The sequence below is a fragment of the Astatotilapia calliptera genome, chromosome 19 (assembly GCF_964374335.1).
Source record: "Astatotilapia calliptera chromosome 19, fAstCal68.1, whole genome shotgun sequence".
In the NCBI taxonomy this organism is placed as follows: domain Eukaryota; kingdom Metazoa; phylum Chordata; class Actinopteri; order Cichliformes; family Cichlidae; genus Astatotilapia; species Astatotilapia calliptera.
Window position 1 is genome coordinate 27,673,032 of NC_137440.1, and position 72,089 is coordinate 27,745,120.

The 72,089-nt window shown below is 41.1% G+C and overlaps 1 protein-coding gene and 1 long non-coding RNA gene across 3 annotated transcripts; one reads left to right on the top strand and one right to left on the bottom strand.

The window, feature by feature from the left end:
* Window positions 1-7,763: 7,763 nt before the first annotated feature.
* Window positions 7,764-30,796, bottom strand: LOC113012132 (uncharacterized). 2 transcript variants are annotated; one of them, XR_013903889.1, is made up of 3 exons: window positions 30,725-30,796; window positions 8,784-8,864; window positions 7,764-8,595 (listed from the first exon to the last, which is right to left on the bottom strand). It is a non-coding gene; the product is annotated as an uncharacterized LOC113012132 (long non-coding RNA). The 2 variants fall into 2 exon arrangements; XR_013903890.1 differs by lacking the exon at window positions 30,725-30,796 and adding an exon at window positions 19,982-20,121 and having other exon boundaries at window positions 7,764-8,635.
* A 160-nt stretch (window positions 30,797-30,956) lies between these two features.
* On the top strand, window positions 30,957-34,157 carry sox11a (SRY-box transcription factor 11a). Its single transcript, XM_026152140.2, has one exon. The coding sequence runs from the start codon at window positions 31,334-31,336 to the stop codon at window positions 32,423-32,425; it is 1,092 nt and encodes a 363-aa protein (XP_026007925.1). The 5' UTR covers window positions 30,957-31,333; the 3' UTR covers window positions 32,426-34,157.
* Window positions 34,158-72,089: the final 37,932 nt, after the last annotated feature.

A 72,089-nucleotide genomic window follows, 5' to 3' on the forward strand; every position in this document is an offset into this window, starting at 1 on the left:
TCTGCTGCCCTAATCAGTGTTGGTAGGGGGATACAGTGTCTTGCATGCCACATTAATGCCAGTAACAGTATTCTACCCATCATACCAGTTAGGTATCACACACTGGTCTTCAACCCCTATATGAGAGGAATGGCTGCTGGTGCACATCTTTAATAAGCACCATCTGACTAGTAAAATCAGCAACAGAGTGGGTGTGATAGGCAGCATGAATCCAAATGCCCTTGTTATATCCAGAGACACACACACCACCAGCTTTCTTCCAGCATGTCGTTACTTTGTTTCAAATGCCCACTCACAGCTCATCCTCACTCCAGATGGCGCTTCCACTTCCTGGTCGCAGGCCTGCTGTGCTGGGACCTTCTGCGATTGGCCGACCCACCTGCTTCCCCGCTACCTTAGAGATGATTGACAAAAGCCTTCCCCAAACAGAGACCCTTCTGCCGCTGACATTCTGTTGTTGAGTGACAGCCCCCGTGGTGTTGGTGTCCCCGCTGATGTTTTTGGGCATGACATCATTAGTTTTTCTCCATCAAACAGCTGTTCCTTATTCCCGGTGTTCAACATGAAGTGTCCGATTCCACACTTTGGTGTAAACAGTAATGACTGGGCTTTGCATTCTTTGCACAATTCAAAACCTCCTCAAAATGTTGCACTTTTGTTGAAAAGCAAAAAATATACATAGGCCACCCTTACTCACCAAAACAGCAAAAAACCAAGCAACCAACAAGTTTAATTAGTACATTATAGGGGTTTTGTTGTACATATTGCCACTTAAATTCTATAATAGCTAGGCCAAATCAATCTGCATTTATTGTCCTTACACTGTTATAAAAACAATACAAACAACAACTCCATAAATTTCTCAGCTGGACAGTTTTCGCAGAGATGTTGTAATACAGCGGATTGTGTTTTTCTGGTCACATGATATATTTACAGCCTAAAGCATAATATATCCGTCGGCTTCTTCTTTCCTCAGTAGAGAAGGAATAAGGGAATGCCACTTGTGTTGACAGCACCAGCTGATGAGGCTGAGTGACAGGAAGAGGAGTAAGTGGTCAGCTCATCGGAGGCTGCAGCAGCGTGGTCCTCACGTCTTGGCCAGATGGTTGGCTTCAGGTGCACGTGTGTTGGTCTGTGTGGCTCAGGAGTCTCAACAATAGAAGGAAAGCAGACATCAGTCTCTGAATATCCCAGAGGAGCAGTCTACACAGGTAGCTAATGGATACGCTGCCTCAAACACCCGTGGGCATCCTTGGGCAATGCACTGGCAGGGCACCAGCAGGAATCATGCCTGTCATCATTCAGGCCAAAGGCAGAGGAAGACAGAATGAGAGTCTTTTATATGTATATATTATTTATTATTGCTATTTTTTAGTGGTTAAAAAGAGACTTGGATACTGCCCAGATCCTTAAAGGAGAAAACAAATAAATAAAAAGCTCTTTTTCTTCAGCTGTCATCCACTTAATGCTGACCTGACACAAACGCAGAGACACAAATGATTCCAATTTGCAGGACCAGCCTCAAGCCCCGGCAGTTGTTTTATAGGCTAACCGAAGCCACTCCAGTCCGTCTAATTATTGAAACCATTTTGAAGGGACTTTGTTTTATGTCGTTGTCACCTCATTCCAGACAGCTTGTGACCACAAGGCATTTGAATTGTTATGGTGTTTGTGTATGTTTTTTTTTTCCACTTTTGTAAATCTGATTATAAAGTATGTTTCCTATTCTGCCCAGATTAGCCATCTGGCTGTGGGACACGGGGAGGGAATCTCTCTGCTTGTTAGGGACTGGCTTTCACAGTTCTCCCTCCGCTAAGCTCAAAGCTCGCTGAGTGACACCGCTGCCCACTCACACAGACAAAAATATCCTGCTAACTGGATGGCATATGTGAGACATTCACCACAGGGTACAGCTCTGTGTGTTTCGGTGTGTGTACAACAGAAAGAGGCTGCGGGTGAATGAAAAAAGAAGAAAGGAGAAAGAAAAAATAGACCGATAAGTGTCTTTTCTCCCCTCTTTTTAAGGAATAATACTTTGTCAAGTAGAGAGTGGGGGTGGAATTAACGTACGTTTGGAGGAAGCTTGGCTGATGGCTTTCCTAGATAAACAGCACCTCTCAAATCAAAGTCCGGGGCATCTTTCCCAAGAGGTTTATGTGGGAAAGTGTGAATATTTGTCCAAACTTGGTGCTGAAAGCTGTGAGCAGTGAGCACATGTGGGAAAGGTGGGCTGAGTATGTTGGGCAAATTGGACTGTGTCAGCTCTGCCTGCTAAACTCTTCAGCTGGTCTAATTGAACTTGACATGGTTTTACTTATGTGGCTTCCTCCTTGGCTTGGTCTCTGCTAGTCTTCTCACTCATGCTTCAGTCATTAGAAAAGTTCATCTCATTGTCCTTCTGACCTTCTAAAAAAAACAGAGCGAGGGAAACGGTGGCACCTCTGTGATCTAAAATAAATTATCTCTTTGCTGCAAAACATTAGGCCCGGCTGGAAAGTGTGAAATCTCCTAAAATACTGGTGAAAAAACTAAGCCGAGCAGATGATTAAGCTGTCACTATATTTTGAGTCTTTTCACACTTTTGAAAACTGATTTTTTTTTTTCAACTTTCTTTGCCAATCAGAAAAGTGTCTTTTCTCGCTTTTAAATGAATAATACCTTGTTATTTCGGGTGTCAGGGAGAAGTGGAATTAACTTACATCTGAAGAAAACTTTGCTGGCGCCTTTCCTAGATAAACTGTACCTCCACATGAAAGCCCGGGGCATCTTTCCTCCAGTTTTATGTGATAAATCCAGACTTGTTCTTCCTCTGATGTATTAAAAACAAGGCATTTAAAGAACACTCCAAAAAAGAAAAAGAAAAACCCTCATAGCTGGCTCATTTTGTATGAAAATAAAATGCAGTAGTTACAGTCAAAGGATACCTCTGTTTAAAAAAAGCACCATATCAACAGGGGGCGCCACACTGCAAACCCTACTATAAAATACTGTACATTGCAGCAAAGTGAGGAAATGCTCCAGAGAGACAGCTGTGTGTTTATTCACTTGCGCACCCACACTCAGACTCCCACACAAGGCATTTAGTGACTGCTAAGAGTTAAAAACAAATCACCTCTCTGACATTTACGCAGGGCTGCTGCTTCTTTTCAGATGCTCTGTGGGATATGACAATACCCGCGGCAGGAGAGGTATTGAAAAGATTTCTGGGGAGACAGGAAGCCTCCACTAGCATGGTGCACCTGGACTACCTAAACAACCAGCACAAAAAGACCCACTTGATTGAGTGAATGTGAGAGGACAATGAGCACAATAAAATAAATGGAGTGGTGAAACAATGCCAAATGATGTCACCTGGCAGTCAACTGGACCCCTGCCACACTGCCAGTTTGGTTGGCCCGTACTGTCTGTTACAAGTCACTTACTCTGTACCTTGTTTGTGCTCCAATTTTCCCACTACAGAGAAACATTTTTTTTTGCCTTTGGCTGAAAAGGCACCATGAGTGAAAAGGCTTTAATTCTTGCTATTTGGATGGCTTACCAATGCAATTTTTCAAAACACACTTCACAGATACTACTGGTGCCATCAAAGACCCCCAGAGGAACATTAGCATAGAGGAGTGTTTATACTTTGCATTGATAGTCCATTTACTCTGGCAAACATCAAAGAGCAGAAGATCAGCTTTGTTGAATGTCATTTACTGTGGCATGAGATGTTTTGATGAAACAAGCTGAATAAGGTTATCTCCATGCCTCTTGTCCGCTGAGAGGAAACAGCAGAGAGACTGCGTCGGCTGAAGCTACAAAATAACATAATCAAATATATATATATATATATATATATTTTTTTTTTTTAAAAAGGAAGTTGATCTTGACATCCTTGGCTGATAAGATTTCAGCTTTGCCCATAAGCAATAAATAGCTCCACGTGGAAAAAGAGCTGAAAATATCCTCCTCTGCACAGTAAACTAGTGCCATATTGTGGGACAGACTACGCCTTAACAACATCACTCACTGCCAAGATTGACTAACATATGCCAAGATGTTACTACCTTACTAATCCTTATGCAGCTGCTAATCACTGCGGCCACATTCTCAGCACTTTGCTGTTCTGCATCCAGGTTGACTGATTTGATGAGTATCAGATAGCCTGGGCCTAAGCTTCCTGTGTTGCCTCTCCATTTGGTTCCCATTTAACCTGTCTCACAGCCAATAAAAGACCAAGTCAATTACAACAAACCGGGAACTTCATATGCAGGAAATAGGCCAATTACATTAAACCCTGTGAGTTCCTACAGCCAGTGAGCTAGGGGTTAAAAGGAAAAAAAAAAGAAAAGAGTAAAAAAAGGGGAAAATATGTAAAGAGGCAGGGAGTCAAGCAGGAATGAGAGCAGTTTTGGGTTTCAATCTGCCAGTTAATCTTCAAATAGCAAGCCGGCAGTGTGCTGGTCACTGATAAAGGCCCTGGTCTGTCATCACACAGCCTCACCTCCAGTCACTCAGCCCTCCTGTCAGGACGTCATCTGGAATCTGGGAAACAGCTAAGGGCAAGGAGAGAAAGGCCACAGAGAGAGACAGCAGGCAGAGGGGAAGATCCGTTTGTGTGTGCTTGGGTGCATGTGTCTGCTCAGCTCCCTGTCTGCATCTATGTGAGCTTGTCCGTCTGTATATAAATATGCCTCTTTTTTTTTTCCCTACACAAACCCCATCCGGACCCTCACTTGCTTGCTTGCGCTCTCTCAAAATACATACACTCAGCTCAGGTCTGAGTCGTAAAAAGAAATGCTGATTGTGTGATCATGGGTAATTGTGTGACGAGAGGCTGTAAAGTCGAAAAAGAGGGTGTATTAGTGTTTTGTGGCGGTGTTTTATGGGAAGGTGTGCTTTTACGTCTGGGGATGGCTGTGCTGAAAGGTGAGAAGGGGAGGTATCAAAGAGCTGACTTTGTTGTTTAAAGGCAGTGCCCCTGAGGTAGACTGCTGCTGAAAGACAATGTTTACTGCCTGCTGATTGACACTATAAAGGCACCCGGACGACACTGAAGAACTAATTGGATATGCCAAAAAGAGTCACCGGTCTTAATGTCTGTGGGAATTCATTATTAATTTTGACATGATTTAAGCTGCACACACCTGATTTGGAGAACCTAATTCATTCAGTGAACATTATTTAAAACCTGAATTATTGCAGTAATGCTGCCGTTTTATGCTATTGTGATAAAGAATATAGAACCAGAGACCGTGGAAGTAACAATTAATTACTACACTGAACAACTGTGTTTTTGCACCTTTCTCTCTAGAAATGTCCCTTTCATAAGGCACTTAAATGAGTCCTTTCCTGTCAGTAGCTCACCTCGTATGCATGTGGGCTATTTGCATTCAGTTGAGGTTAGCCACTTATCTTTCCTGTTTGACCTCCAGGATAACATTAATTGTGTGATACTTGTAGAAGCACAAAGCAAGCATTAGCCATTCAAACTTTATTGCATGTACAGATGATTTATACATAACCAAGGTTGCTCAGTATACACTTGGTTTGGGCTTGAGAGAGTGCACAGTTCTGATTTTCCATTCAATCATAGTCACAGAAAGAATTACCTGCAATATGTTTTTTTTGTGTAATTCTAAACACAGTAAAATAACTTGTGCAATTCCAGTTTTTCTCCAAGTACTCTTTTTTCCTTTTCTGTAGTTTTTAAATCACAGACTGTGATTTGAAATAAGCTTCAACATTACTCCGCAGCCTTGTGTTCAGTTGCATGTCAAAGCATGGCACAACTGCACTTATTTTCAGTTCACTGCGCTGTGGTCTGCCCGTAACACAGAACCACTGTTCATTTTCAGATTAGTTCACTTTGTGGCCCTGCCTTCAGTCACTGTTCTGCAATGTTCGTTTTTTCCTCCCTCTCTAAGCTCCTAGATCATTTCCAGGCCCTGCATCCAATAATATTTGGTCGAGCATACATACACGCTGGCGTAGTGAGGTGAGTCAGTCAGTCAATCTTTCATTAGGCCTGGGGTGAACAGGGTCACATGCCACTCCTTCGCAGCCCAAGACAGACAAGCTGCCCATCTGCTATTTGGTTGATGCTCGGAATGATAATGCCTCATTCTCCTTTATTTGGGCCTTTCTTCCTCTCCTTCCTTCCTTCTCTCTCTCTCCCTCCACTGCCCTATATCTGTCAGCCTCTTCCTGTCTGTCTATCTACTCTTCTCATCAGGAGGCTTCTGTGGAATAGGGCAGCAGCATTGTGTGGGAGGTGATTATGTGTGATCTGCCGACTCAGACTTGACCTTTTCCATGTTATCCCTCAGATTGAAACCAGCACTTGTGGACTCACGTCCTCCCAAGCTTCCACTCTGTTCATGCTACTTTTTTTGCTGTTGCTTTAATGCTTCATACGCATTTCACAGAGAAGGGACTTCCAGACGTATGCGCTGCGGTAATTTCCCTGCTTTGGTTATATTCCATGACCAGTTTGTGGTTTTCTCTGTGTGCGTGTGTGTGTGTGTATGCACGCACACAAGCATGTGCACAGTTTACAATTTAAGATTCTAATTACAGGTGCGGCTATTTTAAGTGGACTATAAAATTAATAACTGATCTTAAATTGCAGACGCATACAATGGGGAGCCCAATGGTTTGAGCGTAGAGAGACATCTGGAAAAGTGCAACTTAATGAACGTAGCTTTTTTTAGTTAGCTAATCATATAGCACTCAAATAAATTTAGCAGCTGTTTTTAAGAGCAAAGCTTAATTTGTATTTATGGTTCGATTTTTACTTTGGGTTTTGTGCGAAACTGATGAAGCACTTGTAAGACGAGGGAGCCCGAGCACTCTGGGCTGTTAGCATAATTCAGAAGGTTTGTTCATCTTTAACTGCAAAGTGCATTGTTCTGTGTGCGCAATCGCCATGCAAAGCAAATGAGACCAACTTGTGAGCAATTTAGCCTGTTGTCACGTAGAGATGGTGAACATACCTCCCTCTCTCTCCCTCTTTCCGCGAGCTTTGCTGTCGCAGCAGTTGCTGTCAGTTTGAGCGGTGCCTGCCCCCAAATATAATAGGGTTTTCTTGACTGCCTCCCCAGGGATTGACTGGCGGTGGAGAATTCACCATGGCTCATTTGGGGCAGTGCAGGGATGGGCTTCATAAAACTAGCTGCTCCATGTCTCCAGGCAGGTTTGTGGCATTCCAAAGAGGGTGTTAGTTTCACTGATAATACTGTCATTGAAAGACAGCGCTTAGGTTTGCTGTGTTGTCCAATGTCTGTGGCTCTGTCTGCGCCACATCTCACAGGACTCGAGAATGAGTCATGCATATTGATGTGTTCGTTGTAAGGACCGTACTTTATGTAGATGAGGCCTATAAGAAACACTGTAGACCTCATATACTGATAAATCACTGTCACTGCTATACTGCCTCTACAATTTTATAATATATTGGCCGTTACAATTGCCAGAAAAGAAGGCTCATGATCAATTAGTTTCACTGTTTTTCATATCAAAATAAAACTAATACATGTCTACATGGACACTGAAAGAGTTATTGCTGGCTGTTGTCATCCCTTTTGCCTGTAGCAGCCATACGGAAATCCCACTTTAAAGGCAATTTAAGCGTTGTGACAGAAGACAGAATCCACCATCCTTATTCCATGTGAAATTGCTTAAGTCCTTAAGTGTACCTACCTCTCTAAATCAGGCATTAGTAGGCTGAGTTAGACAGTTTAACTGGGTGTCTTTCTTTGAATAGATGTTTGATTCATTACTTACACGTTAAGCGTAGTTTTAATGACACAAATGGAGATGTGATGTGTTCATAAAATGCAAAGCGATTCTTTACATTTGCATGTTTTCATAGACAAACTGTGTATTTGGTGTTACACTTGTGTTATAAAGTCTGAAATCTAAATATTAAAAGCATGTTATCAGCCTTCTAAACACATGTCTCACCTGGTGTGATACTCATCAGCGGTGCACTTTCACAAATTCAGACCCACATGTTGAGTCACACAATATGAACCACGTACACTTTCCTACTCGCACTCCTTAACCACAGGCCAGTATGTGTGGTATGAGTGGTTTCTTGTTGCTAGACAGCTGCATGCTTCGGCCTCTTCACAGCAGTCGACTGAGCTCCGAGGAGCTTGACAAAGAAGCTTAAAGTCCTCCCTAAGTCTCTAGCCCCTGGGTCGTCTGCATACTCTGAGCCCTGCTCTGGAAAAGGCCTGAATGCGAGTTTAGCAGCTATGGTTACACCCCGGCAGACCCCTGCCGCCGCTCTTGCTTGCATTACCATTTTTTCTCTGGGCTGCTTTGGTCTTATAGCCCAGCAACAAGTTCCTCTTGTGCTCTCTTCTTATTTCATAACATGATGAAAGAACTGACAGACATAGTGCTGCTACAGAGGAACTGCTTGCGGGATGAGGAGTGTGTACATCTGTTTGTTTCAAAGTTTCTAGCAGGTCACATTTGACGTTTGTCTTCTCTGCTTCGTTTGTTTTCCTTTGCTGGAGTTTTTCTTATGTTGAGAAGCTAAAGCAGCACATTGCAAGGTGGGGTGTCTTTCCTTGGTCAGCTATCCATGGTACATCACAGCCTCTGTGGACACAGACGGAGGATGCAGACGAGGCTGATTTGTCTGCATGCACACATAGACCAATTACATAAACACACAACAATATGGGCTAAAAAATGCAGACACAATTAGAAACTCTAGGCATTTCAGCAAATGCATATATGTAGAGGGAAGTCTTGGTACATGCGCTCTATACTGGCCCAGTTTGTACCTGTGTATGTCCATTTTGAGAGTTTGCGTGTGTGGAGGAGGTGGTATCCAATGTCGGCAGCTGGAAGTACTCAAGCTGCTGCTGCAGAGAGAGAGAAAGAGAGAGAGAGAGAATGAAAGAGAAGAGACGTCTGCACAAGAAAGAGAGGCTAAGAGAGGCACCAGCACAGTCTCACTCTTTACAGGGGCTGAGCTCTTGCCGAGTGAAAGCCCCTATAGAATGAAAGCAGGGTCATCTTAACGGTGCAGCCTCCTTGCACACATACAAACACATACTCGCTCACATACACACTGGAGCAGAACAACACCATGGCCAGCGTGAGTGCAGAGAGTGCACAGCAGTCCTCCTCAGGAAGCTGGTCTTGTTTAGACTTACAGCTATGTGCAAAGAATAATAAGGACCAGGACAATGTTGGTACAGACATGCAACACTCCCTCGTCGGCCTTTTATGTCTGCATGAATCTCCCTCTTCACTCGGACAGATACTCCCATTGTGTGATATTGCAGATGAAAGAGGATTAGGCATACCTATGTTATGGTCAGTACAGAGTCTCCCACCTGGCAATGCCAAAACAGTCAGATGAAAGATCTTGTGGTTTTTTGAAAGTCACTGCAGGTATTTTGCCATGCTTCTTCTTCTTCAGTTATTCAAGTTCACATCATTTCTTTCTCCCTGCTTTCAAACCTCTCTTTCTTTCTTTTTTCCTGGAGAAAGGTAATGAAGGGGAACTGCACTGCTCAGCTTAGAAGTGCGAAGGCTATGATTTTCACTGTGAAGTGCTAAAAGTTACAGTGCACAGCTGAACTTGTATATTCAAGCCTTTGGCAGAGTTACAGCTAGCTCCCCAGTTAAGCCACATGTTTTAATGTTTCAGGCTTAACCACAAAATGAACAGGTGCTTCAGACAAGGTTTCTGGAAATGTATGTCTGCTGATCTCCTTTTTTTGTCACATTTAACAGTTCAGTCTGGATCATGGACCACTCTTTTTTTTGTTTCCCTTTTCATAGATCTTTACTGTAATTGACACCTCTAGTTTTGTGGAGTGTGGGGGATACAGTCCTGTGCTGTGTGCTTCTCCCTGACAGAAACATCAGTAAATCAACCCAGCGATTTCAAGCGGGTCATTCCGGAAGATTCTGTTACCTTTCAACAAGCAGAGGGCCCCAGGCTGAGGCCAGGGAAAAAAAAGAGGCAAAGAGAAAAGAGGCTGGAAAAATACAGACACCAGAGAGGAGATGTTGAGATTTTAAAGTAAGTTTTTCAAAGGAAGAAACAAAAAGGAACAAGGCAACAGTGCAACTCAGAAAACTTAGAAATAAAGAACAAAAAAAATAATAAAAGATGTGATATGACGGTGAGAAAAGATCTTGAGACTGAGAGAGTGTGTGAGAGTACTCAACTCAGTGGAAATCCTCGAGTTCATACCGTGTTCCAATCAAAGTCCATTGACCTGGCAGGCCTGTGACAAATTATCCCAGCGGCTCTACATATGACTCAATCAGCATGGTGGATAGCTTTCTGATGAGCAATAGGTCTCCTCGTATATCAGCCAAATCACCCCCTGATGACTGCATCAACATGCAGCCTACACTTCTCTAAGTGTATGGCGAAGGGAAATCTTCAAATCAGCCCTTACGCTGGTACCTGTTGTCTAAAGAGCACCTTTAGACCCATGCTGCACTTCATTTTTGTCACTCCTCCACAGTGGGTTAAGACCAGGGCTTAATGTTCAAGTCATGAACTTGACAATGTGACATCCTTCAAATATAATAAGCTCTTTCAAACAGACTACCTCATGTACGATAGAGAACATAGACTACAACCTGTGCAAAGTCCAAACAAAAACAGGCATTTATTATAGAGAAATGTTACTGTATAGAATAAGCGTAAAGGAGAATGCTTTAATTCTACTTATAAACACAGCAACCACGTACAGATGTACAGACTGTGAAGTTTTGTTTGAGCCTCTGCTAGCTGTCCATTACATAATGTCAAGACTGAATGAGTACTGGATGCCATTGCATTTAGCAGAGCCCCATTTGTGGCTGCGGGGTAGATACACACCAATCACGTGTGAGAGACAAGCTAGAGGACACCTGATATGCAGCTGAAGGCAAGTGGATGGATTTGCTCTCTAGAACCCAACAGAGCAGAGCCCTGGGCTGCGAGTCGTGAACATTTAAAGGCTCAACTCTCTTCTTCTTGTAATTGAAAGTGCATTCACTAGCAGAATGTGTGTGTGTGTCGATATTGAACCGTTCGATACAGTGCTTTCGGTTCGGTACGCATATGTATCGAACAATACAACATTTGTAATTTATTTTATCAACTTTCCTTCTGACGATGCTGTCTGTGTGGAGCGCTCAGTGAATCTGCGTTCGACTACTCCGCCTAGGCTGCACTGTCGAGCGCAGATCCACTGAGTGCTCCACACAGACAGCATCGTCAGAAGGAAGAGCGCAGGGCACCTCCCCCACCCTCATTCAGATCTGGCGTTTGGAATTATTTTGGTTTTCATGTGACGTATGACCCTGAAGGTAAGCGAGTCATGGACTAAAGTAAAACAGTATGTTGGATGTGCCATGCAATGCTCAATTACATGGGTGGGAACTAGTGTGTTAGCGCAGTTAGCTCGTTAACGTGTTAGCCGTCTAGCCCCATGCACGGGGCGATCGGCGGTAGCTCGAGATTTGCCGTGTTGTGGTGTTAAGGTCATTTCAACGAGATTAACCTGAAAGCACTAGTGGGAACACAACGAATATGACTGCACATTTACGCCGACATCATCCTAGTGCAAAGACAAAAACAACAAGCATGCTACTAACTTTAGCCGAGTCATTTAGACAGCTGTTAGCACATGATTCTCCTTATGCTGCTGAGAATATAGCCCAGAAGAAGCGGATAGTATAGCTTTTATTTTGGAAAGAGCCATTTCTCTGTAATAAACTCTCTTTTCCAAAGATGAGTGATTCCTCAATCAGATACAGGGCTTGCAATATCGCTAGCCTGACGTCCTGGGGCTAGCGATTTTTTCAGTCGGGCTACCCTGCCCGTCGGGCTATTGTAGGAAGGAAAAATATATGTCAATGCTTTTGCATTCTTTCAGAAATGTAGCTGGGTAATTATGTCATTGGCATCGGTGAGCCACTGTCAATATGTGACATATTGAAATCGCGTTTGAATTTGCGCTTGTTTTTTTGCTTTCACTTTGCAATCGTGCGAACTGTGTATAGAGAGCGACAGCATTGATCTGTGAGTGATGATAATTTGCGCACCAATTCCTCTGACATCGTCTTATTAATCGTTAGCTTACTATGCAAACATGACAAGTGAAATCTCCCGCAGCTTAAACATGTGAGAGGTTGATCGCGCAGAGAATCGCTGAGCTTATGTGAGTGAGTGTGTAAAAGCATTTCAGTTCTGCTGAGCCAAACAAGACAGGTCAGGGTGAAGAAGTGACAGCCAAAGAAAAGCTTACCACAAAACGGAGAAGTTATGACAAATCAGACTATAAGGCAAAAAGAAAGTGCAGCTTTATGGTTTCATGGACAAAATAATTTCTGTGGCTGCAATATGACGAGCTAAATAACCAGGGCTGCACATAAGTGGTCCGCAGGTGCGCATTCACTGTCAAAATAAAAAACACGCACAAGGGTTAGGGTTAAATTTAAAAACTGTACTTTTGAGTTAAAATATATATTTATAATTTTAATAAATGACAAATTAAAAAGGCATGAACATTTTTTTTGTATCGAAAAAATACCGAACCGTGACACCAAAGTATAATATATATATATATAAGGGGTGCAACGATACACAAAATTCACGGTTCGGTTCGATACTTTGGTGTCACGGTTCGGTATTTTTTCGATACAAAAAAAATGTTCATGCCTTTTTAATTTGTCATTTATTAAAATTATAAATATATATTTTAACTCAAAGGTACAGTTTCTAAATTTAACCCTATCTTTTATATATATATATATATATATATATATATATATATATATATATATATATATATATATATATATATATATATATATATTTTGTCACATTACAGCCACAAACATGAATCAATTTTATTGGAATTCCACGTGAAAGACCAACACAAAGTGGTGCACACGTGAGAAGTGGAATGAAAATCCTACATGATTCCAAACAGTTTTTACAAATAAATAACTGCAAAGTGGGGTGTGCGTAATTATTCAGCCCCCTTTGGTCTGAGTGCAGTCAGTTGCCCATAGACATTGCCTGATGAGTGCTAATGACCTATAGAGTGCACCTGTGTGTGATCTAATGTCAGTACAAATACAGCTGCTCTGTGACGGCCTCAGAGGTTGTCTAAGAGAATATTGGGAGCAACAACACCATGAAGTCCAAAGAACACACCAGACAGGTCAGGGATAAAGTTATTGAGAAATTTAAAGCAGGCTTAGGCTACAAAAAGATTTCCCAAGCCTTGAACATCCCACAGAGCACTGTTCAAGCGATCATTCAGAAATGGAAGGAGTATGGCACAACTGTAAACCTACCAAGACAAGGCCGTCCACCTCAACTCACAGGCTGAACAATATATATATATATATATATATATTGTTCAGCCTGTGAGTTGTGTGAAACACCTATATATATATATATATATATATATGGGGTGTTTCATTTTGAGTTGCTATCTGTCACATGGGTAAACTAATCAGAGAGACAGATGAAAGGTGGGGGCTAGAGGAGGGGTCAGCTACTCAGTGATGGCTTCCTCTGATGGCAGGGTGACCCCTGAACCCCTGCTAGAGGATCCCGGGTAAGGGATAAGCCATCTGTGATGATGAAACTGAGAATGCTAGCTCCCAGGGACTGTGATGACTTAATCCAACCTACACAATCTGTCCTATGCATAAAATTCTATTGATCAGAATCAGAATCAGAATCAGAATACTTTATTGATCCCTGGGGGAAATTATTTTTTGTTACAGTGCTCCATACATACAGATTTATTTAATATTTGCAAAGGGGGTTTGTTTAAAAAATTGATAAGCTTTTGCTCAGTTCCTCTACAGTAAAACAAATGCATTCATCCTTAAGGACAGGTGAAGCTCAAACCAGAAAAGCATAAACATAAACAAAAAAAAAAAAAAAGCATAAACATAAACAAAAGCTAGACTTTTCCATGTTTTACTTTTCCATGTTTTCCTTTTAAGGCTTGTTTGGTGTAATGAATTTTCCATCTGCCTTCAAAGCCGAAATCCAGTCATCCATTTATACATTTATAATTGGACATGTTGCATAAACCAGATTCCTGCGCTCAATGGAGCCTTTCATGGCACACTAATCAGATCAGACGCCACCAGACAACAGATATATTTACTTGCATCATGTCAGAACAAGCCTCACTTGAAACAAAATACGCTTACACTTTGGATAAGGTGTCTGTGTACAGCAGCAAACAAAAACAGCCGGGAGAAACATGGAGTCATGGAGTTCAGCCACATCATCAGTTTGCTCTCACTGTACCGTCCCCTAAGTGCTGGTCAAATGAACAGCAACAGCTCCGCAGCAGAGAAGTTGTAAAAAGTTAAAAGAAATCCCCCCCCAGTGAACTGAAAGCAAATTTTCACCGCCTTTCTTCTCTGCACGGAAGCAGTATGAACCTAATGCTCAGGGGAGGGGACATTAGACTGTTTATAGTTTATTAATTGTTTCTGAGGGTGTGGCAGTCCAAGCGTGACCTGCTGTTAACTACCATATAAAACATCCACATGTTCACAACATCTGGGGGCTTCAAAGTAAACAATACAGTGAAATATAGTTTGAACATATTACATTTTTTCTGGCTCGAGCAGAAGTCACGTCTGTCTCGGCAGCTGCTTGGCCTTTTTAACTCCCTCAGTCGTGTCGGCACATGTCCACTGTCAGGGAGCAGTGCCAAAAGCGACCACTGTGTTCAATTATATTCCAGTAATTGTGCATGATACACATTAATCAAATCTAATAATCAGTTTTAAACAGCATATGGTTAGCAGAGCTGCACTGTAAAGTGGAGAATATCTCCAAAAAAAAAACTTCACTTAGCAAGTAAGTATTCTGAACCTTAGAATACATTAAGTTAAAATGTCATAATCAACTTTATAACGACCAGAAATGTAATTTCAAAGCCAGCTGAGGTTTACAGATGCAAACGAGCATAGTAAACAACTGAATGAGGTCTCTGTGTGTGCGCGCGTGTGTTTGACTGGGTGTATGTGTGGGGCATAAAACACAGAGTTGGAATTAATTCTAATGTCATTAAAGTCTGGCAGAGTATCACATTATTTACATGATGTAACCTTCCTCTGCCAGGACATGTCACTCAGGACTCCATCTGCTATAGCTGCCACACAGGGGATCATTTTGAGTGTGTATATGGCCGCGAATGCGGGTCTGTGTGTGTATGTGTTTGTGCAGACACCATGATAATACAGCCTCTAATACGTGACCTAAGTGATGGCCTAAAGCTGTCAGCTCTTTCCTGTGGGAAGAAGAGGACAGCTAAACAACTGATTATCTGTTCCAGTCACCCACAAATACTACAGACAATACCTCGCTGCCAAGAGAACATAGTTCAAGTGTGACATGTGCATGCACGCGCTCGCGTGAGAGATGAGGGGAAGCCTGCAGTGTAGTATGTCTTTTTCTCTTTAAGTCATCACAATCTCTCCCTTATAATTGGCTGAATTAAATTTGTTAATAAGAGATTTTGATGTGGTAAATGTATTTAGGTACTTCAGGCAGGCCTCTTTAATTTAATCCTCGGTTTGCAGTTGTCCAGAGGCATTTATGAATTGATTGAGCTGTCATCTGCTTTGATGTTTTCCTCATTTTTCTTTCCATATTATTCTTTTATCCCCCACCCTGTTTTTATACCCACAAAATGAACTAGTTCCACAATGGGGCCTCTTTATTAAGTTCACCTGTTCACTTAAAAGTAAGCAGGCATGTTAAATATTTCTACTGTCCTGTCTATTTTTATGTTTCTTCTGTTTTAACATGATCAAACAGGAAGGCACACATTTCCTGTCTTTGGACCGTGCGGACTGAATGGTAACATCAGCAGGGATACGCACATACTTTCATCTTCTTTTCATATTCTTCCACTTACTCACTTTGTCAGTCTATCATGCTCTCACTGTCTTTGTGAGGCGTGCTTCTGTAAGTGTGTCTACTCACTTTCACACACACAAAGAAAAAGGTAACAAAGTTTTGGTGGAGCTTTGAGTTTTCCCTTGATCTGAATACAAAGCTCTGTGGTTCGTGTCGGCTCACGTTTTGCTTCCACTGCAGCTCAAAGAGCTAATTGTGCTCAGCAACATCCCAGTGTGATACAATCACTGACTAATGCATTAGCCATCGTCGTGTTTGATGGAGACACAAACACACACAGAAGTCCCGGCGCCGCTCTTAACACACCTCAACTCTTGTGATGTAGATATGGGAGACTTGTCGTGGGTGCTCGCTTGTTTTGATGGTGGTCCGTGTCGTGGCAGGTTCACATGTTGTTTTGATCCCTGCTGTCAGAGCCCAGTGAGCTCACACAGACACAGCTGGCTAGGGTGGAGCCAACAGGGGTACATAGGGAGTTGAAGGACATGGATCTTTGCCAGCACATTTTATACATAGTGCATATCTTACAAGTACAGCTGAGAATTAGAGATAGTGGACCCTCGCCCCTCACTGCCCACCCTACCATCTGCCCGCCTGGGGCTGGGGGCTCTGTGGCTTAGCTTCCATATTACAAGGCTTGACAGCCCTTGCCCTCAATCAACCTCACATGCATGCACATGCACACATACACATCTTCCCTCCTCTTGTATTCCCTTTCTCCCATCACTTTTTTTTAGAGACAGAAGTATGTTAGTGTGAAAACTTGCTGCATATTAATGTCACTTTAAATAAGAGATTAGTGGTCTTTAACAGCAGCAAAGAGAGATGGCTGTATTTTCCTCTCTTTAATTTGGTTCTTACTCAGAAGGGACTACAAAGCCAGCGAAGGTCAGGTCTTAGTAAGGGTGTGTGTATGTGCATATATCTGGTGTCGAAAATGTGTCAGTGGGTGGTTCAGTGTCTCAATGGAGGTTGCAGGTCTCAGAGTGGATATAATTAGAAACTTCCGTGGAGCTTTAGGAAAAATAGTCCGCTTCCCCTCGCTTATTTTCCTCTCACCATTTATCTCTCTTCTCTGATGACACGATCGGGGAGTTAACCACCAAATCCATCTTTGTGTCTCAGCTTGCTCCTGTTTGTCTCTGCTGGTGTAAATCTCACATCCTGTTCCCCGTCAGCCAAATAAAACAGCAGGACTCGATAAAACACATGGAGGGGAATCCCGAGGAATCGGGATACATGACGCTTCAGTCGCACTGTCTCAATCCTCTCTGGAACAAAGGCTGATTAGAGGACTGAAATGTTTTGATGACTGATATTTGAAAGATGAAAAAGATTAAATAATCTTTGTTTAAAACTAATTTAACAACTTGTAACTACATATTTCAACAAAGGAAGTAAAACACAAACAAATCTTTGCACAACTTTTTGCTGAAATTTATCATTTCCTCGGGTTATGTGTTTGAAGGTGAGAAGTTGTGGACGGTCTGATTTATAAATCATCGCTGCAGTCTCTGAGATGTCAAGATACTGGTCACTCCCTCAAACTTGAAAGGGCATATACATTAAGAGATGACAGTTATTCGTTTGAACCTGTTGGCAGATAACAAAGAGAAAATTTCCCAGTGCTTTTTATCCCTGTACAGTTTTCTATGAATAATGGCAGTAATGGCAGGTTACTAAGGATTGGCTGAGTGACTCATAGACCTTCTATTGGCCTGTTTAATCTCCTATAGCTGTTGAAGAGCTTGTAGAGGCACACATACACACACATTCCCATGTGCAGCTATATATTTGCATTGTGTTATATTACCTAAGCCACCAACGAGGGCTGTAGATACAGAAAAAAGTTAGCTTTAGCTTATACTAAAGGCCTCAAGTTACAGTAAGGGGAATAATTATTTGATATCCTGCTGAATTTGTAGGTTTGCTCACTTCCAAAGAAATGAATGGTCTCTAATTTTTATGCTAGTTTGATTTTAATAGATAGACATGTTACATAAAATTTATTAACTGATTTGTATGTCATTGAGTGAAATAAGTATTCGATTCCCTACAACGTAGCCAGACTACCACAGATTGGCTGTGTCCATGTGGCACACAGATTGCAATCAATCAATCAATAACAGATACTCCTGAGCTCACTTATTATGTGTATAAAACACATCTGTCCACCGTATCAGTTTCTTCTATTCCAACCTATCCACGATCACGAGGAAGACTAAAGAGCTGTCAAAGGATGTCAGGAATAAGACTGTAGACATGCACAATGGGCTACAAGGCCATCAGCAAGAAACTAAGTGAGAAGGTGACAACTGTTGAGATGATTATTCAGAAATGGAAGAAATACAAAATGACCATCAACAACCAATAACCCGTGGTCTGGACCTCACGATGCAAGATCCTGCCTTGTGATTTAAGGATGATAAACAGTTGGGACCACAGTCACCAAGAAAACCATTTTTAACACACTACGCCATAATAAATGATGTTTTGCAGTCCGTACAAGGTTCCTCTGCTCAAGAAGATACAGGGTACAAACCCGTCTTTGCCAGTGAACATCTAAATGATTCGGCAAAGGCTTTTGTGAAAGTTATGTGGTCGGATGTACTTGAAGTTACTTGACCTGCTGTGTTTGAAAGAAGAGAAATGCTGAGTGTGACTTAAAGAACTGCATCCAGACAGTCAAGCATGCAGGTGTAAACTGCAAAGGGTACAGGACAACTTCACTGCACTGAGGGACCAATGAACTGGGCCATGTACCATAAAATCTCAGACAAGAATCTCCTTCGCTCAGCCAGACAAGATGCACATTATGGAGCAGGTCATGGAGTGGCTTAGCCAGTCTCCAGACCTCAGTCCTAGAGACAATCTGTGGAGTGTGCTGAAACTTCGAAAGGCCTACAAATAGTCAGGAAACATGAAGGACTTTCTGTAAAGAAGATTGGGCCAAAGTCCCTCCTGAGACGCAAACCTAGTGCCAATTACAAGAAATGTCTCGTCGCTGTGCTTGCCAAATAAAGTTTTGCCACCAAGTACTAAGCCATGTTTTGTTTGAGAATAAAATACTTTATTTGTGTGTGTTTTTTCTGGATTTGTGGTTGATATTCTGTCTGTCCCTATTAAAATCAAACTATGATAAAAACTTAAAGATGTTCATTTCTTTAAAATTGGGCAACCTTACAAATTTAGCAGGGGATCAAATAATTATTTCCTTCACTCAAGAATGTTTCTGTGTTCCTAAGATTCATATTCCACTTTAATACAGCTAATTAAACATTTTAATCAAGGACAGCACTGAATTGATCTCAGTCCGTGCTAAAGGGAGTTTGTGTTAACTATACCACTGTGATTATTCCTGCTTCACTAGAGCTGTCACTCACCCATCAGCTCTCATTTTTGCCACTACCGTGACAGAAGACCAGGAAAAACAAAGAGCTGAACCCATCCCTGACTTATAATTAATCTCTTGTCGACTTCTATTGACACATCCTCTCTTTGATTGAATAATTGCCTAAGTGCCACAAGCTTCTAGGATTGAGTCATAATCCTGAATAAGATATGACCAACTTTGGTCACCTCGTTCACTACAATTAGCTCATCATTTGCTTGGCTGCGAGAACAGCAGCTCCCCATCTGTTGTGCTCTGGTTATGGACAGCAGTTTTGGGGTTCATTTTTTTTCTACAGAGCCTGGCAACAAGTTCTCATTTGACTCCTTGTACAGTTAGATGAAGTGTGTGAAGGTACTGACACGTGCGCAAATAAATTCACATGCATGTCTGCACACTCTGACAAGTGCAGTTTCTCACATTATACTACCGCTGCTCAAACCCAACCACAGCAAACCACACGCACACACCTCCCTACACACATGCGCTCGCAAATACATGCATATCTACCCACCTGCCCGCAAAGCATTCCCACACCTCACACATAAACAGCCTGGCATCTGTCACAGCTTGGGTGGGGGTGGGGTCACACATGTACATGCACGCACATACACACAACAACACACCCAGAAACACAAACACAGTCCTCTTGTCTACAGTGAACGTACCCTTTTGACCCTTTGACAGGTACATGGAGGATCTCAAAGTGAGAGGAGAAGCCTCAGAGCAGGTCTACAAGTCAGAGATGTGCCCTCTCCATAGGTAGCTGTCTAACTCCTCAGGACTCCAGGGGATGGCTGTGCCTCTTGCAGGAAGCCATAACTCTCCTCTCAGGAAGTGAGGTGTGTCTGGAGTGTTATCTACATCTGTCTTGGAAAGAAGCGGGAGCACAAGAGGTCAGACAAGAATGGGACCACTTATATCATGTTTTATGTATGACGTGTGGCATGTGTTTGAATATTTACATGTGTCTGAAGGTGATGCAAATAGAGAGGGAAAAAAACTGGGAAGAAGTTCAGACAACTCTGCTTCCTTTGTCGACAAAGAGTCTCTATAAACAGTTCAACATGATGCAATTCCAGAGTGGAACCAGTAACAACCACATTTTTTTTCTATCTATTGATCAGAGCCCGAGCTGCATATATTAGGGTTTGTATTTCAGTCATCAAGTCCCTATTGACAACTAAATTCAATTATCTGTCCTAAAACTTTTTAATCAAACAGATGAACGTAAATATTTTGCTGCATTAACTTATCGCTTCTTTAAACAACAGCAGTGACCTTCAAATGATGCCAAAAGTTTCTTTCTTTCCCGTTCTTGATGGTGTGACAAATTCCCTCCGGTCCTAAGTATGTCGAACGACCCCTGAAATAAAACGTTTGAAGAATATAAATGATCAGCCCCCACAATGTGGAGCTAAAAGCTTTCAGGGTGATCCTTGTGAACTCTTAGAACACTCCCAGGCATATAATTAAAAGGTAGTTTCTAATTTCTATGAGAGTAAATTAGCACCTCGGCTTCATTGTTACACCGTGGCTGGTGGCAGGTAGCCTGGGGAGATGGATTGAATGGATCAGAGAGGGTTGGACAGTCACTGGATAATTTTGACAACGGGGTTCGGGGGTATCATCCATCACTCAAGTGCTTACATGAAAGTTTTGACAGGTAGAGGTCATGGCAATGTGGCAGGAGCCAACAGAGATGGATGCCTTTAATTTGGGTAATGAAGAGTTAACCATCTTGGGAGAGCAAGAGGAGCGTTAAATAGGAGAGCCATTCGCCATTAAAAGAAAGTCTTATTTAATTCCTCCAACCCTAATGAAAGACATCGAAACACAATCCTTGATTGACAATGAGGCCCCAGCTGTAATTCCCTGCAGACAGTTCACTTAAGTTCCCTCCCTTGTTAATCTCAAATATAATGAATTGCAAAACTAAGGTTAAACGTGGCAGCGTGAATTCATTATCACTAATATGTTAAACCATAAGATGATTTACAGTGTGGTCTCTCTCTTATTTTCATTAACGGTGAATGGCTTTGATTTAGTCGAGATTCCGCTGGCCTGTTCATTCTCACCATCAATCTTGCCGTCTTGGTCATTGTCCTCTTTTATATCTGACCCCTTCGCTCGAAAATGGAGCGAAGAATGGAAATATGTTGGAGCCGACAACCTGGTGAAAAAAATTATTATTCTGCTTTTTAGTGTGAGTACAAGACCCCTTTTTATCGCTTCCTTGCAAATTATATTCATCCCGAGCTGTCATTCAACTTCATCCTTGACCCAGGTCTTATTGTTCCAGGCTTAATGGTAGTGCTTGTGCCGAGATAACGGTTAATGCTCCGCTGTCTAGCAGCAAAGACCTGCAAATGCTATCTTACACTAAAACACCGGGGACCCTATCTGCATACTGAGCTGATATTTATATGGACATTCATAATCCATGTACCTGTTCCCCGTTCATTAACCAAAAGAAAAAGTATTTGAAATGCAAGTTTCTTTCCAAAGTATAATTCCAATATGCCAACCACAAACTATACTGACATACCTTTGCAGGCACTGTGTGGCTTGGGCAACACTCCCTGTTTATTCATATTAATGCTTGAAGGAATATCATACATAAGTCATCCCAGTAAGTTTATACACTCTCAAGCAACATGGCACAGGCCCAGTTTACCTCACCAAAAATGATATATTTGGATTGTCTTCCTGTACTCTGTGTAATGTTTGTGTGTAAATACACATATTATTACAGTATAGCTCTGAGCATGTATGCATACTACCAGACCACAAGATTACTGTGCATAAAAGTGACAAATTGTAACACTGCATCAAGGAGAGGCTATGCTGAGTGATAGGAAGGTTATGGACTCCTAATGACAGGGTTTTAAAGCTAGAGCTTCTACTAATTGGGGTGATGTGTCCATTCCTTTGTCCCCCCAAGACATGTCTAGCTACCAGGGATTAGCCATGATTAAGGTGCTGGTCTTCCTGGTGCTTGAAGACCCCTCATGGTATTTATCCATAGTGGTCAGATTATTCCAGTGATGGACACCTAGAGATCACAGGGGTTGTGATATATCTTGATAGTTAGTATGAGGCCTATTATAGCCACTTTCATTTGGGTGGCTTTAAAAGTTACATATATCAGCAGGCACATTCAAAGAGGCAGTGTAATATTTATGCAGTGGGATTGTTATATAAAAGTAGTTCAAAACCAATGCCTCAGGATATTTTTCACATTTTCTTGTTAAAAGAAAAGGGAGGCAGCTATTATAAAAAACACAATTACAGAGTGTAAAATCATTATGTTCTGTTGGCAAACAATTTAGTCTAGCATCACACTAAGTGCGCTATAATGGTTCTCCCCAATTACCAAGACACTAATTATGTGTTGCTTCCTCCACAGGTTTATCTGGAACACAGTGTTTTATGAGCTGCCCTTTTATTCTTTCAATAGTTTCGTGGTAAAACTGCAATATGACTAAAGCACAGTCTTATTTCTTTATGACAATAGTTGCGCTGATCTTAAGGGGAATAAAAACTCCTGAAGTGAAAAATGAGAACAAAGCTTCTGTCTGAAAGTCAGCAATCATAATTCCCAGCACTTATTCATTACAAGGATTCATACAATGAATCATATTGTGCAAAAAGAATAAACATTAAGCATGAAAATTTATTCAGCATCTCCTTTCCTACTTTTCAACAACTGATTCCCTTTGGCTACTATTAAACACTGCAGTAGTCACAATGAACTCCTTTCCAAAGAAGAAAAAAAACATTCTCATTTAAACCATTACTGTTACTCTGGGTTTGAAATGATCAAAAATCCTCAACCTTCTCTTTTCTTTCTTTAGTCTGTGCCTGTTCCAAAGGAACTTCTCTCTGTGTTTTCATTTGTGAAGCAATCTGCGAATTTAAAGGGAGCAGAACACTCTACCTTGTTAAAATGAATTGTCATGTATGCTTGACAGACACTTATAATGAGATTAGTGTAAGAACCTCAAAGAGGAAATGTTAGAAATAAGAGAAGCGCTAATCCGCTCACACTTTTATGACTAAATTCATTCTCTCTATGGTTTCTCGAAACTTTGCTTTCCTGTTCATTATCCGAATTGTCTTACAGCTCTCATCTTGTAATCCTGAGCTCCTCTATTGACACTCGAACTCAGTTTAAAAAGATCCCATGAGACTGGAATAATAAATTGGAGATTTTGTGTCGCTCATATCAGATCTGTGTTAATATTTTGTATGCAGGGATAAATCCTGCTTATGTTTTAAGACATAGATTACCTCCACACATTACATTAAGGAGTTAAGAAATCATAATAATGTTAATGATAGATAGATAGATAGATAGATAGATAGATAGATAGATAGATAGATAGATAGATAGATAGATAGATAGATAGATAGATAGATAGATAGATAGATAGATAGATAGATAGATAGATAGATAGATAGATAGATAGATAGAAAAGTAGAGTCCAATGAATACAGCTTACCCTTTGCCTATCCCTAAGTCTCCTCCAATGACCTTTACTGTTAAGATAAAGATAGCTCTTGGCACATACAGAGGGATGTGGAGGATTTGCAAAAGTGGACATTTATGAAAATCTTTCTTGAAGCCTGTCTTAGAAATCCTTCAGAGGCATGAAGGAAAGGGCAGTGAGTCAGTATATGGAGAAGACATACTGAGACTCTGATACGGATGGAGAAAATACCAGTCTATATGTGCATATGTAATGAAAAGTAAAAAGGAAGTCACAGGACTCTATTGAAGATTTTTTTTTTCTCCTTTTTCTGTGGCACCATTGCTCTCTGCAGACATACAGCATAAATATGTTTGAGGAAAACTTTACTTGCGATTCAGTCAGCATATAAAAGATGATATTGAAGTGACCTTCTGTATTGACTTTCGTTAGTATATAAAGGAGTGTAAAACCTGCATGCAAGACAATACATTTTTTACTGCTCGACAGACACAAAATGAATGAGTGAATGCGATGAATGAGTTTGCAAAATGAATATGGTTAGTCTCTTTGAATTGAGAATTGCGTGCAACATCACCAGAGTTGGCTCAGTGTCTGGGAAAAATAAAAGTATGCTTTCATTGTGGGCCACATGATTCTGATTGTGTTTACACAGTTGTACAGTGTTTACTTAGGAACTTTTACAGTCATGCGGAAATTATTTTTTTTTTCTTTTTTTCAATTTAGACTTTGTGGTTTCTGACTAAATAAAGCTGTTGAGGGTATAACTAATTTTGCTTCAGGTTTTGGTGGTTATTTGTCACTATATGTGGTTTGAGGGATTGATTTTCTCCCTCCCACTACTCTGATGAAACTCCTCCTGGAGGTTCCTCTGGGAATTCATCTTGTGCTGATAACTTTGAGCTATCTTATCTGGTCACTGTTCAAACAAGAGTGAATTCTCAGATTTGCTTCAGGTGTTTGTCTCTCCAAGGGTCCATTTCTTCTTGTTTTTGTTTTCAAGGTTAAAGCCTGATTGATGTGGTTGATTTTTCCCAGTGCTGTTTTGTCCAGCCACGTTGAAGCGCTGTGATTGTTTAAGAACATAAAAACTCACCAGACTGTAGGATATACATTTTTTCTTAAGACATTGGCTGCTTTTTCCTCTTCTTCAGTCCAGCTCTTGTACCTGACCATTTACACATAAAACTGACCTATGAATCAACCCTGCATAAAAAGGGCATCTAACATAAGGGATTAACTTGTGTCGCATTTTAAATTGTATATTAGCCAAAAATAGCATATCTCGGCAGGGTGTGCGGTGTATTCTTAAACAAATTTAAGGAAACTAAACAGAGGCTCTATCATAGTTCAGGTCTGCATTGCTGTGCTGTTGGTGGGCTTGTCATAATTGATGGAATTATCGATGCAGAAAACTACAGTCAATTCTTGATCCGACATGCAGCTTCATTTTTCAGCAGGGCAATGATCCCAAACACAATGCCAATGCAGTAAAAGCATACATGGATAGAAAAACACTACCAGAGCCCGGACCTCAACATTTCTGAAGCAGTGTGGGATCATCTCGACAGAGAACAGAACAAAAGGGAGCCAACAGCCAAAGAGGAGCTTTGAATGTCCTTCAAGAAGCCTGGAGAACTATTTCTTAAGACTACTTAAAGAAATTAGGAGAAAGCTTATCTAAGACAGTTGAGAATTTGTTGAGGAACAAATTCAGATAAGCTTTCTTCTTCAAGCTTGTTGGAATTTTACTCACTCTATTTATGCCTTATATATAATTCCATGCATGTTTAAATATGTTGCAATATATTTTTGCAACTATTTCACATTTTCCACATTTTCCTATAAAGCTATGAAGGAGGGTAGGTTCAAGTCTTTTACACAATACTGTAGATACCCCACATTTTAGCTTAGAACTGTCATTGCAAGGGCGTTTTTTTGTGTAGTCTATAATAATTAATTTACCTTAACTATCGATAAAAAAGTAGATGTGAGAAATCTGTCAAAAGAAAAATAAAAGCAGAACCTGAATCCATTTTTTTCAGTTGGAATTTTACTCACTCTATTTATGCCTTATATATAATTCCATGCATGTTTAAATATGTTGCAATATATTTTTGCAACTATTTCACATTTTCCACATTTTCCTATAAAGCTATGAAGGAGGGTAGGTTCAAGTCTTTTACACAATACTGTAGATACCCCACATTTTAGCTTAGAACTGTCATTGCAAGGGCGTTTTTTTGTGTAGTCTATAATAATTAATTTACCTTAACTATCGATAAAAAAGTAGATGTGAGAAATCTGTCAAAAGAAAAATAAAAGCAGAACCTGAATCCATTTTTTTCAGTTTTCTATCTAGTAATTAAAAAAACTCAACAGCCTAAGAAAATCCTGCCTAGGATCTGTCCACGGGGCAGGGATTCTCAATTTGTCATGCTACTTTGAACTGTCAGGATTCGACTGCTGGTGCAAAGATCATAAACCAGTAAAACTTCAGAGCACAGGATGTGAATGAGGGTGACTAAGCGCACTGGAGGCCCCACACTAGTCTCTACACACTAGCCTGTAGTCAACACTATCTTATCTCGTGAGAGGGCAAGTCTGGGCTGGCTAGTAGGGAAGCAGAGCCCCGTGGCTTCAGTGGGAAAAGTTCGCTAATTCTTAGAAAATGAACTTCTGAGTGAAACACGATCAACATATCTAGGTATCTTATCCTGATGTTTTGCTACTTGTTTAACTAGAGCAGCTGCATTTTATTGATGAATTCTTGTGACCACTCCAGACAGCTAGAAACTATAAACAATCTCTTTATTATTTCTGGTGACAACATGTAGTTTTTCAAAACTACACATTATCGCCATTTCTTCTCAAATGAATAAATGGAGAGAGCATGACCTCATGAAACGTTTCCTTGATTCTTTTATAAGCCTCCACCAATATGTAAGAGTGCAAGAACTGACCTGGAGCCATACAATCCATCAGTATTAGTCTTACACGGACTCTAGACTAAACACACTCTCATTACAGTTGCTGTGAGTGCCTGGAGGGCTCTTCCTCCACCCAAGTTTATTAACACAAGGCACAAGTACAATACAAAACTAGGTACCCGGGACTCTTACAGTAAACACTGCTTCGGTGCTGCTGGTACATAATTAAAGGATTTAAATAGACGGAGCTTATGGGGAATGGCATGGCAATATGATTACTGTAGAACGTACTGCACTGTGTAAGCCAGTGTTGCTCCAGGATGATGTAATCCCTTTCAGGTCATTTTGGGTTCCCTCTGCTTTGGGGATCAGATCTGCACTGTGAGCTGAGACAAGAGAGCTTTTATGCTTTTTTTAAAAAATTCTTTCACAGAATTCAAACAGTTGTCATCTCCATAGAGGCTGCGTATACGTAGCAAGCTAATAAAAGTCTAATTCAGATATCCCACATTCCTAAGTGAAAGAATTGCCTTAGTCACATAGTATTCAGTTACCATACTTGTGTTCTACACCCACACTGTTCCTCGTGTCTCTCTCTGGCTGCACTAAAAGATTATAGTCTCCCTGTGGAATTATTGCATGCTGGAGTGGTCGAGTATTTAAAGACGTGGTTGTTGAATTTGGTTATATCATCACTGATGAATGTAGCATGTGCATTTTTTATTTAAGGATAAGTGGCAATAACTACAAAGTCATTATACATCATAATTAAGTATGATTATAATAATTATTATTATTACAAATGTAAAATGCCATTTTGGCTGGTGTTTACCTTATGGTAATGTATATGACTCTGTAAAGTTACTCCTTAGGTAATATCCACCATACATCAAACATACACGTCAAATGCAATTTGGGGCACTTTAATTCTCGTAAAACTCGTTTGTGCACAGGTTCTTGTGCAGGAATATAAATTTACTTAACAAGACGCACTGACATGCTTCCGTAACTTGGGAGCTGTTGCAAAATAACTGTACGAAGGGTACCTACAGCTTTGGCCTCTGACTGTATTTGTGTATCCCTGTGACAAACATTTCCAGCAGAGTGCTCAAACGTCAGCTGTTTACATTCACGACATGATACTCAAGTTTCAAGTATCCGCCAAGTATCAGACCTTGAAAGACAGAGGCCACATCAAGGAGGTCAACAAAGAACCTGACACCCTGGAGATACATTTGCATTGAGTCGAGAATGTAAAGCAACAACAAGGCATAAAATGCCCTTGGAGGAACCAAACACTCCAGTGGTAAAACAACTACCCACAAACTGCTGTGAGATTACCCTCATTGTCAAAGCTTTTCTTATCTTGAGAGAGAAAGACAGCATGATCTTTAAGGAATGAGACCACAGCGACAGACAGCCAGTAAAATGCACATAGGCAGCTGATACAACTTGTTTTAGTATCATCTCACAAGTTAAGATAACAAACTGGGTTGCGGTAAGTGGTATAAACTTACAAACAATAAATCGTCAGACTCATAAGCTGGATAATGCATGGCTAGAGATGACTCTGTGTCTGTGGGTGAAGTATATTCACTTGCACACTGCTGGAACTTGTTACATTATTTCTATGCATAACATCAGAGCAACATTAAGTGACTCCGCTGCACGGGCCTGAAAATACCAATTTACTGCACACCAATAAGCATTATAACCTGATTTTATAGGATATCCAAGAGTACATTTGTCAAGTGAACAGTTAATTTGCGTTTTCCTGTGCTATGAAAACAAGCCCAGCTGCCCCACCGCCCGCTTTCAGGCCCCCACCACTTCTTTACCCCATTGTGAAGCCATCAGATAGTGGCTTCCAGGACTCCACACCTGTCTCAGGGCTATGCAGAGGAGATGGATCCATGCATTTTGAGCATCAGATAGCCTCTAGCAAGGGTTAGTATTGATCTAACGCTTCACTGGCCCTTTGTGAGAGCAGCAGCTGCTTTGGGGGGCTTTTAGATAAGCAATGCAAAGGGAATTGTTTCTCCTGAAACCCACTTTCAATGTTCATACATGAAAACCATCACTTAATTCAACACTCCATTGCTTTGGAATAAAATGTCCTCTCCCTTGACACGCACGCACAAAAATCAGCAAATAAGCATTAAAGCATTTGCCTTTGGGGTATTGGAAAGGGTATTAGAAAGCAAACATGATAATGCAGCTTTTACTGTTTAATTATATGTAATCTCTAGAGTGAAAATGAAAAAAAAAACACGGCAAATTTCAGTGTCCCACAACTCTCTTCATTCTGATGACAGTCCCAGTCACTGAATGAGGCAGCTGGAATGGGTTTGTGTGGGGGGGGAATACCACTGGTGCATCTGTGTGAGACAGGCATGGCGATGAGACCCTCCCTAAGATGACTCACAGGCGGTATGAGCTGACACCAGCACCTCATTCACAGCCAATAATGAGCCATGCTAATGAGCAGGACAGCCGCCCTGCACGCTCATCATTAAGCAGTCTTGTGATTCATGTCCAGCATGGAACCATCATATAAAGAGACAGGGCTGGATATGTATATATATATATATATATATATATATATATATATATATATATATATATATATATATATATATATATATATATATATATATATATATACAATTTCATTCAAATATTTGCAGTAACTGGCACAAATAAATCACACCTACATTTGAGGCAATGCCATCGGTTAATTTGACATAACCTCCTTCACCACATGTGAACTAATCAGAAGATCAAATACTGCTCAAATTAATTCAACAGAAAAAAACAGGCTGACAATAAAACATGCATGTGCGTGTGCCAACCCCATGAGACTCTGGCTCTGACACATATATCTGATAAGGCTTAATCAGCAAGGGGTGGTCATGATAAAGCATTTCAGTCCTATCTCTGTCTGGGTAGACAGACACAGGGTTTGCCTCAGTGTTCCAAGGATGGAAAGGCAAGACGCCCTCTATCTTAGCATTTCTCTTCTTAGCCTTGTCTCTTTTCCCCCTGTGTGCCTCTTTTTCCCTATTTCTCTCCCTCTCTCCACTACCTTCTGTCTGCCTTTCTAGCTCCCTTTCTCTGTATCAGGAGAGACACTTCTTAAACCCCAGCTGGGGAAAATACGGTGGCTGGGTGGGGGGAGGGTTTCAAAAGGGTAAGTGATTGCCCTCTAGGGGACGAAGCAGAGAGAGAGAAAAAAGCAGGACGCCTTATCGCCCCAGCCTCCAATAGCACTGCTGGCTAGCACCTAGCGCCAAGGGGGAGGAAGAGGGTGGAGGGTGTGCAGGAGACGCCAGCTAGATGCTACTCTGCTTCTTGACACAGCAAACTCAGCGGGGAGCCTTCCATCTATCCCTGGCTGTATGGGCTCGATTCAAAGCTGTATACACTAATGTTACCATCTGAATAAGGGTTATTGATTCAATCGCATGTTTTATATGAGCATCTATTGAAAGGTTTATATATATATATATATATATATATATATATATATATATATATATATATATATATATATATATAGCATGCTTTTGTGTTTTACCGTCCAGATTACAGAAACCCAGTTTTACATAGTGTCAGCACAATTACATTAATTACTATTTATACGCATGACGTGTTTTTCTCTTATAGCTGTATTTTTATCCGGTGGGGTCTATGTGATGCTGCAGGTGTTTAAAGCGCTCACACACTATAAACAGGATCTGTGAGGCAGAGTGTTCTACTGACCTATTTTCTTAATTCAAGCACAGACATGGAAACGCGCAGGAACGAGCCACGCCAAAACATGTGATAACACGTGGCCACTCAAAACACACACAAAAAAGTGTCAAACGTACAATGTTATACATAAAAAATAAATTTAAAAAACAAAACTACAAAAAAACAAAGTCTTCCTCAAAAGCCATTAACGGCTACTAAAATGCATCCTTTTACAACAGACAAGCAGACGTACCGACGCATCCAGGCGCCTGCAACTGTGTCCAAGCGCCACCTTCAGTACTCAACCTAAGGAAGAAGAAGGGGAAAAAAACAATCATACAGCCTACATCTTTTTGCTCAAGATACATGTGCAAAATTGTATTTGTTTTAAGAGCAACTTCTCACATTTTTTAAAGTTAAAGTAAGGAAACAGACATATATCTTATGTGCGCTTTGGCGCATGACGCTCATCTCAAGAGCGCATTTCGTTAACTGTGTGTTTAATATGCCTGTCTCGGCCGGCGTGTTGCCCCAGACGCTGTGTACCACAAATCCCCACCTCCACTCCAATGAGAGCTTCGGGAGGGAGGAATAGGGTTACGGGGAGTCTTGGATGGAGTCTGCTGGGCGGAGTGGAAGGGACGTGATTGGATGAGTGACTGTGACGCAGGGGACATGAAAAAGCTGATAACTAGTTAAGAAGGCAGTTTGTAACTCTGGAAAAAGAGTGCAGAGCTTGAGACACAATACGCAGAGGACGTGAACGAACCGGCGCAAAACACAGAGAGCTGAGCCGTCTTGGCAGTGTGGGGCCGTTAAGACACTGCAGCGTCCGGAAACAAAGTGACTTTGAAACAGGACAATGGTGCAGCACACGGACAACAGCGAGACGGATGGGAGCATGTCCAGGGAGGCTACCGATTCGGAGGAGAGTGAATTTATGGCATGCAGTCCGGTAGCGATAAACCCGGACTGGTGCAAAACAGCCACCGGTCACATCAAGAGACCCATGAATGCATTTATGGTGTGGTCCAAAATCGAGAGGAGAAAGATAATGGAGCAGTCACCGGACATGCACAACGCAGAGATTTCCAAGCGCCTGGGGAAGAGGTGGAAGATGCTCAAGGACAGCGAAAAGATCCCGTTTATCAGAGAAGCCGAGAGGCTGCGGCTAAAACACATGGCTGACTACCCCGACTACAAGTACAGACCGAAGAAAAAACCAAAGCTCGACAGTTCAAAATCATCAGCACCGTCTCCGGAGAAGTGCGGCAAGATTGCAAAGACTCCCAACAAGAAGAGTTCAAAGATAAAAACTAAGAGCGGCTCGAAATCCACGCACGGCTACGCGGAGGATTGCGTGTTCCCCAGCTTAAAAGTTGCAAAGACTGTAAAGAGTGAGCTCACCGATGAGGACGATGACGACGAGTACGAAGAGGACTACCGGATGGGGATTAAGCCGGGTGAGGAGGAGCGCCTGAGGCCGTACAATGTAGCCAAAGTTCCCGCTAGTCCAACTTTGAGCTCCTCGGCAGAGTCCGAGGGGACGAGTATGTACGAAGAGGTGCGGAACAACAACAGACTGTTTTACAGCATCAAAAACATTACCAAGCAAAGCACATTGCACGCTGCTTCCGTCTCACCAGCATCCTCCAGGTCGGTCTCCACATCCTCCTCCTCGTCCAGCATCAGCTCCTCTTCCGGCGACGACGCGGACGATTTGCTGTTTGACTTTAGTTTAAATTTCGCTCCCAGCGCCCCGGGCTCTGAGCTGGGCAACCCCAATTCAGGAAACCTCTCCCTGTCTCTTGTGGATAAGGACCTGGACTCGTTCAGTGAGGGCAGCCTGGGCTCTCACTTTGAATTCCCAGACTACTGCACGCCAGAACTCAGTGAGATGATTGCCGGGGACTGGCTGGAGGCGAACTTTTCCGACCTTGTCTTCACATACTGAAAAAAAAAAAAAAAAACAAAACCGAAAAAAACAGTTGAGCTAGTAATAACAGAGAAGGGAGATATGAAATTATATATGTCCTGGTCAAATTGTCCCCAGCCCTGCCTCCTGTGGGTTTTTTTTCTTTTTTCTTAAGGGTCCTGGAGGGAGGTGGAGGACCAGGAGGCGAGGTGAGGTTTGAGGAATGAGATGCTTATGAAGCTGGTAGCAAAAAAAAAAAAAAGCAAAGTCTGCAGACTTTTTTATCTGGCAGCATGACAGGGTTTTATGGATTGTTTTCCCTCGTAGGTCTGCATTTACTGTTCAGCTTAAAACGGACCACAAAGGGAAAATACATGAACTTCTATGCATCTTTTCCTCTTAAAACAACAACGACAACAACAACAAAAACTGCAGGGAGCTGAACACGGACTGTGTGGACTGTCTCAAAGCAAATCTGTGAACTGACAAATTGTTCAGGATGTTACTTTACAACGGTTTATGTAATTTTTTCTTAATGCCGCAAATGTTTGTTTGTTTTGTAACTGATTCCGTTTTACCTCCTGGTTTGGAAAAATTAAGCAGCCTAAACCTCTGCAGAATACAAGTGTGGAGGAAACATTTTGATACATAACAGACCTCATCTTTTTAAAAGAAAAGTAAGATATTTTCAGGCATATTTTTGTACAGTTGCAAAGGGAATGTTCTTACTGTGCTTTCAGTGAGTTTCAGGCACTTCTTCCCTTTATCATTTGTTTTTAGCATGCAAGGGAGTCCTGGTTTTAAGGATTAAGTTAAATTAAAACTTGCATCAAAAATGCCTTGTGATTTTAAACTAGGTTTTGTACAGTTGTAGAGCAGATTTGTTGAGTATTTGTAGACGATACAATGGCATCATGGGGAACACATACCTCAGAGCTGGAACTAGTTTCAAGATTGTATATGTACTGTAATATAGTAAAGTTAGGAGTTTATGTATATCATACTCGTGATATGTGGATGGGTCCCAATCGCAGGTGTGAAACTGGATTTTGGTATTTTTTATGGCACATACTGTTTTTCCCCCTTCTCATTTTTTTGTGCAATATATACTCTTAAGATACAGACCATCAACAATTGTAGCAAGTGATGGAAAAACAGACTTGTGCACTGTCGACATCATTTCATGTTATGATGCTGAAGCCTGTCCAGGCAGGAAAATAAACAAATCAGCTGGAACTGATACAAAACAATTTAATATGGCCTCATGGTGTGATACATGCTATTGAAACACATTGATATCGCAATTTGAATGTTATTTGACGCATGATATCAGATAATGGGCATATCTGACACCAAACATCTTAAACCTGACTGCAAATTAGGGAAAAAAAATCATACTAACTCCAAAAGGGCATAGTCTCATACAGTGGTGGTCTGGCATTTTTAACAAGCAAGCAAAAAAAAGAACATTCCATAGTCCTGTTTCATGAAATGAAACTTTATTTTAAAACTGAAGACTGCCTTCTTTTTTTAAAACATTAACCATAAACCTGTATTTTTTATTTCTTGCACTTAAAAAAAGCAGATATTGTTTATTTTTATGTGGGTCTTACATATGAAGTTTGTTTGATAAAAAAAAAAAAAAGTTTTGGAATATGACCTAATTATATGCCAAAACATTTTGTTGGGAAGTTCTAGGCAGTAGTTACTTCACATTCCAAGTGTGAATCTGTCTCTGACTCATCTTTTAATAAATAAGTACCTACCACCATCGACTGTCCTTTCAGTTTGTGAATATATGTACACAGATGTGTTATTTGTTGCGTTTGAAAAGGATGTGATGACGGAATGATGCCTATTTTGTATTTAGGCGGATTCTTTAAATGGATGGGCTCAAACTACCATGTGAATTCACATTTAATAAAAAGAAAAAAGGAAAAACACTTTTAAACTGCAGCGTTGAGGTGCTTTTCTATTCGTCTTCTTTTTCAAATGTGTTGTTTTTTGGATTTTTTTTTGGCTGTACTTTCTTTCTCTACACCTCCCTGATAATGGACACTGCGGCTTTAAGAAATTGAATTGCCCGCGTGCTTGCGCCGAGCGATGTGATTGGTGGGCTTGGTGGTCCCCTTGGAAACTGAGCTGGAAACAGGAGCGGCTCCTCTCTGCATGTGGGAGCTCTCAGTCTGTCTGGCTTTCATTCAGAAAACTAGCATACTGCCCAGCAAAGAGCAGCATGAAAAGTGTATGAAAGGAAGGATCTGTGGCATATGCAGCTCAGGGATAAACAATGGCACTTGCACTTAGTGTTTAATCTTTGGAAAAAATCAGGAAGAATATAAATCTTATGTAAAAGAAAACTTTAAAGGGCAACTAAGACCACAAATTCTTCATTTTGTCACTAGTTAAATGTGCATAAGGGGCACACAGTTAGCAGATCACTGTGAATAGTAAAGATGGTTAAAAAAAATAATCCCAGTGGTTGTCAGTGGAGGGTTTTCTTTCTACCCACTTATTGTCTGATTTCCTGTTTGGACAGTAAATAAATAAAATTCATGGGACACAAACAAAAAGGGGAAAAAATAGAATGAGATGATTTCTTTAAAACTGGCACAGATCTGTATGTAGCACACACTTATATCACTGATTTTAATTATTTAACTGTTTATCACCAGAGCAGATTAAATACAAAATCTTAGTCCTTGATTCCGCTGTATTTTCTTTTCTCTGAACAATAGATCTCAGCTATGTATGATGTAATATAAATGAAGCATTAGCCCTATAACAACAAATCTTTTAGAGTGATTGCATCGCTCCAGTGTTGTGCGAGGACAACAGATGCTGCCTTTTGTCTTGTCTGGGGCCAGATTAGAGCGACCAATCTTTCACGCATTATATATAAAGAACCAAAGGCCTTGGCCACTGAGAAATTTGTGTTCATTAAAGCAATAGCATCTCATGATGAATATTTGCCTTGCACTGCTGCCCAGGTACTAGCCTCCTCCATTAGGTCAGTTTGCAAATCTGTAATAAAACATTTATCTGGCTATTACTTTACCTGACCTATTGGTCAAAGTTGCTAATGGGTTTCAGAGCTATTCCCAATAGAATCTCCACATTGATTTTGTGTTCCTCTGAAATATCTGCTCAAGGCTAAAGCCACTGGTACACGTTGAAATGAAATTAGCGACCCGCGGAAATTTCCTTCTATTTCCTCCTTAAATAAATAAATGGAAATCGAAATTGTTTGGGAGACACTGAGTGAAAAACTGTCTTCCAAGGAATTCAGCTCTACACTCCGCCCCAGATGGTCCTATTGTGGTGACGAAAAAGTAATTTCCAATCCCACGAGTGCTGAAATCATTCATATAACCTGCAATATCACAGACACACACAGTACGTGACACCTATATAAAGTCCCTGCTGCAGAGCTTGGGGAGGGGGCTGGAGGTAAAGCTCTTAGTTTGCGAATGATCATCTAATATATGTCTGCAATGTCACAGTGCTCAAGGATGAAACTCTGCTCTCTATTTCATCCTAATCATGTTAAATCCAGTAACAATAAGGCATGTTATGATTTCTTCACATCTTTTTTTCCCCCTTTCTCTCTCTCTCTCTCTCTCTCTTCCTCTCGCCAGTGAGCTCAGAGGCATTACATCACTGCTTAGTCTGTGCCGCCGCTCAGTAAGATTCCATGTTGTGTCATCGTTGATCCACATGTGCTCCTCTTGCCCCAGCGGGAGGCTAGCTGATATTGCTGTGGGAATACTGATATATGCTCTCCTAGCTGGAGGTTTCATCACAACAATAACATCTCAGCTCGCCCAAATTTAAACCAGTTTACTGATTGTTGATTGTTAAGTGGGCAGGATTTATTCTATCAGCTGAAGATCTCCTGTTTTGTGATCAAGATTGTGTTGACACCAGTTTTGGCCAAGTAAGCCCCTCCCCCACCTCCCCCTGCTATGTTATACAAGCATGTCATGCTGTTTCACACTGCCAGTGCTTTACAGGTCCTGCGAGGTGTGTGACAGAGCACTGAAATGACACACCAGCAGTCGGTCTCTTGTGTAACTGCAATATAACCCAAAATGGGGAAAAAAATAAATAACAAAATAAAGCTATTTGAACCATAAATAGCATTAATCATCTTGTGAATATATATGAGAAAACAAGATGTTTATTACTCAGATGTCTATATACCATGAAATCTTAGACGCAATGACCTTATGAGTACTTATTCCTAATGTTGTGTGGTTCCCTTGCTGATAGTCAGGGAAAATGTGTCTGTAAAATTGCCTGCCTGAGCAACAGTGTAGTCCCTGTGTCCTCTGCTCCAGTCTTGGCCTGGGGCGACTCCTGCTGCTGTTGATGGCTATCCATTTGCTCTGCCCTCTCTAAGGATGGGAGGGAGGCAGAGAGGGAGCATCGGCCCCATCTGCCACGCTGATATTTACTATCCCCTCACATTTGTGAGAAGTGGGGGTGGCAAAGGCCCAATTCCCTCATGGTGTTTTAGCACTCTGGCAGATACACACATGTGCATACAGGAAGAGAGAGATCAGAGGCAAATGGAAAGAGTTTAAAAAAAAGAAGTGCTGTTCATATAAAACAGAGTTAAATTCTGATTTAACCTGATGTGGCTTGGATGCAAAAAAGACGACATAATGGATGAGTGTAAACAGAAACAAGAAACCTGCTCGGCATTCCATTCACAGCATCATTGCATGCAGTTTTTCACGATTTAGCAAGAGGCGAAGAGACACTGAAAAGAAGTTTGAGGGAGGCGCTGCACTGAAAGCAGACACAGCAGGTTGCCATGAGCAGTTTAAGCTGGCAGCACTATTGTCCCGGCGCTACAAAAAAACAAACAGTTCAATCACTCCTCCCAGAATCTGCTCTGACACCTGGTAAGATCTCATCGCGAGGAGGTCGCATGTTTTGTGTGGAGCTGCTGGAGGTCACACATCACTCACTTGAATTATCTGGTGAGAGGGCAGGAACTCAGCCGCACACCTGCTTCTTCTTCTTTCTTTTTTTTTAAAACCCAAAGCCCGTGAGTATTGCTCTAAATGAATGGACTTTTCTGGATGTGGGCTTTGCAGATTTAGATGGCGGGCAAACATTCTGTTTGCATCACTCAGCGTGTGAGGGAAAATAAATGGAGCCGTTTTTCATTTAAAAAAGAAAAAAGAAAAAGGAAAAAAAATGCCACAATAATGGGCCCGGTGTAATTACAGTCAACTCGTAATGACATCTAGCTCTGTTTAGAGTGCAATCACACAAGTCTGTTGGCCTGATTGTGGTCAGTTCAGGATTTACATAATCTTGTTTGGAATTAATTGTGACTCCACGCTAGATATTTATCTTACGGCTTTACGGCAGCTGCAGGAGCCCCTTGCACTTCCATTAAGAAAAAGGTCATAAACCCCCTACAGTCTAAAGGACTCATAATATATGCAGAATTTTTAAATTGAAATCATACTTTAATCGAGATTGGGTTGTATTGGTGTGTTTTTTATTAAGCACATACATTTGGTGTAGTCTTTATTGCTTTGGATAATTCAGTAGTCCATACATGTTTGCTGTAAAAGTTGCCGTCAAGCCGCTGGTGCTGTTGCTAATCAGATGAACTGAATCTTGTATTATTAAAGCTCAGCGCTCCTCTATTACATGTGTGTGCCTGAAGAGGAAAGTCCACATGGGCTTTCTGCCCAAATGCCTGGACTAAGACTGCAGTATTGCCTCTTTCATTGTTTTTGGTGTTGGTGATTGCTTTTAAGCGTGAGCATTTGGCTGTAAGTGATCTTGCAATGCATTATTTTTTTCCTTGTTTTTTTTTTGGATTAGCAATAAAGATAAAACTTGAAATGCAATTACCGGTGAGCACAATGAGGAAGATTTTATTTATGGCACTTGGTTCTCTGGCTGTAATAAAACTGAGTTTAAGAAAGGTACCCTGCTCTCCTGGAACTCTTCATTTTAATGATACCAACAACAGACATTCATGACCGCCTACCTTCCCACCACAGGATTAAGTCAGGCAGTCATCTAGATTCTAAACTGCAGCCCAAGGTTAGCCCATGCAATTTCCCCCTAAAGCTAGAGCACAGCCAGCAGTTGGTCATTCATATGCATCTGAAATCTAATACCCTGCTGCTGTGCCCCACAGCGGCCCCACCTTTCCTGACTCACCAGTGAACCTCGACTCCTCCAGCGCACTCTGACCATTATACACCCTCCCTGTCTTTCGTTCTTGCCCTCCCCCTGTCTGAGTCTATTTGCATGTTGCCCAGGTTACACTGTCAGGGTACACCCCCACCCCCACCCAACCAACCCCACCCGTGCACCCCCACCCCAATAGTTAGACTCAACACAGGGTTTCATTTGATAGTCTTTGCTGCTTCAGTAAATAATTAGCCACTGAATCCTCTGGGGGCCCTACACAGGAAGCATGGCTTGCTTAACAGGGGGGCTAAGGTTCTAATGACTGCTTTCCTACAAGGTTTCTGATAGCAAGCATCATGCTGCTGTGTGGACAACAAGAAACAGAATATACCCACCAAATATTAATTCTAAATGTGAATCTGAATGAAGGCTATACGATTATTTTAAATCTTTTGCCTATATTGGGAAATACTCTGCTTACCTTTTTAGGTCTGCTTAAGCAGAAGAATTTTCTTGAAAACAGATGTTTTTGGGAACTTTGCGGAATTAAATGTCATTATGTTAACAAATCAGCCAAATTAATATGCTGATGTACACGTCACTTCACTGAGATGGTGGAAACAACACCACCGTGCTGCGAAGTTCAACATAAACTTTCGTTCCAAATGACAGCAGCTACTTGAGCTCTATTACTTTCAATAATCTCATCATTGTGGTAAAGCAAAGCATATTTTACCAAACTAGAAATATCAAACAATTGCTAGATGGATGCTTAACCTCAATGATTTGCAGAGCAGATACTCACGCAAAGTAATTCCCCATCAGGATTGCCTCTATTTAAAAAAATGACAACTCCTGCCAAAAAATCCATTAACCGCATATAGATTTTAATGGTTCTGTCCAACTATAGATGCAGCGACAACTTTAGATGTTATTTCAAGAGATCAGTGTGCCCATACCTGAGTGGGACTTGAAAACTTTCCTCCCTCCATGTCCTCCTGTGCATGTTGAACCCCAGAAAGGGCAAAACCAATCATGTTGCTGAATAATTAATACATATGTGTATGAACAATTCATATGCATCAAGCTGAATGTACAGTAGTCTATATCCATTATGGAGAAATGGCTGCGTTCATAAAAAATACAGCACACCATAAGCTACCTCTCGAAGACTGTCGGGGAACGAGCTAATAAATCTAGTTCCCTGAGATTTACTTCTGTGAATTAAGCACAAATTTGGCAGCTCCCACCTCTTGTAACAGGATTTGTAGTTTGATTTTGTTGGCTCTGCGACGCTCCCATCACAACGCAGACTTTGAGGCTTAGAAGCTTGCGGTCTCCTCAAGATGACAAGCGAGACCGTGTAGAAATGCACTGTTTGGGCTAATGGCACAATCGCAGTGCACACAACCTCTGTGGGAGGTTATGTGTGGCCGTAGATTGTTGTTGTAGCCAGTGGGGAGTGGAGAAGTAGTGTCTGAAGAGATGTGACAAGTAACCCCGCCAGTGATACGCACAAATACACTCACACACACATGTATACACACACACACACACACCTTATTTCTGTGGTCAGAGTTATTCATTTTGTTGAGCACCTCAGCCGCCAGCGGAGAAACGCTGTCACTGGGTTATTACAAATACCCACAAGCAGTTGCGAATGTCCTCACAGATACAGGACAGAGAGAGAGATGTGGGCCTGCATACCACTGCCTGACTGCTGCTGTTTGCTGGTGTTCTGAATGACCTAGTTCCCCCTTTCGGATAATTCATACCTCACAAAACCATGACACCACAGAATACTTATTTTGTGTCATATATCAAAAGACTGAAAATGACAAACATACTGTACCATCACTAGTTCTACTTAACACACTAAAATCACCCACAATTACATGCTTATGTTCCTTTTTCATGTATGCAACTGACTCGTCCATATATACCTTATGTATGCAACACTGAATACTTCACTGAGTATACATATTTATTCATACATTCCAGACTGCTAGTAAATAAACTGAGTTTTGCTGTTCGGACATGACTCACGCACTGAATCTCGGCTTCTTTACATGTAAGGTCTCTATGTTACTCACCTCTGTGGCGGGACTGTCATTTTCCATTTTTACAGAGTGGTATGATTAGGGACACCGCTGTGATCAAAAGAGGGCTACCGGCTGATTTTCAAAACCACACGTTATAGTGCAAATATATATCAAAGGGAACAGGCTGCATGGGTCTGTGTGATATGTCCAAAATGATTTAAACATGCTATGACCATGTTTAAGCCTCAAGCGAACATATTTTAACAGAATAACAAGGTGTTGCTGCCTCTGTGTCTTCATATAGAAGTCTGGGAGAGTTAAAAAGACATGAAAAAAATAAAGAGAAAATCAAAATTGGTATGGAGGGGGAAAGAGAGAGTAACCAAAATAAATAAATAAATCTGAGGCTGCTATCCAATGAATTATTAAACTCCCTGTTACAGATTTCCCAATTAGAAGGGGTAATCCAGTAATTAACCCAAGGACCAGCCGGCTGGTACAGTATATCACTGAAACGTACTGTCTAATCCCTCTACCAGTATTACTGTGAGCTGCAAATTTCCCTTGCAGCTCACAATAAGAAAAAAAAAACTCCACCTCACTAATAATCCCATTAGGCTTCGTTATAGAAATACTCTACTCATCTTTTAACTGCCAGCCTCAACTATGTAATGGCTGTGTTTTTAAAGCAATTTGGTCAGTGGTGACAGAAACCTGCTTACTGGTGAAAAGTTAATGACACTGAAAGCCAATACTGTATCCTGACCACTTAGCTCTGCCATTTGACAGAATTTGTCATAACACAGTTCCTTATTTTCAAAAAGAAACTGATGAATTTCATGTTTATCTTCTTTGCACTTAACTCTAATTTTACAAAAACGGCAAAAGAGAAAAAAAAAGCCTCTTACCAGTATGCCCGGACGGAAAACTACAGGATTATTAGTGCACAGGGCTCAATCGTGGATTATAGAGACCTAAATTGTATTTAAATAGAGATACAAGGCTGGCTGAACAGTCACAATATCAGATTTTGTTGATTTAATCCATTTTCAATGAGGCACCTGGCTCATTTCAGTCGTGATAGGGTCCCCTATCGTACTGCATGACTGAAACCTCATACTGTAGATTTCTCAAATCAGTTCAGCCTATACCCAAATAGTCCAAGCCTATTACACCACCACATCCTTGGCTCTCCCTTTCCTAAAACTTCTGCAACCCTCTGCATCATCCATCCAAGCCAAACCACCTTTATGGCCACATTTCTGCAAAGTGTGCTGCTTTGATTTGCTTTGGCATTCCTGTCCTTATTCATCCAGTGGGGCTGTGAGCTGGAATAATTAGGAGAACGCCATAAGGGCCCTACCACCTGACAAGTGATCAACAAACAATGATTTATGAGACCATCTCGTATCAGGGGATGACCATTGATTTAAACACACAAAGAAAACACACATTTACGCATGGACACATGCACACACGCGCACCACTTCTGAAACAGATGACCAGACACATAAATCAGACTCAGCATCCTTATATTTCAGGATCTGCTGTTTTATGCTGACCTATCTTATTTATCCTTCGTTCGCTTTAATAAACACCCAAAACTCATAAGCTCAGAATTGATATGGATTTCATAAGTGATCTGACTGGCAACATCGAGAGCTGCTGAAATTCCCTTGAAAGCTTGAATGAACCTCCCGCAAATCAATTTTGTCACTCTTTTATGACAAAAATGCTGATTCCACTTTTTTTTTTTACAGTTTTTTTACTGCCTGGAAAAAGTACAACTACACTGCAATATCTATATGTTGCTGTATGGAATTAGCGCAGTAGATCACATTGGCCTGTCTGTTGTTTTGGCATGCCTAGGTAAGATTTCTTGACAGACAACTTGCATACTGTGTTTTATTACCCTGCCAGCTGCACGGTCATTGTATATCGCTCTTCCTGCGAACGCGCAGGATCATATTTCTATGTGTACTGCAAAGCGGCGGCTTCAGATACTGATTAATGAGTAATGAAATAGCTTTTAGTTATTACAGGATGAAAATATTAATATGAGAGATGCTGAGTGAGAAGAAGGGTGCCTTTATTATGTTACCAGTCTGCTTCATCATCTCATAGATTTGTCTTAGGTTCACAGCATCAGTCAGATTAAGAAGCCATATTACTCATCAAATGTTAAGTGAGCCTGGTCCTATTAGACGCGGTAGAGGCTGTCATCATCATACAAGACTCCTTTTAGCAACTCAGTAAATCTAAGTCTACATTCATTTTGTGCTTTTGATATACTGTCATCGGCAACATTTCCAAAATAGTTAATTAATAGTCAGTAATGGGCTTCTGACTGTTATAGATTCAGTCGTTTACTGTTGGGACTGGGAAATAATTGCTGTTTTTTACAAGTGTACGACATATGCTATGTGCCTAGAGACGCTGCGCAACGTGTTGATGAACTGTGCATTATTGTCTTTCCTACCACAGATTGATCAGAGCTGCAGTCAGGTCAATATGTGTCTAAACATGACTTTAATAAGGTGACTGCACAGACACTACTGCAATACCACAAAATGTGGGAAACAGAGAAATCTGTGCACATGTAACAGAGTGACAGAGATAGTCTACAGCTTTAGTGCTTTCTCCCTCATTCTTCCTCCACCACCGGTGTGAAGTGATCACAACGCGCACTGTTATGGTCACTGCAGTTATACTGTTATTAGCGATTGTTGTCAGTCAGAGGCAACAGATCAAAAAGAGTGAATCCATATTGATTAACCGAGTCGAGCTCTCACACACTGGCAGAATTTGCGCTATGTACATGATGATTGACTCCTCCTTTGCTTTCCCTTGCACTGTGGCAATGGGATAATTGAGCATCCACCATGAATCCAGTATTAGAGATTCATGTGTCTCACCCCACCTCTCCTTTTCTGTGTTACATTCAGCTGGCAGATGATTGAAAGGCCTCCGGTGTCCCCCCTGCTCTATGTGGATAAGCAGTTTTCATATGAAACATCAATACTTGAATGGATAGACAGTTTTATCCATTGATTAAACACTGAGTGAATGCGCAAGTACTCACCCTTGCAAAGACTGACGCCCATGCAAGCAGATTCCCCCTCTCCATTTTTGTGATTTAGGGCACATTTGTGCAATGGTTTCTAAGTGGAGTGTCATTACTTCACCTCACCATATTTGCAAGGGCATAATCAATAACTTCATTTGAGCACCGATATGTGTGGACTGAGAATCGTGGTAGTGGGAACCGCAGTGTTTCTCCCCCTTGGAGAACTGTTTGAAAATAGCCCTGTGAACATTGATAAAGCAATGACAAATGGGGATTATGGTATGACAGGTCAAAAACTGCCACTTGAAAATTTTTAATCAATCTCTATTCCCTTCATTTTGCTGTGTGAACTGTGATGTTTCATTCATTGTTTTCACTTTTAGACTGATTAAACAACATACATATTATTTTAAGGATAAAAATCCACTTTTCCAAATCCCATGCATAATTTGAATTGTATTAATCCAAATACACAAGGATTTAACAGACACTTGCACACCTGCAGCGTCTGGTCAAATAGGATGCTTATTGGAGTAGGGATCTCATTCAGATGGTCATTAGACAATCAAATGAGAATAATCTGCCAGGATCTCTATTACGAGGAAGCCAATTCTCCTGGTGCGTCAATGGCCTTTCAGAGTATTACCAGGTGTGTGGCTCATATACTGATTGCTCATTTGTGCCTGGGAGAGATCACTATATATGAATGCCCTTTATGATTTAAATGCCAGTGGGAAAAGTGCTGTTCGTCAATATGGAATTGAAAGGGTAAAACAAGCGCAAGCTCTTCCTGGATTTCATTCATGACTTTCATTATGAAGTGACACAGTGACATGACATGTTTTTTTAAAGTGTACAAGTTGCTGATTAGATCATAAACTACTATAGATTTAAGACACCCCATATTTGTAAGTGACTCGCATATGTAATATTATTTTTATTTTTGTCCTTTGTTGTCTTCAGTATATTTTTTATTTAATGCGCTGTTATGGCCTTAGGCTCTGGTGTGTGCTGGTGTTCTGTGTTGCAGAAGTTTCATGGGTGGAGATTCAGGAGGAAATGCACAACACCTGGCCTGTATTTTCCTTGGATATTTAAAACTCTAGGCCTGTTGGTCTCTACTGTTACTGGTCTGCTCCAGACCTTTCATGGTGTCTGCATTGTCTCGATGCCTCTATGCCCCACTTTGGTTCTTTCGTATAAGTTATCTTAATTTGCTCGTTAAGTCACACATACTTGCCAACCTATGTTGTTTATGCTTCAGCATGAAATTTACACTGTAGCCATGTTGTAACTGCAAACACCTCTGAAACTCTGTAACCTGCTGTAACCTGATGTGCAGGGACACATATGTTTGCTTTACTACAACAAAGAACAGGAGAGAAAAAGTCACATCATTAGATTTGTTTCTGTGAGCTAGCACTGTAAATAAAACAATGCGACCCGACCACAGGCTAATTAACACATGATGCACAAGTGTAAGCATCAATATCAGCAATGGCATCGGCCACTTATAGGTCCCTCTATAGGCACTAAAAAGATCAGGCCTTTCATAAACATCATTATCAAGTTAAATCATTATTTGGTTATTCATATTCAGTTGGTGGTGTAACTCTATTGTTGTGGCCTACGAGCTAGTAATAACAATACTACATATAAGCTAAAAGAAATGTAAAATCCATATATGCCAGTCTGAAGCATGTTCTTTTCAAGATTTTCATTTTCTCACTCCAAGGCCAAAACACCTCGCCCTCAGTACTAACCCCTGCTGGTGCCTCGAGGTTAACGTGCTCTCTTAATTTTAAGCAAGCGGTGGACACAGGCAATAAAAAGATGTACATTTTAGCTGTGTCATAGAGAAACAAGTGCATGATCTCAGCAACAGACCACCCACCTTCCTTTTCCTCAAAAACATGTTTCATGGCTGTTGCTCTCAAATCATGGAGGAGTTTTCATTTGAGGAGGGTCAAAGACCTTTTTATCACCTCCTTAAACACTCATTCAAGGAACCTCTTGTATCGCACGACTGGACATCCCTTCTCTGTATCTCCAATTGTTGGTAAAATGGGGCAATCTGTAATCTGTATATCCAGTTTGCCAATGAACTGTATGTAAGCAACCTTGGAGAATATTCTGTGCTTTCAAATTGTTTCATGTCAGCAATCAACTCATTGTTTACACTGTTTATAGTGTTAACATTTACCACCCAAACAGTGCACATCCAGCATGTGGACATCCTTGACATCTGCCTTTTGGCTCAAGTATAATGGACAGATTAAATGTCACCTTAGCACTGGGTATTTTAATCAGTTTATGTATGGAGGATATTTTGTAAGCAATTTTGATGTTTGTTTCCACGAGATGTTAGTGTTGTGTCTGTCAGTCTTGTTGGTGTCTCTGCTTCTCCTGTCCCGACGTGCTCTGCTGCATCCTGCGGCATTTGGCACCCTCTCAAGTCACCTCCTCCTTTGCTATACAGACACACACTCACACACACAAACACATCCACAATTAGCTGAGATAAGCTGGGATTCTGTGACTTCCTGCAGATTCTTCCTCTGATAAGGGAGAACAATTTAAAAGCCCTGCATAGAAAAAGACACGAGTATAAAAGAACCTTTCTGGAAGGCTACAAGAGAAAAAAAATACAACAAAAGTCAATGCAACCAGGCTCTTGGCTGCTGACATGATGACTGGTCACAACATCATCCTGTCATACTATATTAGTTTTGGTTTTTGCACACCTCAATTGCACTCTTTGCTGAAACTCGTTTATCACATTGCAGGGAATGGACACTACTGTAATATATCACAGGGGCCTTTTCTGAAAGCGTGACAATCTGCTTTTGAAAGTGCTCTGTTTTGAGTGCCTGCAACAGAAGTGATCACAATAGCAAATAACTAAGAAAAATATTGCAGGGTTTGGCATGCATTTCAATTAAAAATAAATATTGAAATAAAATTTCACTTTGTTTTACAGACTTAGTTCAATGTGACCTTTGTGAGTTATTCCTTGTGTTGGTAGCATCTGTTTTCAGTGGAAAAGTTGTTTAAGTTAAGCACAAAACCGAGTAGGTATCTAAAAGAATGATGGCTTTTAAATGAGGGCTAAGGGCTACATCTGTCTCACGTTCTCTTTGTTAAGAATCTTGGAGTCTGAGCTGTCCACACATGAGATAATGGCTGGATGAGATAAAGTAATCAAATCCCCTAAAAAAATCACTTAAGTACCCCTCTCTCCCCTCTAAAAAAAATAAAATAAAACTTAAAGTAGCTCTGCTTCTAGTAAAGAGGAGTCTGTCCCTCTATTGTGCATATTACTGCATCTCATCTCGCTCATTGCTGCCTAGAGTGCTATGACAACAGAAGTGAGAATATATTTAATCTCTCCAGCCCTGCTAATAATACTAAGCTACTGGCTGAATGCCGAAAAAAGCACAAAGGGCTAATCATCTCTAGTAGTAAGCATTTTCTTACACATACACATTTTCCCCGCTGTTCTCAGAACTGTCAGGAGTAAAGAGATAAAGAATGGGCAGAAGGGGTGGAGGGGTGGTGGTGGTGGTGGTGGGGGAAGTCAGTTGTGGTGTGAGAAGTGTCTGCCACCACAGCATCATTAACACCCAGTGGTGTTGGAGTAAGGGAGGGAGAGCAGACGGGGCCTCCGAGCACTAGGAGCGAAATTGCAAACCCAAGGTTCCTGATACAACCTGTTATTATTTTTGACACAAGCCATTTACAATAGCTATGAAGGTGGCAATGGAAAATGTAATATTGATTGTATGCCCTCAAGGCTTTGCTCCCCTGACTTCTCAACGTCACACGACTCAAATGTTGGGTGTGATGATATGCTTCTCCTTTTATTTATTTTTTATTTTCTTTTGTTTCCTCCACTTCCACATATCCTATTTTAGCGGCTTTGCTGATGGTCTGTTTGATGAGGTAATTACGCCGGTAGATTGAGAAGGCAAGGTGACGTTTTGGGAGTTGAGAAAAATAATAGAAAGCTGCGTAACTACAACAGTGCAATATGATATTGGTCTGATGTGACAGGTGTTAATATACCCAATGGCAATCTGTTTTTCATCTCTTTTTCATGAGGGTGCTTACTGAATTACTTCCAAATGATGTTTATGAAGCAAGCGACTGTTGCACCATGGGGTAGCGGCGGCTCATTCCAGCGTTATTAAGACGCGCTAACACAGAGCACCGCAAAGAAATGCACTTGGAAAAATAATCAGGTTTTGCTTAAACACAGATGCGTGATAATCCTGGAGACATTTTTGTGCAGGCATGTAGGCTCTGAGCTTCAGCTGGAGGCGATGGAAAATAGAGGAAGCTATTAAGCTCCTGAAACACAGTGACTAACTAAACAAAGCGTGGAACAACTGGGAAAATAGTCGGCCTTTGGAGAAGCCTGTCTCTGTCTGTCTGACAGAAACCTGTCAAAACCAAAACAAACATGTATAACAAGGCCCTCAAAGGACTGGAGACAATTGTGCGAGCCTGTGTGAGCTGCAGCGGAAGTCTTCGTATCTGCAGAGATTGCAAGGGTTATCTGCCAGTGGTAATTAAGCTAGGGCTTCTGTGTGACAACTTTTCACTTGTTTCTGAAATGAATGCATGACCTGCACGCCACCTCTCCATGTAGCTAACCACTGATTGCTGTGCTAAAAGCTATCTTTGTGAAAAGTGCTGTCTAAGAGCTCTTTCCCTCTGGTTGGAGGTGCTTTGGAACACATCATTATGGACTTACATGATTTAGATGACCCCATAAAATTTCCCTAAAAGAAAATATAGTGAGGGCAATACCTTTGTGCTGTCAAGGGTTCTTCACGTTAGATGTTGTGTTTCACTGTTTAAAATTCAACTTTTTAAAAGCATTAAATATTCTCAGTTAAACCTTTGATTTCTAAATTATATTATCCATATTAAACTGTCCATATTAATTACAGATGTAAGTGAGAAACTAATCAACCATCAGTGCTGCTTTTGAGAAACACAACTATGAGTCAGTTCATTGTGTTGCTGTGAACATTTTTCTGGATAATAGCACCTCTCGTTCTCATGTACAGTTAGACCAACATGTTTTTATCTCTGTCATCACATTAGGTTGAGTGGAGGAAAATCACTCTTAATGACACAGAGATTATTGGCTTTGTGTTTTGGTATACCAGTAAATGCTGGCTATGCCAATGGGATTTCCCCACATAAGCCTTCGCTATCAGTTTACAGTAACTTCTGCATTCTGCAGTTATCCACAAGGATATCAAAACACAATACAACAAGTCTGTGTGGCTTCACTCAATGACATTATCTTGCAATAGTCATGGAAAAAAAAAAAAGAGTCTGTATCCTGTAAAAATGGAGTGAAAAGAACAATAAATGTGGAGAAATAGTTTTGTTCACTGTTGACTAATGTGTTAAGGATTACTTTCTGGTTTTAAAACTTCCTGTCATGATCTCTTAAAGGAATTCTTCCCAGTATATTCATACAGCAGCACTGCTACAAGCAGTGATTCAATTAAATTTTGAAATCAGGAAATTGTGATATATTGAAAAGAAGGATTGTTCACACTTGGAGTTATAAGTTACACTTCCAAAACATTTCTCAACATTAAGTGCAGAGGACACAAAACTCCAGTGCTAACTCTAAAAACAATAAAAGCCATTAGCATCATGCTAGGGTAAACATTAAAGTACTACCTATTAGTATCTATTAAAGTATTTAGTTTACAACTTTAGCACGACATGTTCAATGGATAAATGCTGATGCTGGTCAGCAGGGGCCTTCATATGTGAGGTTTACATGTTTTGTTTCCCAATGTGTGCTCTGGTTTCTTCCTACAAGCCACATAAATGCATGTCAGTTTAATTGGTGATTCTAAATAGACTCTAGGTGTGGATGTCAATGTGGATGGTAGCTTGTCGCTCTGTGTTAGATATGTGATAGGCTAGTGACATGTCCGGCCTGTACCCTGCTTCTCGCCTAATGTCAGCTGGGATAGGTTCTGGCCCTCTGAAACCGTAGTTATTTAAGGGCTAAAGAAAATGAATAGATATTGAAAGCAAGGACATTGGAAGTAGTGGGGCCAAGGAACCAAAAGACCAGAGGATATCCTGACAGCTAGCAATGTTCCTTTGCTCATTCCTCTGATGCATTGTGCACTGCTGACCTGAAAAGTTGATTATTCTAGATAAAAAGCCAATTTTTATGAACTAGGTATCTAATTTGCTTTGATCTCTTGGATGACATATGTTAAATGAAAGATATTCAAAGTCAAACATACTAGAACAGCAGTGCTCTGAGACTGTGAAGGTAGGCAGTGACAAAACGAAATGCTTAAAATTTATCATATGAACAGTTGCAGGATTATCATGGACTATCAGGAGTGTCATGGTATAGAATACATTTTTCACTTGGCACTGTTGCATCATTTTGCAGTGTGCAAGATTAACATTGCATACAGCCATTTCTTTTTAACCTTAAAAATCTATTTTACATAGTTGTTAGTGCTTTAACTTAATTAAACAGTGAGCGATAAAAGGAAAAAAAGTGCAAAAAAATTATCAGCTGCCATTTTTTCCATCACTGTTGATCTTTCTGAAAAAGGACATAGTCACCTGCAGCTCTATAAATATGGAAATAAAAATGGGATGTGTCTGCAACTACTGATTAGGTATCCTGTATTCATATAAAAATGTATCACCAAAGTTTCAAAAGAGTAAAAAAACAAAAAAACCCTCAAATTTCACTAAATGATTGGTTCATCAGTGACACAAAGGCTTTTAGATGTTCGACACAACACACTATTAGTAAGTAACTTATTAGTAAGTGTGTAAAAATGCTATTATACATGAATTATGATCTCAATATATTATGTTCATTGTATGCATATCGTGGTAACACCATAAGAATAGTCATAGCACTTCATAAATTAGTCCTTTCTTTTAAGAAAACACAAAATGTCAAGTGTCAGTAGTTTCCACATAACTGTAAATTAGGCCTGTCTCGCTAAAGAATGTGATATGAGGTCTTTCCATGATTAATTCACTTCTAGTTTGACACTAATTAACCCACATGGGTTCAGTATTATAAATACACAGAGATATAGTTAAAACACCAAAAAGCTTTGTCAGCTGGAAATTATACAGTAAGTTTAGGCAGTACGTTTGTTTGTAGCCTTGACGAAGCTGATATCTATTTAAAGATCTCCAGAGTGGTTCATTAATAAATTCCTTCTGCTACTAAATGGGAATGCACACCTGTTTTCAATGATATAATCCATAAAGATTAGGGTAATTTAATTGTGACAGATGTTTGCTTGATTGGATTAGCTAACCAGGAAAAATGGGAAATTTAGAATTGGGTCCAAACCAGTTTTTGTGCAAAATTTCACTTTAGAATGCAAAACATAATCTATCCATCCCTCCATTCGCTTCCACTTAACCTTTTCAGGGTTGCGGGGGTGCTGGAGCCTATCCCAGCTGTCATAGGCGGGGTACACCCTGGACAGGTCACCAGTCTGTTGCAGGGCTAACACAGAGGCAGACAGCCATGCGCGCTCACATTCACTCCCGTATTCACACCTATGGGGCAATTTAGACTAATCAATTAACCTATCCCCACAAACTGCATGTCTATAGACGTGTGCCCGGAGGGAACCCACGCAAACACGGGGAGAACATGCAAACTCCACACAGAAAGACCCCGGCCTGATGGTGGAATTGAACTCAGGAAAGGGTTAGGGCAAAATATAATCTCACTTAAAAAGTTTTCATTTAGGGTAACTTGGAATCTAATACATCCATGGTTTCTTGTAATCTTTTTGAAGCGGTCTTTTTCAGAGCAATAGTTCTTCAGGCTTTTAGTTTTTAGACATTGATTGCTGTTTCACTCATTTTCAGTCCAGTCCATTTACCTGACCATTTTTAGTGGCGTTTTTTTTTGTTTGTTTGTTTGTTAAGTCACTTTATACTGAACAGAAAATGGATTAAAAAGCAGCCAGCATCCAAAGAAGTGCTTTAAATATCCTTCAAGAAGCCTCGAGAAGTATTCCAAAAGACTATTTACAGAAAGACATTTAAGAGAGTTCAGGCTGTGTTAAACAGTAAAGGTGATTATACCACATATTGACCTTCAAGCTCTTGAAAATTGGGCAAACTCTGTTTTTAGCTTATATAATGCATTTCTGTGTATGTTTACATATTTTTTGCCTAACAGGAAAGAAAGTAAAAAATGACAGTAGAAAAGTATACATAGCAAACAGTGTTTTTGACAAACTAGGAACAGTTAAACTGCCAAAACAAAGTTTGACTCGTCTTTTACTGAACTCCAACACTGATTTTAGCGGGATAATAAGAGGCCACTGTATACTCTGCAAGAGATCTGTAATTCATTTGACTTTAAAAGAGCTCAATTATAGTTATTGATTATTTATTCCCCTTTAAAGCGAGTGAACTCTTGCAAGGGCACTCTTATGATTCATGCTGCCCGCTAAAAGGAATGGCTTTTAAATATTGGAAGAGCTGTTTGAAGGAAGGATTGCTGAATATTTAGAGTTCTATTGCTTTCATTTAGTTTGGCTGATGTGAAGTTTAGCCGTTATTCTCTCTAGTATTCCTGTCCTCATCAGCCTCTGCACTTTCACAGATGATGTCTGTTTCATAGACATGGCGAATCGCATTCGTACCAGGCTTCTTCAGGAGAGTGGGCTGAGAAGTTTTGATGAAAACTAGATAAAGGCTGTGAAAAAAGAGAAGATCAAATCAGCAACTCCATCAGCCCTCATAAGAGCTGATCCCCCCTGCCCCGAGAGAGCTTGTGGGATCACAATACTTCCCATAAAACAGCGGGAGCTTGGCCAGCCAACTGAAAAGGACCTGCCTCTCATTGGAGTGAGAGATCACTGAACTGGAGAAGGGAAAGAGTAGAGAGAAAAAGAAGAGGTTTCTCCTATATGCAGGTTGAATGAGGGTCTCAGTGGTCAAACCTATAGAATTAAAACAGAAATGGTGGAGTGGGAGGTGGAGTGGGAGGTGGTATGTGGGGACTGAAGAAAGGGGGAGTTGTTGGTCATTATACGAAGCCTAAGTAGAACACCAGCTCCTCATTCTCCTCCTCCTGAAGGTTCACATCCCTGCTGTGTTTACCACAGCCCCCCTATGGATTCTATTAAATCAGACAGGAATAAGAGGGAGAACTGCATGCCCCCACTGTCTTGCATTTACCTGAGGCTTGGCCTTTTGACCTCAGCTCTGCATGTTTGTGAAAGGAACAAATCATATTCCTGATTAAGTTTGAATGTCTTTATCATAAAATCTTGTTCACTAATTTGGAACAAAAGAAAGTTCTTTTTATGATATTTGTTAAGCTAATTACAAGGTTTATTAAATTGCCCTTTCAGGGTTATGGTATTATTTTTAAAGCCTCATTTTAAGCAATGTATAGTCATTTGTGCTTTTATTTAAGACTGTAGGTATGCTTTCCTTGTTTTCAGATAAAATCAGCATGCAGAAGCATTGCTGCACAATGCAGCAGCCTAAAACCTGCCCTTTAAACTCAAAGCTAAGTGGGGAAAATGACTGGGCAAATGAATCATTTCAAGTTATAGAGCCGTTACCTGGTTGAGGGGACATGTAAGTATGAATGCATGGAATAAATATGTCGTGGCTTTATGAAGTGTGAAATGGACCAATGCAAAGGCTCTCCCTGTTTGTTGCTCATTGTGGAGGTGACTCCACATTTATGAGCATTTACACCCCCGAATCCCAGTTTGCAAACTTAAATTTATGGGTCCAATGGCACTTAAATTTTTACTAGTAAAAAATATTTAAGGAGTTGGTTCATTCACATAATTGTTATTTATCTACCTCCTTGGGGTGAAAGCAGAACCAAATTGCTATTTCCATTTAGAGGATGGAATGGCATAATGATGAACACATTTATAAAGTGGCTGTGTTTTTTACAGAACTTATGCCTGTGTCCAGGGGCTGCAATTAAAATGGTCTGTACACAAAATTGTGAATCCTATTGACCCACCAAACCCAGACACTCAATACAATTTGCTCATTATCTGTTTAGTTGGCTGGTTGTGTTTGTCATCAACTAAGTGACCCTGTCTAAAAATCATCAGTACAAATTGATCAGTTTCATATTCTAAAATACGGCTTAGTTAGGACTTTCTGCATGTGGGATGATAAGAAAGTTGGGTCATATATCCATCCAATATATTTTCATTATTTAAAATTCATTCTCATGCATGTACACCCAGAAAATCTCCATTTTTTAATGCAACCATGTTAAATATAGATAAATTACTCTAGTCCATGTCCATTCTCTGTCTTCATTCTCTTCTTTCATTCTGTTTTTTTTTCTATCCCTTTTTACTTTTCCATTTGTCCAGTTGGTATACCCCACTAAGAACATGATTGCCACAGGCCTGAACCCAGTATCCACTGATTGTGTGGTTTCAAGTCACATCATGGATAACCTTTGACCCCAAAGTCAGCTCTGGCTCTTAGCCTCAGTGTGCAGCTGTGGTGAGAGTTGGCATTCCTCCCCTGCAGGTCAGAGCACCATTAGCCTACACTGTAAGGAATGCAACACCATTTGTAATGACTTTACAATTGACAATAGCAATCAACGTGAAAAACAACTGATGACCTCTCACTTTTTTTTCTCTAAGTGGTCTTGGGGAAAAAAAAGCCTCTTTGCTAATTGTCCACCAGTTAAATGTTTTTGTGTTGCATTTGTTTATCAAACCATACGAGTGATAAATTGTAGAAGACCTATTAAATGTCAAAAATATGCATCCTTATTTGGATGTAAATATATCATTCATGGTAAATTTACGTGATAAACGATTTTTAAAATCTTAGAACAAGATTTGTGATCTCTCTTGTTGCACTATATAATGGGATTTTAATGGATCTGATAGTCAAAACACATGTTCCAACTGAGGCCCAGGATGTAGGTAAGTTTGGTCAGTGTGACCAAAGCACATATGGTACCTGTTCTCCACACCATCTGAATAATTTGCCCAAAAGCGCTATATTATCTATTTTGCCGTTATTTTATTATACTTCTTTTCTTTTTTTTTCCAAGTGATTTTCTTTGTTTTTCTCAGTTTACTTCTAACTTCTTTTTGCCTTGTGTTTGGTGCAAAGTACTAGACTGATGCACTGCTGTTTTCGCTAAGTTCTTCTGAGTGGTAGTGAAAGACTAGAGACATCTCTAAGCCTTCTGGGACCCCACAGCCACAAGTGTCTGCAGGGCTGTCTATGATAGAGTCTGTTTTGTTAAAGTAGGAGAAAGAGAAAGACCTCATAGTTTTTCAAACCCTTTGAAATGCTGTTTTTGTGATCGATTCACAGACCAATTCAGGGAACCCAGAGGAGCAAACCCCTGCTCATATGCTCCAGGGAAGATCATAGTTTTTTGAAGCTGATGGTATTTGCGTTTTATGCAGGCAAGCTGTGAAACGTGTTGATTTGTTCTGGGCATCAATTGCTCCACAGGCTTTCAGATGAAGATGTTTACCCACTGTGAACTTCTTGCCAATTTATCTCACTGAGGGACAGAGAGTCTTACTGTTTTCCCCTTTGTCTTCCTTGCCAATCCTCCACTTCTCTTATCATCTCTCCCATTTTATCTTTTTACCACACCTTCTTAAAACTTCTCCACTTTCCCCTTTCTTTCGCCCTCCCTGTTAAAGTTTTCTACATACCGAGAAGAGTGCATTTTGCACAAATTTATCAAAGCTGACACTAAGAATAAACTTTTTTTCCTTTGGTCTGAATGCTTAATGATTGTTCCTGTCTTACCAGCGCAGATGGTTGTCGGATAATGCAACCCCAAACGCTGGGGTATGTCTTTGATCTCTTTTGACTAATAGTGATGGCGTGTTTTTGTCGAGAGGGATCATGGTTAGCTATGTCAAATGGGGATTTCATCAGGGCAGGAAATGTCTGTTTTTTGTATTGCTTTACATACAGAGATCAACTTAACTGAATGTTGAGAGGACGTCTCTGTATTGTAGATAAGGTGAAAAGATGTATAACTACTTGTTGTGGCTTATTAGTGATCATTGTTTGAGTTGTTAATCGCTTGTGTGCTTAAAACACTCATATCTCAGTCGCTGATTTGATGGATACCTTCAAAACTTCAAGCACACTAGCACATTGCCATAGAGACAGTGAGAGATAGACTGGGTATACAGAGGCTAAATGTTATTACATTCACATTCTTGTAAGTTGTTCAGAAATGTTACAGTTAGCTGCTCGTGGTTTGATAGATTGACACACTACTTGATTGTTCATGCCATGAAGTGAGTGCACCTGTGATGAATAGTACCTCTATTATCATTCTTTAAGTCAATTAATCAAACCTTCCTGAAACATTTCCACCACTTGCTACCCAGAAATGTAGAGATGAATCGCATGTCTTCCTGAAGGCAGAAGGAAAAGAGTTAAAGTTGAATATGATGGGTTCTCCCCCAGGTTTCTACCCCCATCCCTTCTTTCTTAGGCTCCCTTACCAGTCTAGTGGTGCACTTGAAAGACACTTTTCCAGTATTAAGCCTCAGAGGGAAATTTCAGCATACAAGCTCTTAGCAGTCGATGTGAGATGGTAGTGTGGGGTGCGGTGAAAATACCAAACAACTCATGTTAAGTTATTTTTCCACGAAGGGAGCGGAGAGACAGCTGAAAGGGACATGTTTAGACAGTTGCGTTTCAACAGGGCATTCCTCAGTCACTACCATGCACACATATTCATATACATAGGCATCTGTCAATGTGCTATACTTCATTTAGATACCACCCCCAATTTAAACAAATATATAAATAAGAAAATACTGGGCAGGGTTCCTGACTCATCCATTACTCTCTGCAACCATGTGCACCCACATACTGAAGGACATTCCTGTCCTTCTGCCAACAAGCTACACACACACACACACACACACACATTGCCACATATGTGCACACTAAGACAAACATACAAACGCATGTGAGGTTGATTAGGAAGCTGTGGTCAGTTGACAAATAACATGGTGTTCATATTTTGCCTGAGGCATGGTAGCAGTAATGATTCAATAATTGTCCTGAGTGCTCAACGTTCACTTCCAATCAGCATCCAGAAAAGCTTTGCAGCTGGCAACCCACGCTTTGTAACCTGCAAAGACACACACTTAGACACATACTCACTTAACCACAAAGATTTAGTTGCAACTGTGGTTAATGGGAATAATTAGTGTATTCACATTGCTCATCTTTTTGCTCTCACGTTTGTTATGCGATCCCTCTCTGCTGTTATATCCACTGCAGCCACGCCTGTAGACTAGGAAAGATAAGAACATGTGGAATTAGTTCCTCGCAGTCATGCTCATAACTTGTTGTGATATTCACTTTGGTACACCTGAGCTTGTAATTGAGAAAAGTGACCCTGTGCCCTAGAGCTAGACTGAGAACAGCATTCGTAACTCACATGTTACATGTGTGATCTATCCCACATCTCTATAGCAAGGCCCTTATCTGGGTCACACTGGGAGATGCAAAATCTCTCTTTCTCTCTGTTTACACTTAGAGGAAAACCATTTCAGCAAATCAGCACACTTTCCATGATATCACCCAGCGCCTAAAATGGCAAAACATCTTATCCAAATCAAAGCACTATTATTCTGCATAGCGGAGTTGGAGATTCACTGGAAAAGACTCTTCCCCATATCTCATGCAGACTTTAATTAGTGACAAATTTAGCCTCTGGTCTCAGCTTGCTCAAACATGGTCCCTCTTTAAGGTTAGTTCTGCTTGAATATTTTACCACTGACCTCTCTGAAAGGCTGCCAAGAATGTCAGATATCTTAGATGCGTAGGAGTGCCTTGCTGAGTCTCTCCTGGGTTGGTTGGTTGCCTTCTCTGCTCTGTGTTTCTTCCATTAGCAGTGCCCTCTGCAGGATGCCTGGACTGCATGTGATGATGTAAGCACATTTCTTCTGTGCTGTGCAACTGCCTGTGGCTATGAAGCGATGCAGGGCAGACGGTCTTTTAACTCTCTCTCCCTCGCTCTCTCTCACACACACACACACACACTCTCTTTTGCCTGTTTTTGTTTTGGCCTCAAATACAAATTGATCCGGTCTTTATAAGGTTTAGATACATAAAAGCTGCATCAGGTGTTGCCGTTAGAAAAGCTGATATATCCATAGAGCACTCCTCACATTGGGCTGGGCAACACCCACTGGATGGGAATGTGCATAATCACTCAGATGCTGTTTGTTGTGGGAGAAGATATAACATGACTGCCGGCTAAAGATGGCATGTCACAGGGAGACAATCCAGGCAGCCTATAGCCATGTATGATTATGATTTTGCAGTAGAAAGCTGATGGAAAGTGAGCCAAAAAAAAAAAAAAACTGACAGCATATTTCACACTGATACAGTATGGACAGATTTCCTGCTTATGTGTGAATACAAAATGTGAGACTGACACTGAATGGAAACTGATACTGTATATGGAAGATCATCCAGAGTTGTCCTCGTGTGTGCGAGGCAGATGATGGGGGGCTGGTTAGTTGGTCTGTCTATATGAAACTGCTTAGTAAAAGCCTTCAAAGTGTACTTGGTTTGAACAAAGTCTATATAAGGCTGTGTTGGGAGGCCTTTAGGGTCCTCCATGTTAATTAACTAATTACTTTACTAATTGGACATGTTCAATGTGGCCCTCTTTCCCCATAGCCAACCTCTTCCTTGCTATCTTATCTGAAGCCCGATAGCAGCCTTTGACGCATGGACGCAGTGAGCCTCCCCCATAGCCAATCTTCTTTGTAGCCGTGTGTCAAAAGTAAAATTATTTTAAATTCAAAAAATTCCCATAAGTGACAAAAAGCTTTCCTTCAATTACCTTATTGATATGCAATCACGAGTTCAAACTCATGCTATTGATTTGCATTGCAGACTGGTCTATTTGTTTTTAACCAAAAGCGAAAGAGTACAAACACAGTCTCAAGGGAGGACTGGATAGTAGTTACACAGAGTATGTAGGGGATGCTTGATTTCCCAGACAGATTAAGCTTGGATGGAGAGTAAAATGCTATCTTAAATAGAGGTTTTCCATCACAGGGCATATAGGCCTGGATTTGGTTTAATCTGTGTTTAACCTGTAGAAGTTGTGTTGTCAGGGTGCTTTGTTGTTTGTGGAACTTCAAACTGCGGGTTAATGATACAGTTTTCTTTCTTCCGAGAGATTGTTTACTAGATTATTCTCTAGGCTGTTAAATAAATTGTTTCTGATGGCTAATCTTTAGTTACATGTGTAGGCTACTCTGAGTTTGCAACAGAGGTGATAATGGATATTTTTTCACCTGTTACTGGGTGCGAGCTTGGTTGTGTATTTGAGTGTGCGATCGCCTGTGCGCGATTGCCCGTGTCTCTTTAACCTGTTCTTTCTCCCTGTTTTACTTTGCTCTTTCCTCCCCTCTCACTTCCATTACCTCTCCCTTCCCCACTTCCTCATAGCTTTCCAATTTATTTTGTCAGCTCGCTCTCCATTCCCATTTCTACTGCTCTTCCCATTTTTCCTTCATTCCTGCTCCCCCCGCCCTCTCCTTTTCTTTTCATCCCCAGCTTCCCCCACACATACACCTCCACCCCCTCTCACCCTCCTTTGGAACAGGGAGTCCTGGGTTGGGCGACAGCAGCAGCTGCAGAAGGAGCAGCTGCTCTATGTGCGTGTATGTGTGTGAGTGTGTGTACATGCCACAGCTTGTCCCCTCCACCAGGCTGCTTGGGCAGGGTTGGTCCCAGCAGGGTACCACAACCCTGCCAAAAACCCACCAACCAGCCAGGCGCATGTGTGCTCATATGCACGCACGCACATACACATGTGCACAAACACCTCTTGCAGACATAAGAACCATATGCACAGCCACATACAACGCAATTTCACAGATGCATTCATATTCAAATGCACTCCTTTTCAGTGAGAAAGCTTGTGAATCATTCAGTTATGAGCCTTAGTAAAATGTATGGAAATATACGCTCACAGCTTCTCTAAGTCATCCATCCCTTTACAGAGTTTGTGACAGAGAATGCAATTTAGAAATATTCTATGTACAATGTAAAAGGATGAAGGATGAGGCAGGTGTTTTATATGAAAAAAGGGCTGTGTTAAGCTGAACTCTCTTGGTGTCTGAGGGTGAAGGGGGATCATCACATTTCATAGTCAATGGATAGTCCTCAGAGGCTTTCATCCTGTACAGAGGCGATTTCCATTCGCCCTCCCTGCATGATTGCACAAAACGCCCCCTCCTTCCCTCCCACATACACACATGCATATACACCATCATCAAATTATAGGCATTTTTAAAGCGTTCTCAAGTTGCTGTTGTCTTTGTTTGGCTACTCTAATGAGAGATAGCCCTGGGCAATGATTTTTCACAGGTAAACAAACAAAGCTATAGAATAATGTTTGTTTTAGATGGCCGCTATCCTGTCGTTTCACGAGATAGGTTGGATATGATTTCAGCTGAGGGTGAAGGAAAGTATGAAAGCTACAGCAAAAAAAAAGAAAGAAGGAAAGAAAGATAGATTTAATGACAGCAAGCTAGACAGAAAGCGAGAAGGGTAGCGAGAAGAGAGAGATTGGTGCTATCATCCAGTTAGCGGCTGGTGCTGAGGGAATACTGTCTTGTCATCGGAGCCAGCCATGCAGAAGGGGAAGCAAGCTCTTCTATTGCACCTTGGCGTCTGTCTGTGTCTGTGCAGCACCATCTTATTGCCTTGTCGCAACTTACTTCTTCTGACCACGCTTCCGTGCACTCCCAGCTCTCTCGACCTGCTTTTTTTCTTTTCTTTCCTCCCTCTGTTCATTTATTCCCCGTATATCTGTTCACTTTCCCGATTTCCTATCCTATGTGAAGAACATCCATCTCCCACTCCTGTATTTCATTTATTTATTTATTTTACTTCCACTCCTCACAACCTTACCTCCGCATACCCTGGTTAATTTTGCTCGACTTTCTGCCTTTCTCTCTCCTTCTCGTCATGCTCCATTGCTCATGTGGGAACTTCGGTATTATGCCTGTGGTGTTGTGGCCTTGGCCTGGGGGTCAATTCTTAGGCGCAGAGGGGTGCTGGTCCTCTTGCCTCCGCGAACCAGCGGTACTGGACAATGTGCTGGACTGGAAAGATGAACAGCTGGAGGGTTGGAGGCCAGTGGGGGCCAGCAGAGGCCACAGAGGTCACAGCCATTCAAAACTTTGGCTCCCAGCTCAAAGGTATGGGGTGAAAGAGGATCACGCTTCTGCAGGAGAAAAAGAGCTCTTGTTTCTCTGCGCCTCACAAAGGACGCGGCTATGCAGCCGGCAGAGCAGGCTCTCCCTAACAACAACCTCAGCGTTCTGATGTCATGTGATTACATTTTCTGTACTTCTATGCACAGCAACAGGAAATATTACATTTGTCCTGCAGCATGCTGATAATATATGGTGTTTATTTTTAATAAACCAGCTGTGACTGTACGCATATCTGGAGCTGTGCTGGTAATATATAATACTTGGCTGTGGAATGTTCATCTTTCACATTTATGATGCTCATATCGGTAGGAGAAGAAGTCAATAACTTTCATGGCCTAGTGCAGACCCACTAAGCCATTTGCTGGTTCTATAGTATTGAAAAAGCAACTTTTTTTGATTAGTAAACAGTGGAGCATGCCCTTCAGGGTACTTCCCAGGACTAGGAAGGACGTAAAGGTTAATCTTCAGTTTATTGCCACCAGCAGTCAGACAGATAGTATCTTTTAAAATTCCTTGTCAGGGGCTATTGATCCACTGACGTCAGAAAGCCCCTGACATGACATTTCTCGTTTCCCGTGCTGCCCGGACCGTTGCATGACTATCTATGTTCATGCCGTTAAAGGCAACCCTCGGCGTACTCTGTGGCACCTGGCTAAATAGTCCACAGCATTGCTAATAAAGAAACTTCTTTGGATTTATAACACTGGTAATGTTGGTGTCCGCTTACATCCTCTGCTTACATTTGATTTTACTCGGCATGATTCATCTCCCTGGAAAACAAAAGCAGCCAAGTAAGTGACTGGAGTGATAAGGCATCCGTTCCCCACAAGAATGAGCCATCACTCTGTGTTATTGGGCCTATTAATCTAAGTATGTATTTTATTTGAAGAAGACAATAGGGTGAGTGATCAGACTGGCGAAGGCTCTGCCTTTCCTCTTCTCCTGCTCTTCTCTCTGTGTCTTCTTTAGATGCTAGCCTGTGATGGGAAATCTATATGGTGCGAGAGGCCAATTTAGGTGGCTCCAACAGTGTGGGTTTGAAGAGCGAGCAGCCAGGGTAAACATAGCGAGTAACGCCTCCACTCTCTAAATGAATTTCAGCGTGAGGAGACGTGAAGGGATGGTATTTTTCATCAGCTGTTTTCCCAGGATAGGTGTGATGAAGAAGCGAGGGGCTCCAGGTAGTTTTCTTCTGTTGTTTGCTGCTCGTTGCGGCTAAAGCCATGCAGCTATCTATGCACTGTGTCAGTGAGTGCCAAAGCTTGCATGTGTAGTTCAGTCGCTGCTTTTAGTAGGGTCAGTCCAATGAGCAAAACATTCCCAGAGTGTTTGTTTTTGTTTACTGTGCACAATTTTGAGCATAATTTCCTTTTTAGGCCTTTTCTAGTCCAGGCTACAGCACTTATGAGCAGCACCCTCCTATTTAAGATATGTTGTATCAGGCTTAGTGGGCTGCAATTAATTCACTGCCTCCAGGGCCTCTCTGGCTTTGTATGAGGGGTCAGACTGGGTCAGGCCAGACTTTTTTTTTTTTTTTCAGAGTAAGCAGCACTAGGTTTGTGGTGGATCAGATGAGACTGGGCTAATTCTCCACAGCAGCTGGTCCTTTTCACTCACTGTTTACCCTCTAATGCAAAATCTGCTGCTTTACCCTGCCTGCCTGTAAAGAAATCTCTTTACACTTCAGCTGACCAAATTTAACAATCCTCTTAATTAAAAGCAGAACCAGTGCTTTCTCTATTCAGGGTGTATTGATTCAGTCAGGGGCGTTTGGTCTGAAGTAAGCAAAAGCTCTAGATCGGACCGTGCTGAATCTAAATTGAGTCGTGTCATGTATCTTTAAGCCAACCACTTCTTTGCTTTCTAAGCCCCATCATTATCTCTGGTGTCCCTTGTTTTTCCTCCCCCTTGTTGACAGATTTAGCTGAAGCTGAGCAGCTTCTCTGGTTATTTGGTTACTTGCTTGATGGGTCAGCCAGTTCTCTGTGCTTTCTGCGGCCACCACCTCTACATTTGGGAGTTGTTTGCCGAATGCTGTGTCATCAGAGCTTTGCTGTCTTGCCCCGGAGCAAGCTAAGTCTAAACACTGCACTTTGTGGCTGAAAGGCCATCTGTCACGGGGAGGGAATCCGGCTTCTCCTCCAAAAAGCATAAACAGGAGCGGGCTGTTAAGCCGTGGCAGAGCTCACTGTCATGGAAATGCCCCATCTGAGTAAGGCTCAGGCCTTAATCCTGCACCCTCCCATCTTTGCAGCTGCTTTTTAGGGCTCCGTGGCCGCCTGTGCATACTCACTGCCTGTTTAGCTGAGAGAGGGGTCTTATGAATAACATTCAATCAGAGGTGGTGGGTCTGGTTGTTAGCTGGTGGTTTCCAGCATGTGTAGGTAAGTCTAAGACTGTCAACATGCTTAACCCGCCCTTAATGAATTGATTTAAATGACAGATAAATTATAATTTTAAAAAGTAAATATAGGGAGTTATCACTCAGAGAGCATAAATTTTTACATTTGTATAGGCACAGGTTGAAATTTTGAAGACATTACTATGTGTTTATATCCACTAAAATCCAAGCATTTGATGCCAACATCTGTTTCTAGTGAACTCAATCAGTTAAGTTTATTCTCGACTTTCTTTGTTCAGTAAAGTCACATTTTATCATTGCCTTTAGGTTTTTTCCTTCATGGAAAATCCTGTTTGTAACTACTTTTTCATTTATTTTATTTTCTCTTTTTAATGTGAATATGATCTATAACAGCACAGTCGGTCAGAGCTTTGGCAGCTCACTATCTTTTTTTCTTTCAACCACAGGACAAGTGTTGTCTGAGCCTCAGAAGAGCTGCTGAGCAATTGAGAGCATATGAGCAGAAGATTCTGACATTTCATACATGATTGCAGAGAGTTACGTGAGGTAATTATTGGGGCTGTGTCTGCCAACTCAGAGAGGATCAATTCTTTCAATCAATTCCACTTTTAAGAGGATAGGCCAGATTACCAGAACTGAGGGCTGGACGTGGGGTCCATAATGCTCTTAATAGGTCACTAAAATGTATGTTAGAACCTCTGGTTGCAGTCAGTGGAGGATCCCTCCTCTCCTTTCCTTCTCTTGCTTTTTTTCCTTCTGCTCTCTCTGCTACTTAGTCCGAGTAACTCATTTGATGTTACAGACTATCTGTTATTGAAAAATTTAGAGGGTAATATTTGTCTTTAGTAACTTTATTGACATTTTTTCCAGACAATCAATAATGTCTTTCAATGTTGATTTTAAATCAATAGTAGCACAGATCCAATTTTCCATTGTTTTGATCAAGGCCAGATAATGGACTTGAGCATGACCTGAAACAAAAATGCAAAACCTGTATGTAGTTATCCTAACTGTGAATAATTATTCAGAACAGGGAGGTATTTGTCAATCTGTGGGCTTTGAAGTCAAAGTGTGTGGGTGACCCAAGAAAACGCACTGTTTTTCAGTTATTTTTCATCATGTATCCTTTTTGCAATTAACATTTTTAAATTAAGTGTGGAGATGTGAGCTTCCTACTCGAATATGAAGTAGAAGGGTTTCTGAGTGTGGGGGATTTGCCCCATAGGTCCAGTTGTGGCCTGCATCAGATAAGGATGAGGAATTGTGACAGGATAAATGGGAGAGGTAGCCTTAATCCAGCCAGTGTTTATTTAGCTATAGTAGCAGGCTGGAAAGTCAACACTTAAAGAGGACAGCAAATGCACACCAGCGTGATGGAAACTTGAGACCAGACACCTAAACTGGTGTCAAGGATCTCTGGTCAGAGATCAGTTTTGTTTGTCGCTTCACTGGGAGCAAAATTGCGGAGAATGGGAATTGATTGCTGATCTCAGATCTGCAGCTCCAGTCTTAAAGACATGGTAAACACAGACCCTGATTATGGTAGCCTGCCCAGTGTTTTTAGCACTTACAGAGAGGAAGGTCACTAGAGGCTTGTCAACATTGGAAGCAACAATTCACCCCAAGCTTTGTGCGTGTAAGGAAGGAAAAAGGAGGAGAGAAAACACCACCATCCTTTCAGCCAGCTCCAACAACTTGTTCCCATAAGTCAACAGTCAGTGCTTTGGTGAGTATATTAACATCTGTAACTATTCTAAAACATCTGTAACTGTTCTAAAATTTAAGGTAAAAAACATGTATATATTTGAAAAGCGGTAACTGCCAGTTTCTTCAATATCTATTTGTAGATATTTGCTGTTAAATCTACCGCTAGCATCTAAACTCAGTAACCCACACTGTTTTGGAAAGAGAAAACAATTATGTGTGGGAACTTTGTGTAAAACACTAAATGAACGTTTCATTCATCTCACGACAGCATTTAGTGCCCGTCAGCCTTTACCGTACCACCATACAATTAACTGGATCAGGATTTAGTGCCTGCTGCCGAAAGCACTTCCTTCAGTGGTGGTTATACTGTACTTTCAGACATGTTAATCACAGATCCTAATGACTCTGCCATGCATTTTGTATAGGAATTCTGTCTGGATATTTCATAGCTGTAAATAACTTCTGAAGGATTTCGGGTGATTTTCTGGAAAGACTCAAGTGCTCGTGAATGCCTACAATGCTAAGTTGAAACTAGCTTTTTTTCTTCTACTTCACATAAAGTTGAGATTTTTTTAAAATATTTTTTCTCTACTAGATGATTAAATGTGAATAATGTCAGCCATGCCGGTGATGAGTTTTCAGCGCATCTGATTCTCTATTTATTCCTTTTTATTTTTACCCTCTCTCTGACTCACTACTGTCATCGGCACATACCTCTGAGACATCTGTAGAAAGGTTGGCATTAGCATGTGAAAGGGATCATGCAGACAATGCTATGCATTATGTATTCACAACATTTGTATGAAATGCAGCCGCTGTCATTCTTGCTAACCTGTAATCTGCTGGCAGTATTTCAGACAGAGCAGGGAGAACAATCTAAAGAATATGCATAGGCTACTTCTACATCCACTATACCATACATGCCGCTGCATACTTGAAAAACCCACTGTGTCTCCCATCCTAAGGAACATCAGATGCACGAAAGTGCCACATCTGTCAGAACTGGCTGAGCCAACTGTCGGGTAAAAAGACACACCAAGTGGCCTCTGTTAATGAGGAGGGGGTTGTTTTTCTTCTTACCCAGAGGCAACACAGGCAAGCAGTAAACAGCACATTTGATCCCGGAGACTTGTTGTGTAGTTGTCACTTTAGTAGTCACACTTTTTCAGCACCATCCCCTATATGAGGGTGCAGAAATCCTGGTTTGTTATGAGATACTATAATGTTTAGTGAATATGAAAGTTGAAAACACACAACGTTCTATTTCTGTGACAAACAGTGATATTATTGAAAAAGTTCTTTAACAATAAAATATATGAGTGAGAAGAATATATATTCTTCTCACTCATTGCCAATCTTATATTGCAAATATCTGTATGTACTGAGACACAAACCTGGACAGCACAGTTTGTAAAGTTATGGTGTATTAAAAATATAATTCTATTATGATATTTATTGCTTTTGGAATGCCTAAACATTGGCACCAGCTTATTATCTGAAGTAAGTAAAGCATGTGATTAATGAGCTGTTTATATGCTCTCACTGGGCTCACTTGTATAATCTCCAATTCCCACACAGTTATGGTATATCACATAAAATATTTGGCAGTAACAAACAAAATGCCCTTTGTGGCCGGAGCCGTCATGGTGTACAGTTTTGCAGATGATTACAGAGTCTTAAAAGTCCCTGAGCTTATCTGCGTGCTCTGGCTGCTTGTCCTCAGCCCATCACGTGTCACAGTAAACTTAGCTTTCAGCGGTAGTAGCGGCCATGGGCTGCCACAGCTGCCGCTGCTTGAGCCGAGCAACAGCAGTGTTTACTCAGACACAGACAGAGACAGGGCGGGCCTATGTGAAACACACAACCCCAAAATGCCGTCTCATTCTTTGCCTTAGTCCATTCTGTGATGCACACTTCAGGCTTCAAATATATCTGTCAGCCCTTCCTACATTTTTAAAAAAAATTTTTTTTATTGTGTCTGTGTTTCTGTGGCTTTTTAGATTAAAGCCTGTTCTTCTTAGATGCAATGATGAAACGTTGTGCACCCCTGGATTTTTGTGTCACAGCTAAATGTGTGTTTGCATGACTATTAGTGAGGCCCGCTGAGGGATCTGTTGCACACCCTTCTGACCCCTGCACACTCAGTGACATAGCACTCCCTCTCTCTCACGAACACACAAACCCATACACACGTCCCCTCTCGCTCTTTCTCTAAGTGGTTTAAATTGTTCCAGACCAACCATCATGTTATTGACAGCTTTCCATTTCTGCATGCAATTTGTGTTTACGCAGGACTAAAAACGCCACAGAATAGATCATCAAGTCCAAACTGTAATTACGAGCTCTGAGTCTTTTGTAATTCCAAAAGTGAGAAACTTTCTGAAGTGCCAAACAACAAGAACATCAGTTTTATTCTGCATGCTTAGTGGACTGAATATGCATGCAAAACACATGCCTTGCAGGTCTAATGCCTCTCCCAGGACACACTTACCAGAGAGCTGCTTAATGACAACGTCAATATTGACCACAGCTCAGCAAAGCACTGTAGTACTGTGCGGTTAGTGGGCCAAGTAAGGGAAAGACGTGCAATGATTTTCCTTTTTTTCTTTTTTTTTACTTTCCTCATCCCTCATTCATTGCATCCTGAAAAAAGGTCAGACTCAGCAGTGCTCAGTACTTACCTTTCTGTAGTTCCATCTCCTTTACATCTACACCCTATTCCATTCTGAATTACCATGCGCTAGTTTTCCCATATTTGCTCCCTGAGAACATGTGGGTGCTATGGGTGTGAACATGCCCTGTTTTGCCTGCTGCATCTCTATACAGTCTTTAGTCAGCACATAATTGCACAGTAATGTGAAGTAAATATGGGTTAGAGAAGTGAAGAGGGGGTGGAGTCCAATATATAACCTGCTATGAGACGTGTGTCACATTTAACAGAGTCGGCATGATTACATTATGCTGCATATACCTCTGCAGAAAACAGGCTTTTCTCTTCAGCTCACTTCACAAATGCACTACACCTCACACTACAGATAATTTATCTGTGTCCTGATCAACAATTATTGATTATCTTTTTTGCTAATTGGGCACAAGTTAATTACTAGCCATTATAATCATGAATGATGTATTACTGTAGATGCGATTTGCACTGCAGTGGGGACATGCATGGACACTTGTATATGTAAACATACATTCATTCCAAACACACCTTCGCTGCCTTTATTAAACACAATGTCACACATGTGGAACTAATTTAATTTTAAGCCCCTTACACTTGTAAACAAAACAGTGTAGGATTTACATCACTTTTGATACATGCTGCTTCAGTTGATGTTAAGAAATGATGACAGGGAGAATAAAGAGATGAAAGAGGACGGCTTTTATACTTCATTCCTGGGGAAACGCGGTTTTACCTGAAGATATCTGGTGCCTGGGATCTTCTTCTCCAAAGCCTCACAGCTGGTCCGATAAGCTCTGCTGACTCCCCAAACCTAGGTCGCATTCCTTTTGATCAGGCCCAAAATTCAGCCGAGCGTGGCATTCACCTTTTAGCCTCGCTGTCCTTAAGCTGGTTGGTGGCTGCCTCTGCTCCCATACTGCAAAAACAAGAGGAAATGAGGGAAGTTTTGTCGACTGGCACCTTATCTGGTCAGGGTCAGTGCAGTGATCCCCCGCAAATTAACTCAGGACCCGACTTTCCTGCAGCTCCACAGCTTTCGACAGTTAACAGAATGGTCAGGATTTTTGTGGTCAGACATCAAAGCAGTCAAATGAGAAGTGAAGTGAATACATGCTGTTGTTTTTCCCTCTTTATGCTGCACACACTTGCTGTTTGTTAGATAAGTAATGTCTGTGGAGCCATAATACAATATATGAAATTAATGAAGTCATCTGAGGAATTTTAACTGTATTTATTTGTCTATGAGATTTTATAGTACTGATTTTGGTATATCAAAGATGGATGCAGTCAGCGGCACAGTCTGTTGCGAAGCTCAAGCCGAGTATCGTCACTGTTCCCATCTTGGTGTTTTTAAAAAAGGCATGAGGCAAATCAGACTGAGAAAACAGCCAAAAGCAATAAAACACATGTGTCGTACTATTGCAAAAGCTTGGGGGATTGGACTCATTACTTATAGAATTATTAAGCCAACACTGATGTTTTTCTCAACCTCTTCTTTACTTCTTTATGTCCACTTCACTAATATAAGTTTTCCCAAAACACAAGAGATAAACATTTTCGATCTTTTGAAAGCAATGCTTGGTTTAACTTTTCTCTCTCTCTCTCTCTCTCTCTCTCTCTCCACAGACTTGAGCAGTTCAGAGTGCTGCTGTTTATCAATGACAAGGCTGTAATGATGTGGAAGATGAAGTGCTATGAAAAGAACTCACTATCACCTCCTTTCTTGGGCTTTCTTTGGCTAATTAAAGATTCATGCAAAGCAATGTAGCAATTTTAACAGATCGGTTGCAGGCGGTCCGAGTAATGCTGTAATGCCTTTCAAAGCACTTCTTGCTCTGGACTTTTAAGCGAGGCCTTTAAAGAAGGGCAACTCTGACAAATAGAACCGAGTTAAAGATGATTGATGTGTCTTGAGAAAATCCATCCCATAATATCGCCTTTTCACCTCAGTGATGCTTTCTCCTAAGACTCATATTAAAGCTTAATTCTGCCAACGAGAAGCAGACAGTGCTTTAAAGAGAAGAACACATGTCTGTGAGGCCTGTTTCTCCTTATCTAGCAGCTTCAGCCTCAGCCAAAGATAGATGTCTGCCATGCCAGCATGTTTATTTTCCTAGCCGATTAGCTTCGATTAAAAGCAGACCATGTTGTCTCTCTTCTCCTATTTGTAGATTTGTGAGTCTGCTTGTGTGTGTATGTGTAAGGAGTCTTCCAAGCCTCCCTGTGTGGGTGTTCATGTGAGAGTCACCGTTATTTCATCTCCACTAGGCTGCACATGATAATTAACCCACGGAGGGCTGGGAGGGGGAAGGTGGGTTACAGCTTTGAGTAATTCTGCGCCCCCAACCCCACTACTGCCCCACCTCCCAGAACCACTGCCTCGCCCCTTCCCCTGTCTCCTTGCAGCTTCCTTCTCCCCTTCCCCCTTCACCTTAACTTCAATCCCACCTCAGGCTGTGGGAATTTTCTTTAGTCACACTCGGCTTGCCAGGTAAACAAGCCTGAATAGGGAGATGCGAGTAAGAGTCCATAGGAGCAAATAAAACAGGGGAGGATGTAAATGGATTTATCACTGAGCCCCCTCACCCGCCTGGAATACCCTCACCCCCACATCCTCCACCCACACTCTTTACTCCTGAGTGAGGTGGCAGTCTACTAACTTAGCAGGCTCTTTAACAAGTTGGATACAGACCTCTGAAAATCAGCTGCTAGGGGAGCTTTAAATTAGCCAACTGATTTGTTACGCAGATATTTTTGTTCTATATACATATTGATATGCGGGGATCTAGAACCTAACCTTGCTACCACAGAGCAAGAGGCGGGGTACACCCTGGAGAGGTCGCCAATTTGATGCAGGCTAACACAGAAAAACAGAACAACACATTCACACCTATGAGCAATATCTTTTCAGATTGTGGGAAGAGGTCAGAGTACCCGGGGAGAACATAGCAGTCAAAACCAAGACCTTCTTGCTCTTAGGCACCACCACACTAGCATGTTGCCCTATAACTGCCCTATAACAGCATTACGTTTCAAAAGCACAGACAATCTTCATGTCTTCAGGATGTGTGTTTTCATCCTTTCTGAAATAATCTCTGTCCATATAAGACCATCTTACATATTTTGTCATATTTGAGTGGCCTGATGCATTATTTATTTACTAAATGCAAGATTAATATTGTGACTGGGTGTATTTTGACCTAGCAAAACTAAGTACAAAACATATCAGCGTTATTGTTATGTTTGTTCCATACCTCCATACCTCTGCCTCTACAACATTACAGAGTAAGAAAGAGTGATTGCAAAAAGGATGTAACTATTGTAGTGTTTACATTGTATTAGATGGAGGAGTTGTACAGGGAGATGGCCACAGGCAGGAATGATTTCCTGTGTCATTCAATGGTGCTTTTTGGTAATCCCAGTTTCACTGAACACGCTCCTGTGGCTAGCCAGTATGTCATGGAGTGGGTGGGAGATACTTTCCAACATTGTCTTTATCTTGGACAACATTCGCCTTTCTGACATAATCATGTCTGATGTTTTTCATAAAATAGGTAACATGAAAGGGATGTGACCATAGAAAGTTTAAAACATGGATGTAGCTAACATGGTTTTTGAAGTTCTGTTTTGCAGCTTTGAGATGGGCATTGGTGCTGCCACCAGTTAATTGATAACAAGAAATGGATGTGATGCAGAGGAGAGGGTTGGACTGTGAAACCACACACTCATTGGCTAATGAATTGTGACTGACTAGTTGTTAAGCAATATCCCTAAATCATTATAATGTCCTGTCTTCCTTGTGATAAGATTCAGTCAGGAAACAAAGATAGGCATCTCCAGCTTCATTTCCAATAAAACACTTTTAAAATTTTTTTTAGAGTTTCTGAATGATCAGAGTTTTAGGCATAAACATGGCAAAAGTTACATATTTTAAAACAAAAGTGTAGTACAGATGTGCTATATTAACAACTGTTTGTCAATGATTATGCCTTTAATTTCTTCTGGAAAAAATCACGTGTTGGAGGTGAGGATAATTACGGAAAGTGTTGAAAAAGACAGAATCAAGTGAGCATGGGTGGCTGCATAACAAAAGATATCTGATACAAATGTATTAGTGTGGGTGTGGCAGTGTCTTTACAAAAGAAATTAAGATGTTAAAGGAGGTGGTAAGAGGCAGCTGTGGCAACTCTGTCTTTAGTTTGACTGTGAATGATCACAGTCCACTACCTGTAAGCTCTTCAGCTCAAGAAGACAGGAATTCCCTGCTCCTGTCCTCCCCAAATTATCTGGCAGTAATCCAGATCACAAAGTTTAAAAGCAGGTCAAGCGTGAAAGTCTTATGCTGAGTAAAGAGAGAGGAAGACCAATGTCTGTTCC

What these genes read in the sequence shown, in the direction of transcription:
- sox11a (XM_026152140.2), top strand. Translation starts at nt 31,334, where the DNA reads ATGGTGCAGCACACGGACAACAGCGAGACGGATGGGAGCATGTCCAGG.